This window comes from Phaseolus vulgaris, chromosome 11, assembly GCF_051622355.1.
Source record: "Phaseolus vulgaris cultivar YP4 chromosome 11, ASM5162235v1, whole genome shotgun sequence".
Classification (NCBI taxonomy): Eukaryota; Viridiplantae; Streptophyta; class Magnoliopsida; order Fabales; family Fabaceae; genus Phaseolus; species Phaseolus vulgaris.
This window is the reverse complement of record NC_143508.1, coordinates 8,349,877-8,415,377: the sequence shown is the minus strand read 5'-3', so window position 1 is coordinate 8,415,377 and position 65,501 is coordinate 8,349,877. Positions and strand designations below refer to the sequence as shown.

Sequence of the window (65,501 nt, the reverse complement as noted above, 5' to 3'; positions counted from 1 at the left end):
TAAATAAAAACAATATTTCTTCCATTCTACAATAAGTTTTGTTTAAGAAGTTATAATAAATGTAATTTTAATTTTTAATATAATACTAACTAAATTTTATTGATACTTTTATCAAGTTCCATTTTAATTTTTAATGAAGTATTATCATTAAAGTCAATTCGTAAAATTATTATTCTCATCTATTTATTAATTAGTTGTGTTTTGTAAAAAAAGTTAACCATACTTACTATTATGAGACGGCAAAGTATATATTTAATATAATTTTAAAAGTAAGTTGATATAAAGTTTAACAAATACATTTTTAACAGTTGATTATTACATTATAATAATGTACACTGTTGCATGAATGATTTATTCTTGATTTTGTTACAATTTTAAAAAAGTTTTGCTATTTTTAGTGAAGAAAGTGAGTTATTTCAATCAAAATCAGATATGAACATTGAACTCTATTTATAGTTGCCAAAACTGCGATATGGATGGTTATAACAAGGTTTTTATTATATGGAAAATGACCTTTCTTTAAAGGAAAAATCACACTGAACTATGTAACTCCATTGACATTTTGCTAAAAATGTAGGAAGAATTTTGAGTAGGTTCATGATCATGATATGAAATTATAAAGAAAATATTCCAAAATTTGTTTATCTTTACGAGCACATCCGATTCTCTAGCCAGACGAATCTTCCAAATTAAGCTATTTTTTTTACTTTATTTCAAAAGCAAACTACTTTCTTAAATAAATAAGTATGGATTCTATTTAGAGTAATTGATGTTTGTGATTACTTAAATCATAAATAATAACGAAATAAATTGCTCCCATAACATTAAACATGTATGGTGATAGATGGCTAAGGCCACCGATCAAGGTTTTACATGGGTCCATATCATCTCAAAAAACTTTGTCAAATATTTATTGGAACCTGAAACAACAAATAAATAAACAATAATCAAAATCAATTAAATATTTTAATTTGTCTATATTCTTAATCTAAATAAAATTAATATAAAAAGTCGTAATAATCTAGATTTATTTTGAATAGAGTTATCACTCACCTCTATAAATAGATCGATGTCACTTGGTGAAAAATAAATTTTGTATAACATTAAATACTCCAGATATTGACTTTGACGTTAAAGAACCTTTTGCAGGTACTCCTCATTTGGATCGAGACCTAAGAAGAAACTCACAAGCATAATTACCAAACAAACAAGACAGAGTAGAAGACACATTCCCAGTCCTACAAGAATAAATGGCACCCACTATGGGTTGAGAAGGAACAATACTGAGAATTCAATGGTATATACAAGAAACACAACTAACATAGACGCAAAAAGTAATTGAGACTGAACACAGGACTCCACTTTTGGCTCTTCACAAAGAGATGGTTAAGATGAAACAAATGAATGTCGAAGAAATTTGTGTCCTTAGATGAGAGAATAAAGAAATAAAGAGGAGGCTAAAGGGGGCCTATCCATCCCAACATCAGGAAGAAGAATACTGAAAATTAATGACAAAAAACATATCAATGTTCTCAAGACCTTGAACACCTCCAATTATCATACATTGGAGACAGAATCACAACTTCATACTTCGACGAGCACTTCAATAACATTGGGGAGTACTTGACAACACTCTTTAGTTGACAAAAGTAATGAGCATTAAACTCATTTCCAAATAGAAGGGATTAAGTATAGATCGATATGATGGGACAACCGATCATTAATGAACATGTTGATGCATATATGACCCAAATGGGCCTTTTCACCTTAGACGATGTGGTACTCAATCATGTTTTCCCTACATCCCTGAAAGGAGTGACGTTAAGCTGGTTTGCCTATTTTCCATTGTTCTCTATTGACTGTTTTGAAACCTTAGTAGCAAAATTTCAAATACAGTTCACAACAAGTCGACCATCCCACATGACATCAAATTCCCAATATCTGACAGAAGAAGGGAGAGTTATTGAGGTTCTTCATGGAGAGGTTCGGAAAAGTAGCCTTGAACATCTAAACCTCAACCCGAAGGTGGCCCTCCATCACATGGTGACACCACCGAGTTGGGGGCACTCATAGATATTCTATGCAAGAAACCAGTCGCAAACCTAGATGAGATGAGAATAAGAACCACGAAATTCATGCAGTTAGAAGAACTTTGCGAGTTCCAAAGTTACGTTTGAGTTGAGATTAAACTCGAAAGCCTAAGGAAAAAGAGAGATTGAGCATACCTCAACCATCAAATCAATCTAGGGAAAATCGATTACCTAGGTTTTCCCATTACACCTCATTGAATGTTAATAGGAACCAGATTCTAGGAGAGGCTCTAAGTGTCAACCTCCTTCCAACCCCTCGAAAGGTGCCAACACCATGAAATGCTTACACAAGCAAACAATGCATATATAATTGCAACTTCGACTACACAATTGAGGAGTTCCTAGTGTTGAAAGACAAAATTTGTTAGACTAGAATATCGCTCTATACCTCATTCACCTAGACAAAGAGAGGAACAACCATGTCGAGACTACGAGAGACGGGATCCGAGTAGATTCCCAACAAGATAATGATGATAGGTCAAGGTCGACTTAACGTGTCCGCACTGACCGAGAAGGACAAGCCAGAGAAGGTCCACTTAGGGGAGTCATTAATATAATAGTCAAAGGTTTCGCTTGGGAGAGGTGTTAGCCATAGCCCGTCAATCTACCCTTCTTTATTTTTGGCACTTTTAAAGAGGAATCTCATGCTTTTAGAATTAAAATTGTTGGTAGTCAATGTTTTATATAGAACTTTATTTACATTAATTTCTTTATACATCATTTGATTCATTGAAATATTGTTGATATTTACTTTATTTTGTTAGGTATTAAACCTTCTTTGATTAGAATATTAAAGTTTGATTCAATTTTATTGCTATTCCTTGCATTTTTATTGTTCAAAAAGTGATATCAAGGGCTACAACCAAATAAATAGATCCAAAAAAAAAAAATTACAAAAAAAGAAAAAAGTTATTTTTTTAAAGTGGCAGGCCAACCCGCCAACTTACCCTATGATGGGACGAGTTACCAATTTCAACTCGTATAACCTTGGCTGGACAGTCAACCCCGTTTTTGGTGGTAGCGAGTCAAGCCAAAATTTGTCGGATTAACCTATTTTGCCACCTTTAATCAAGATCCTTTTTAAACCAGATCTTGTTAGTAGAATGATTAGTTGGTTGGTCGAATTATTTGAATATGACATCAAGTACGAATCAAGAGAACTCATAAAGTCACAATGTTTGGTCGATGTTACAACCGAGTTGAAATCGAAACCGAAGTTGAACTAGAAGCAATGGAGTTGGCATATTCCTCGAAAGACTTAGAGGACTTATCCTTAAATAATCACTTCAGTTCAATTTCAAAATGTCAAATAACCAGGTAGAGTATAAACTATTATTACCAGAATATATCGATAATGATTAAGCATGAAATGTAAAAAGAAGAAAAGACACATTAGGATACATATTTCATCGTAATAGTTGAGAATTTTTTTTCTTAAATTTGCTTAACAAATTTGTATGTCGTGAAAGTATCAATACTTTTAGAATTAGGCTTAGTTGTCTTTATGAAAGTTGTAGTATTGAATGTTACATACTTTGGAATAAAAAAGAAGATATTTAACTAAGTTATATTTATTTTAGTGAGCAATATTTATTTTAGTGAACAAATGTTAAACTGTTAGTTTTAATTAAATTTAATATTCATGTGTTAATTGTCGATCTATCCTGTATTCTAAATTTTAGAAGAAAATTAAAATTTTTAATTTCAAAAACTACGTTGAAAATCAGTTCCTGAAATATTATATCATAATTGCTTATGTTTATTTTGGATGAATCTATACGAACATGTGAAGTTTGTAATATTTTGAAAGTTTTAAAAAAATGTTACCTAAGAATGATCAAATTTTTGTAAAGAAAATAATAAAAAAATTATCAAAAAGAAAAATGAAAAAGAATATATTTTATCATTCACACGCATACATATATATATATATATTAATTATAGAAAAGAGTACTTTAAATAAATAAATATATGAGGGAAAGAGCAATGATATATGGACAACCACATTTTTTTATACAACCACATTATAACTCCCAATACTATTATTTTAATACTTTTTTATATCATTTAATTACAAAATTACCCTTTATTATATATATTTATTTTTAAATCTATCACACCAGGATTGTATACAACTCTTTGAGTTGTCACGAGGGAATACAACTTAAACTTTTTTTACTCTCTTTTAGGGAGTGAGACAAATAAAACCCGTAGTATTATATAGATCTTAAAAATAGCAGATTTTTTACTCACTCAAAACGAAAACTAATTATTGTTTAAAATTCAGTTAAATCGAATCTCTAAATTATTTGTTTTTAACTTGAATTTGGTATTATCATTTTTTACAAGTTTGTGCTCAATATTCTCACATTTCCTTATCAATATCTTTTCTCTCCAAACTAGTATTTTTAAACATTCGAAACCTAATAATTTTAACAAAGTTCTTCAACCAATATTTTAATACTTGTACACAAGCATCTTTAAACTTTTCTCATACTAGAGATAATAAAGTAGATTAGGTCTAATGAACCAACTCGTCTAACGTCTAAAAAATATCAATTTGTAATATATTTATTTTCAAAATTATCCTTGAATTATCAATGTAAGATGAGAGAATAATACTAGGGAAATTTTAGTTTTTAAACCTAAATTCTTCAATTCTCTCCTCTTTCCTAATAGAAAGGGACTATTAAATATTTTATTATTTATAAACTAAAATAATCAATGAAAATTCAGTAAAAAAAAGTTAACGCAAAGAACCATTTAAAGAAGAATATTGTGAAAGGAAAGAAAGAAATTGAGTTGAACTACTCAATAATATAAAACCCTATCAAGCAATCCTTTCTTAAAGTGAAAACAAAATAAGAATATTGTTTTTTTCATTGATTTGTTTTTAGAGTTGAACTTCTACATTTGGGCTGCCACTTTATGCTTTTCTTGGTTTCTCTTGAAATTTTGGCCAATGGCTTATTATCTCTGAGAAATTCAGTAGAGAATAATTGAACAAGGGGGAACAACAGTAAACAACTGCTTTTGGAATTAATTTAAAAAATTAATATAATAATAAAAAAGATAAAAAAAAGGAAAGGAGAAATATATAATAAAAATATAATATAATAAAAAAAGAAAGAATGTTCTAAAAGATATTATGTGAAGATTTTATTAATGATTACAATTTAAGTTGGAGGGCCAGCCCAACCAAAATCTGCTTAAAAGCCTCCATGAAAGATTGATTCTAATAGTTTATTTTTTTTGTAATCATAACAACCAAGAAATTGAAGTTTGAAAAGGAAAACAAAAAGGAAATTGGTTGTTGGTTGTATTGAAAGGGAAAGTCACTATGGTTTGTGTATCAATTATTAATAAATTAACCATGATGTGAATGAATAACATGACCAAAACTAACTAGTGAGGATAATCACAATGAAACAAAAGCAAAAGAAAAAACATTCATTAATCTACCCTAAAAAAAAGGAAAAACATGAACTAAATACAAGCATTAATTATTTAACAAGAAAAAAAAGAGTATAAAAAGTGTTTTTGGAAAAAGAAAACCTAGTTGGCCACAAGATATATACATACAAATTATAAAATGGTCATAGAACCATAAACTTATGTTTGTCATGAATTGGATGTCTTTGTCCTATGAGTTGCCTACCATAAATAACCTTTTTTTCCAAGCTACATAAGTTGGGATATTTAGGATGTATTTATATCTCTAGGACCTACTTATGTCTGCCATAAATAACCCTTTCCCAAACCTCATGGTGCTAGACCTAATTCATCTTTTGCCATAGAAATTCACCAATAAATCATAGATGCACACAAATCCTATTTCCCTTTTGCTTTCTGCACCCAATCAATTCTAACTATATTCTATTATTTTTTGAAATTTTTCTTCTTTCTGAAATTGAAAAAATATATTCTAAAAAATAAATTTTGGAAAATACTTTGTGTATTCTAGAAATAGACTTCGGAATAGAATTGGAAAACAAAAATCTCATTCCATAAAACTACATTCAAAATATAAATAATACATTCTAGAAAATAATTTTAGAAAACAAAATTCAAGAGTATATTATAGAAGAAAAAAAATATCAAAACATATTCTAAAAAGTTATTCTAATCTGGAAAGTTGTTTTGAAAACTCAAATCCATGTATTTCATAATACAAAATATATAATACATTCTTAATTGCGCCCACTCTATTTAAAAACTAAAGAGAACATTTTTGTCATTTTGTGTTAAAGTGCAGGTTCAATTTTACTGGTGCAGTAAGTAAAAGTTATCCTTTTTCTATGTTCTGCTTTTGTTATGTTGAGCTTTCGGACCTTCCATCTTGGATAGTTTCTTTTTGCACCCCTACATTTTTCTTTTGCACCCCTATATTTTTTGAAATACCAAAATTATTCTTTCACAGTTTTGGGTGATTTTAGAATAGAAGTTCCGTAGGGTTTAGAAAATCCAGAAGACAAAATATCATTCCAAAATATCCTTTCCAAAATAATTTTTTTGATTTCTAGATTGGTAAATATGGAATTAATAAAATGTGTTCCGAAAAATATGTTTTGGAAATATTTTGAAAAGAAGAATGTGAAAGTCATTTTTAGAAGGGAAAAGAGTTTTTTCAAAATGCAAGAAACAGCCTAATCTTAAAGCAATTATTCATTATGTTCTAGGCAAAGTCTTGTTTGACAAAAAAAATATTTTTGAAGCTACTAGAAGTATGTAGCATATTTTTATTTGTACCTTTGAAAATAAGTTAATTAAAAATAACCACACGCAAATTTAAAACAATTAATGTTTAAAAAGGTAAAGTTTAAACAATAGTGGCAATATAAAGTTTTTGACAAATTTTGAATTAAGAATGTTCATAGGGTTAAGAACATTCTAAAAGCAAAGTTAAATACATTGTTTAAATTTTGACTCTAGTTAAATACGTTATTCATCTAAAAAGCTTTTCGGAACAAAAATTAGAGATTTGCTACATATTTTTTTTCTCTAAAATAAAAAATAAACTCTAAACACATAAAATTACCTTATTATAACTTTCGTATAAGTTATAAATTTTTTATTTGAGAACAAAATCTAAAATAGAAATTCAATAAGCTTTAGTTAATCTATACTATTTTATTATTCGCGAGATTAAAAACCAAAATTAGAAAAAGGATAAATAAAAAAAAGTTATAGCTAATAAAAAAGAGAAAAAATAATAATAAAAAGAATGAATGTATATGATACGGCTATAAGTTATTAGATATATTCATTCAATTTTTACACATATTTTTCATGCTTGTTAAATATATATATATACTACAAAAAATATTATTAAATAAAAACTAATTTTAAAGATTAAAATAATTAGTTACTATTTGAATAAATTAGAGATCATTTTATAAACTAAAAAAATTATTAGTATCTAAAATAATAATTTTTAAATTGATATCTAACCATTAATTATCAAGGTTTTAGTTACTTACTACTTTATATTCTAAATTAGTCTCTATTAGTCTTTTAGAGACCAATTTATAATCTAAAATATTAATATCTAAAACTTTGGTAGTTAATTTATATACTAATTTAAAAATTATTTTATAATTTTTTTTATTAATAATAGAAACCACTTTAGATATAAATAATTTTTTAGTTTCTAAAATAATATTTAATTTAGTCAAAATAGTGACTAATTGTTTTTGGTCTCTAAATTCAATTGTTATTTAATGATTTTCTTGTAGTAATAATTTTTATTTTCATATTACTTTTTATGTATGTAACATCCCTAATTAGACTAGTTCAAAGTTATACCACTTGGTAAATATATGCATATACTAAAACAAACATCAAAAGAAAAAGGGGAGAACTCTATTTGCTCTCTATGAAGTTTTATCATCTACAACATTCTCTACTTCCATGTAAGATCATCACAAATTTTACAGCAAACACAAACAAGAAAGCATGGTAAGTTAGAGATTTTTAAAACTTCAAGTACAACTTTAGATTCTAGTAATACAATCACAAACATATGAATCATCACATTTCATCCATTACATTGTACTAAACAATCAAGCATCTATAAATAACTCATATTGCATACCACTCATGCAAAAATTCACTAACATATAAATATAGATACTTAACTCTATTTATGGAAGACTCGTGTGTTAAATTTAACTTAGATATCTGCACTTGTTATACTACCTTCATTGTGTTATCTATCCACACAGCTACATGTACAAATGAATTTAGTCCTCGTATGATAGAGTAAATCCATATGACTTGCTAGACCAATTATCTTTCAAATTGTAGACTCAATCATATATGAACCTCCTCCAACTCTCACCACCTTATAATCTTCATCTATATGATATTAATATACTAGTAGAGTCATGATATCTCTTTCTACATGAATCTCTAATTCAATGTACATCCTAACCAATCTCAACACGATATTTCTTTTCCCGAAAATACTATGTTTCGATCACACTTCCATATGATTCATAATTCATATCACACATCACTATACCATTCAATAATATAGAAATTTAGATTTTAAAAACAATTAGAAAAAATAAAAAAAACACATAAAATCAATGTTTCATATACATGTATAATTAAAATTTACATATAATTCAATTAAAGAAATAAACAACCATTAAACAATCTTTTACAAACATTTTAAATTTGTTTTAGGTTGAGCGAAAATGATCTCGCTTAAGCAAAAATTACTTTCCTTGAGCGAAAATAGGAGCGAGACCAAGTTCAGTTGCAATACGATTTTCGTTTGAGTGAAAATTTCTTCTTTTGAGCGAAAATTGGGTCGAGACTAGGCTTAGTTGTCGTCTATTTTCGTTTGACTAAAATTTTTTTTGGCTTGAGCGAAAATAAGGCTGAGACTAGGCTTTTTTATTTTTGCTAAGAAAAAAATTGATAGTTTTTTTTGTCTCATTCAACATAATAAGGAGAATCCTAAAACAAATTTCAAAGTCTTTACCCAACATCAATATACAAATTTGTAACTTTTATATAATCAAAATATTTTTATGGTTTTAAAGTGTTTAAATATATAACATATATTCTCATTAAAATCATAATTCAACAAATAATTGCAAGACTTTAAAACTTCAAAATGGAACTCACATTTAAACTCAAACAATCAACTTTATGAACTACTTTTTCAATTTGTTTACTTCTAACAATTATCATTAAATAACATTTCTTTCACTCAATAAAACAAACATTGTAAGATAAATTTAAAACTTGTGATCATGTCACATTTCCATCTAGATCTTTTAACCTAGAGTTCTATTAAAAGATAAAACCAATTTTCTTTACCTGAATAGAAAGACAAGTATTCACAAAGAGCCTCAACTCCTAAAAAAGGTCGGATAAGATAATATGCACCATATAGTTTTCATCAAGTATCTGAATACATCACTAAAACTCTGAACTAACATAGACTATTCTTATGGTCAAATACATCACATGCAATACACATGTATTTAGGTACACATGAAAACTCAAAACTGCCTAAAAGAAAAAAGGAGTAGAAAGAAACTTATTCTAAACAAAAATATAATCGAACAATTTTACTCTATTCACTATCAAGAGTCCAAAACCTCTGATTCTCAATCCAATGAAGGATGTACTCATATTTTTAAAGAGAAGACAGAAGAGAAAATAAGGTTTTCTAGAAAAATAGTGATAATTTTAAAATGAAACTTAATAAAATGTATATACTTTTTTTCATTAATAATAAAAATATTCAGACTCATTCTACTTATATAAGTTTTACTTTAAAATTATTTTCTATATCTTTACAATATATAAATATAAGTTAATTAAAAATGTATGATTAAATATAGTTTTACACAAATATTTAATGTATAATTAATTTTGTAAAAATCTTAACTAATTTTTTTAAAACTATATATCAAATATAATAAGAGTATTTATTAACACTTATGTGATATAATTTCATCATATTAGATCCTATTTGGTTGAAATGAGTAATTCTTTGGTTTGCTTTGCTTTCCAGAAAGTTACTTTAATTATGTACACTAACTTTAGTTATCTTCATTCCTAATATATTATCTTATATGATACAAATGACCCTATTCTAAAAAGAAAACATCATGACTGATAGATCTAATATTTCGAGAACATATAGTTAATGATTAAGAAACATAATAATAGATTAGTAGGTTAAACATAATGACAAATTAGTAGTAACCTACGTAATTTTACTCAGAACAAAATATCTATTATATATTGAAATAATTTTTTAATGAGAAATATTATTCAAATTATATTAAAATAAATATAACGATAGATATGTATACTGAATTAAAGTCAAGTATATCAATATTTAAAAAAATAATTAAAAATAAATAAATTTATATAACAACTGAAATTTAAATATAAATCTCTTTACTATACTAAATTTTTATAAAATTATACTCGCGTTCAGATTAATTTATTCCACACTTAAGAAAATTTCAGTAAAACTAATTCTTTTAAATATTCTAATAAATATTTTCTTGAACAGTCCTTCAACCTGTTTTGCTTTTAATCAATAAGACTACAAATATATATAAAATGGACATTAGAACTTGGTGAATATATCTTTATATATTTTTTAAGTTGCACTTTATCCTAATAACTCCATTTTTTTAAAACCATTAACTTCTATTATTTTATTTTATTTAAAAAAAAAAACATAGTGATAGAAAGTGCTTTTTCTTCTTATAATGTTTGAACAGCACAATTCAATTCTCACTAAGTGACATAGGTGGCATCTTCAAAAGAAAATTTGATCTAACATGTATATTATAATATAATGAGTAAAAAAGTCTCCATCTCATGTACCTAAACTTGAATTTTCTAACCAATTGAATTGAAATGATGACAAACACAAAACACAAAAAAAAAAAAAAAAAAAAACACACATTAAGAAAAGTGTATAAATTAATAACATAAGAAATGAATTGGAACATTATAATTACATGTACTACAAATAATATCTAAAGAAAGTTTTTCCCAACAGTTAGATATAAAACTGTCGTCAAATAACATGATTGTGTCGTATACACTCTTCAAATTTTCCTAAATTATAAACAATCTTATTTTGTCGCCTCTCCAAATAACACTCAATTCTCATAATTTCAAGAAAGACTATTATCCACACTGTTTTACTTTTGCTATTGTTGCACTACACGATGACGCAATAACTTATAATTATATGTAAAAAGAAAGTATAATGAATAAATTATCGCCATCAATTGTTATTCTATCTGAGTTCAAATCATTTTTAAAATGCTACCAATGTTTCTTTTGTTTTTCTTAAAGAAATTAAATGAGCAACTAGTTTTCTGTAAATAAATCCAGATATATTATAAGAATACTATATAAATTATAAAAGGTGTCTCTTGATGCGGAATATTATAGAAAAAATTATTGTGTTTGATCTTAAATTTTTTTGCCTTATATAATCATTCTCAAAATATTCTTCATTTAATTGATATTGTTGATATGAAGTTTAGAAATGGATAATTTAGAAGAAGAACTTATTTCTTAAATTAAGTTGCTGTAATTAAATGATATTTATTATTATTTTTAATTAGTGTGAGATATTTTATTTATTTATGTGTTTGAGAGCAAAAGAAGCTATCTTATACAGAAAGAAAACTTTGACCTCCAAAAAATTAGGGTTTAGTGAATTTAAATATTTATAAAATTGAAATAAAAGAAAATTTGAAATTTGAATTAAAAATTAAATATATAAAAAATTATGAAGAAATATACAAAGAGAATGAAATAAAATATTTTATTGATATTTTGATGTAAGTAAATATTATGGATAAAATAAATGTAAAATTATAACATTATTTTTCTTTTTTATTTTATTTTTATAGTAAATTTGAATTGTGAAGAATAAATTATAATACATTTGTAAATATATTTTTATAATAAAATTCGGATGAAAAAAATATAAAATTATAATGTTGGTACCAAATTAAATGTTGATATTTTTTGTTTGTTAAAATGATATTAAAATAAGTAATAATAAATATTAAATAAAATTATTTGGATATTTTATATAAAAATTAAATAAATGGTTAAAAAATTATAATTAAAAAATAAGTTATTCATTATATGTATACTAATAACAACAAAAAGTTAAGTGAATAAGTTTATTATTAGGTTTAATAAAAATTAATTGGTATTGCTTCTGAAGCTATTAACATGTTTTTTAAAAAGGTTAGAGGAGGTAATGTGGCTTACAAAGTTGATATTCATAAAGCTTTTGACACTCTGAGTTGGTTGGAAGTTCTTATTATTAGTTTTGAAACGCTTTGGTTTTCACCCCTCGTTTGTCAGTTGGATTAGTACAATTCCTCTTTCAGCTATGCTTTCTATCAGAATAAGTGGTAGTTTGGTGGGTTTCTTTCCCTGCAGTCGAGGTGTAAGACAAGGTGATCCATTGTCTCCTTTACTTTTCTGTCTTGCAGAGGAAGTTCTTAGTAGAGGTATCTCTAAGCTTATGAATGATAAGAAGATTTTAAATATGGCTAGTCCGAAAGGTTATCTCACTCCCTCTCATATTTTGTATGTTGATGACATTTTTATTTTTTGTAGGGGGATATTAAGTCTCTTCGAAATTTGAGTACTTTTCTTAAAACATATGGTGATTTTTTTGGTCAATATATTAATAACTCTAAAAGTAGTTTCTTCACCATGGATAATTCTCCAAAATTTGTCACCAAAATTCAAAATATTCTTTCTTGTAGTCATGGTTGTTTGCCTTTCAATTATTTAGGAGTGCCTATCTTTGTTGGTGCTCCAAAGTGTCGATTTCTTCAACCTTTGGCTGATAAAGTCAAATTGAAGCTAGCATCTTGGAAAGGTCAATCTCTTAGCATGATGGGTCGGATCCAGCTGGTCAATACAGTGATTACTGGATTTCTAGCTTATAGTTTTAATATGTATAAATGGTCTGTTTCACTTATTAAGCAAGTTAAGCAGTGGTGTCAGAATTTTATTTGGACTGGTGATATTATGAAAAAAGGTATCGCTACCGTTAATTGGGCGAAAATTTGTTCACCTCTTGAGGATGGAGGCTTGAATATTATTAATCTTCATTATGAAAATAATGCATATCTTCTTAAGCTTGCTTGGAACTTTGCTTATAGCAACAAACCTTGGTCTTTACTCTTGAAAGCCAGAGTTCTTAAATCAAAATACGAGTTTAGAATGGTTTATAGATCCTCCTCTCTTTGGCTTGGAATTAAGCAATTTTATTTTATCATACTTGATTATACTTCTTGGACTGTTGGTACAGGTTCTTTTATTAATTTCTGGAATGATAAATGGTGTTCTACTACTTCTTTAACAAATATTGCAGGGTTATCTGATGGGGCTAGCATTCCAGATACAGTCTCTCAATTTTGGTCAGGTTATGATTGGAATATTCCCTTATCTTTACAGCAAATGCCGTAGTTTTTTAATCATATCATGGTTAGAGAGGAAAAAGATATTCCTAATTGGACTCTAGATGAGTCTGGTCGTTTCACTCTTAAATCGACTAGGACTTTTTTCTTGGAACCAGGAGTTCCATGTTATTGGGGTAAGTTCATTTGGTCTTCATCTATTCCGCCTTCCAAAATTCTAGTACTCTGGAAAAATTTTCGTGGGCGACTTCCTACGGATCAACATATTCAGAATAAGGGTTTGCATATATGTTCTATGTGTACGCTTTGTGAAAAGCATGAAGAATCTATTCAACATCTATTTTTTGAATGTTCTACTGCAATACATATTTGGAGTTGAGTTCGACAGATTTTTCTTACTTCTCAATTTCTCTAATAAGGATGATCTTCTTTCTTTTATTAAGAGTGATGGTAGTCCTTTGGTTAAATTGATTAAGCTTGTTGTGACAACCTTTTCTATATGGATGATATGGCGTATGAGGAATTATGCTAGATTTCAGGATAAGATTGAAGTTTCTAAGGCTATTTCGGTAATTAAAGATTTAACTTGTCTAGTGGGAAATTCGTCTAAAGCTTCAATGAATAATGATATGTTGGATTTCAACGTGATTAAGTTTTTTGGTATTAAGACTCGTAGTGGGAAAGTTCTTCGTCCTCTTCCTGTTAGATGGGAATTTCCTTCACCAGGTTGGGTTAAAATTAACACGGATGGGGCTGCTAGGGGGTATCCTGCTCTTGCTACTTGTGGAGGTATTTTTCGTGGGAGTATGGGAGAATTTATTGGTGCTTTTTCAAGATTTCTTGAAGTTCAGACTGTTTTGGTTGCAGAGTTTTATGGAGTTATACATGCTTTGGAGGAAGCTCAAAAGATGGGACTTACTAATGTTTGGCTTGAATGTGATTCGGTCTTGGTTTGTGTTGCGTTTACTGCTAGGACTAATGTTCCGTGGATGCTTCGTAATCGATGGAATTCTTGTCTTACTTACTGTGGGACAATCAGGTTTAGAGTTACTCATATTTTTTGGGAGGGGAATGCATGTGCTGATAAGTTGGCTAATTTAGGGTTCATTCATAGATAATCATTTCATTGGTATAATAGACTTCCATCTAGTCTGTTCTTAGAATTCTTTATGAATAGGTATAGTCTACCTATGTATCGTTTTTGTTAACATGTGGATTTTTGTCTAGTCCCCCCATATTTTTGTATTTTCTTTCTTTTTCTTTTTTTTAATAATACTTTTTTCATGTAATGGCAGATGATTGTTGTTACTTGAGGTGTCAGCCTTGCTGAGATGTCAAGTTGCATAGTGATGCCTAACATGAAAACTTTTATAAAAAAAAAATTAAATGTATAAATTATAATTTTAAAATAAAAATTAAGAAAAAATTTATATTTAAATTGAAAGATTATGTAAATAATGAGTTATATATAAATATATGTCATAAATTATAACAATAAATATTATATAATCATATTTAATTACAAATAAATATAAAAAAATTATAAAGAATGAAATATGTGGTGAGAATAATTTTTTTTTATATATTAGTTAAAGGTTAAAAAAAACAATATGTGAGATTTAAATAACATAAATGTGAATTGCTTTTAAATGTTTTCATGTTTATTAGTTGTGAATTGTTGTTAATTGTATAAATGATGTAGTATATGTTGAATACAAAAAGGAAAATAAATTAGAGATGGTCATTCATTTAAAATATTTTCTTCAATACATTAAATATTTTGTACGAAATGAAACATAATTAATAAAGATAAGTGGAAGCTTTAGAGTAATGTTGGACACGTCCTTATTATTTTTTTTTTATAAAAACTCATTTCTTTCTTCAATAATTATATTTTTAATTATTTTAAATATTAAAAAATATTTTTTTACAACCAATTTTTTTTGTAAGACATCCAAAGTTAAAATTATCAATTCTTTTTAATTTATTAATTCCTTTTTAAAAATTATTTTACTTTAGTGTTCATCACATACTTCATTTCTCTTTATAATTTTTTATATTTATTTATAATTAAATATGATTATATAATATTTATTATTATAATTTATGACATGTATTTATATATAACTTGTTATTTACATAATATTTCAATTTAAATATAATTTTTTCTTAATTTTTATTTTAAAATTATAACTTATACATTTGTTTTTTTATTAAATCTAATAATAAATTTATTCACTTCATTTTTTTATTACATACATATCATCAATATCACTAATGAATAACTTAATTTTTATTTATAATTTTTTAAACCATTTAGTTAATATTTGTTTTTATAAAATATCTAAACAATTTTATTTAATTTTTACTATTACTTATTTTAATATCTTTTTAACAAACAAAAAAAATACAAACATTATAAGTCGAATTAACCGTATACTCTTTCCAAACCCACCTATCTTCCTCTTCAAAAATAGGACATCGCTCTTGAAAAACCTGGACAAAAAGGTTCTCCAAAGACTTTTCCCAATCGCAGAGCCTCCGTCTCCAAGCTACCTTCCATTTCCAAACACTGTTACTCCAAACCCCAAGCTTTGACACCTTAGCGTCTTTGAGAGAGCTCAGAGAGAAGAGTCTTGGGTAAACACACTTTAACGCCCCACACCCTGCCCAATTATCCACACAAAAAGAAATTCCCTCTCCATTGCCAATCTTTCACGTGATAACGTCTTCAAAACTCCTCCCCTAACCCTCCAAACTTCACACCTCCTTTAAGTCTTTCCACTAGAGAGAAACCCTACTATTATTTGAACCTTCTCAAAAACTTCTCCTGCCACCATATTTAGAATCCAAAACCTCCTTCCACAAATCCCCCTTATCCATCCCCAAACGCCAAATCCATTTCCCTAATAACATCGTGTTGAACGCCTTTAAGTCTAGAATCCCGAGACCCCGACCTCACGAGACTTGCAAACCTTATTTCATGAAACCCAAACAATCTTTCTCCCGTCACACCCCCGCCCCTAAAGAAAATTCCTTTGGATTCCACATGTAATTTGGTACCTACCTGTACAAGTATTAACTCTTTTAAAGTGTAGATAAAATAAATTAAAATTGCAATAAATATATAATCATGATTAAGTGCACTAAGATGAGAGTCACAAAGATCATGAGAGATAGAGAGAGTCATTTTATTGAGTTTCAAGAGATTTGAGAAAGCAGAGATAAAGTGAGAAATGACAAAGAGAGAAAAAACAGTGATAAAATTCTAAAATTCTAAAATTCAAATTAGAAAGCAACAACTGTCTGTGAAAAATTGAAAAAATGAAGATATATTTGAGAAAATTGAATTAAAAAAAAATGTTCTACATTCAAAACTGCTTTTGATAACCGTTTTAATATGTTTTATAAAAAACAAGAAATGACGCAATGCTCATAATACAATAATAAAATTAAATATCAATATAAGAAAAAAATAAGAAAAAAATTGAGAGTAATTAAAGAGAGAAATCTTTTTATATATAGATATAGATAAAGTAGTTGTATGATTTTTTATTGTATTTCACACCTAATATCCTCTCTCTTCCTCTAACACAGTAAACATATATGTAAATTATTTAAAAAATTTACAAACAGATAAAGGTATAATAGGATAAATATGATAAACATTTATTTAAATTTTGAAAAGAAAGATAGATAAAGAATAATTATAGATATTACACAGGTAATTAAACCTAAAGGGTTTGCCTCATTATTAGTTTCCCCAGCCCATATATTTTGTACATTCTATTGTTGGTAGAAACACAACTCTTGTCAAGTGCTTACAACGAATGTGTCTCAATAGACATAATCCTGGGACTTGGTCACCTTCCACATATAAATGCTTAATAGAGTTTTCATACTTTCCCATCCAATTCAAGGAATCAAAGTCATCTTTTGTTCATCATTGAAGAGAAAGAACCGGGGTTTGATCTGACGTTGAGGTGAGGGGAGAACTAACTCCCCCACCATCAACCGTCACGCCTTCACAACTATTGTTTTCATTCCCCAGCACAAGAACAATGTCTATGTTAGGTTCCCCATTCCAGCTTCTGGAAGTCAACATTATATCTGCACAAGACCTTGCACCTGTTTCCAAATCCATCAAAGCCTATGCAGTTGCATGGCTTGACCCTGAACGCAAACTCACAACCCAAATAGACCCTGATGGCCACAACAACCCCACATGGAATGAGAAATTCGTGTTTCGTATCGATGAAGACTTTCTCTATGCTGACGACTCCGTTGTCATGATCGAAATCTACGCCTCCACATGGCTACGCGACATTCTCGTCGGCACCGTTGGTGTTCTACTCTCCAACCTCTTGCCACGTTCCATTAATCGTACATCCAAGATTCGCTTCATCGCATTGCAAGTTCGTCGCCCCTCGGGTCATCCCCAAGGGATTCTCAACATTGGAGTCAACCTCGTTGACCCCACGCGGAGGAGCATGCCGATGTATTCAGAGCTCGGATCCTCCACCGTCGGGGATTGGGACGCGGACCCTAAGAAACAGAAACCAATGTCGAACCAAACGCCGTCGAACGAATTCAACAGTGCCAATTGCAAGCTCTTAACGCTACAGCGCTCCGCGAGCGAGAAGAACGACTCCACCATAAACGACTACACATACAACAATTACCCGAAGGGTTACGAAGATAATGAAGATTGTCAGGGTTCTGAGCTTGGGATGCCGACAACGAAGAAAGGGATGGTGATGAACTTGAATGGGTCGTTGTGTTCGGATGTGGGGCCCTCGCCATCAGTTGTGGCGACGGCAATAGCTAAGGGGTTGTACCCATTTCCGATGATGGCACCGCGGAAGACAGGGAACTTGGTTTTTGAAGGGTGGCCGGGTAAGGAGAAGGGTCCGGAAGAGTTGAATACGAAGATTGATCGGTGGCGATCGATGGAGCGTGGTGGGGTGGCGGTTTATGATCATCTAGGACAAAATGAGAAAACGGGAAAGCATAATGTTCTGAAGGGGAAAGGGCAGAACCAACGACGGGGTGGTGCGAATGGAGGACTATTTTCGTGTTTTGGGACAGCGATGGGGTGTGAGTTTTCGATAACTTGTGGTGGGGGTAATAGAAGTCGAAAGAAGAGGTATGAGGGTGGTGGTAGAAAGGCTCATGTTAGTCTAGCGTCTGAACTCACCTACGATGAATCTTATATTTGATGTTAACAAATTTAAGGAATTACAAGATAAACTAATGCATGCATGACCTTGTCGCGGGTGAAGTAAATTGATTTATGTTGTAATGGACGATTATATTTACAAATGTATTATAATTTATTCTCCACAATTTAAATTTACTATAAAAATACAAAAAAGCAAAATAATGTTACAATTTTACATTTATTTTATCCATAATATTTACTTACATCAATATACCAATACAATATTTTAATTCATTCTCTTTGTATTGATATTTCTACATAAATTTTTATATATTTAATTTTTAATTTTCAAATTTTATTTTATTTTAATTTTATAAATATTTAAATTCACTAAAAAAACTAATGCAAATGCTACGCTTGATGCTTAAAAATGAGAAGAAAAAAATACAAAAATAAATAAATATAGAAAATAAAAAAAAACAACAATTAAAATAGAAAGAAAAACAGAAATAAATAAAATTTCTCAATTCTTTTTAATTTTTAATTTTTTTACTTTTGAAATGGTGCTAGATAGAGAAATAAAAACAAAAGAGTGTTAGATAGGAAAATAAAAACAAAATGTTACTACTAAATGAGGAAATAAAAGTGGAAATAGTGATATCTGAGAAAAAAAATCTCAACCTCAGGCACCACCCACAAAAACTACCCATCAAGACTGAAAGATCAAACCATCCTCATGCAAACCAAATGGTCGAGACACCAATCATAATAAGAGGACAAAGTAGAATTCAACTTGGAAATTAGCCATGACCATACCTTTAACTGAACCACGACAAACATTTCCACATTATAGACCACTCCCCCATTGAAAATAACGTTGTTCTTGTGCTTCCAAATCTCGCTAACTACTGTAATCCAGATCGTTCCTCAAACTTCATTCACCGTGGCTGAAGCGTTCCACATCCTAAACTGATGAAAGTTTAGAATTAGTTCGTTATGAGACACAAACGACACTTCAAGCCAAGCAAAACACTGACTCCATATTTTCCAAACTATTCTACACTCAAAAAACAAGTGGTGACAAGACTCCTCCTCCACCCCACAAAAACAAAACAAGAGACTTTCAACCGTGATCCCCCGCTTTTCTAAATTGACCCTAGTGGCAATCTTATTTTCCAACACCCTCCAAGCATAGACAAACGCCAACAGAGAGGCTTTAGACCTCCAAAATTTGTTGTAGACTGATATATTCTCTTCTTCAACAGACCTTCTTAAACAATTATAAGCCGAAGTAACCGTATACTTTGGGAACTCCCCATCCTTCCAAACCCACCTATCTTCCTCTTCCAAAATAGGACATCGCTCTTGAAAAGCCTGGACAAAAAGGTTCTCCAAAGACTTTTCCCAATCGAAGAGCCTCCTTCTCCAAGCTACCTTCCATTCCCAAACACCATTACTCCAAACCCCAAGCTTTGACACCTTAGCGTCTTTGAGAGAGCTCAGGGAGAAGAGTCTTGGGTAAACATTCTTTAACACCCCACACCCTGCCCAATTATCCACACAAAAAGAAATTCCCTCTCCATTGCCAATCTTCCACGTGATAGCGTCTTCAAAACTCCTCCCCTAACCCTCCAAACTCCACATCTCTTATAATTCTTTCTACCAGAGAGAAACCTTACTATTATTTGAACCTTCTCGAAAACTTCTTCAGCCACCATATTTAGAATCCAAAACCTCCTTCCACGAACCCCCCTTATCCATCCCCAAATGCCAATCCATTTTCCTAATAACGTCGTGTTGAACGCCTTTAAGTCTAGAATCCTGAGACCTTCGGCCTCACGAGACTTGCAAACCTTATTCCAGGAAACCCACACGATCTTTCTCCCGTTACACCCCCACCCCCAAAGAAAATTCATTTGGATCCTCACATGTAAATTGGTACCTACCTGTACAAGTATTAACTCTTTTAAAGTGTAGATAAAATAAATTAAAATTACAATAAATATATAATCGTGATTAAGTGCACTAAGCTGAGAGACACAAAGAGCATGAGAGACAGAGAGAGCATGTGAGACATGTTATTGGGTTTCAAGATATTTGAGGAAGTAGATATAAAGTGAGAAAGGACGAAGAGAGAAAAAACGGTGATAAAATCCCAAAAATTCAAAAATTCAAATTGGAAAACAACAACCGTCCGTGAAAAATTGAAGAAATTGAGATATATTTCAGAAAATTAAATTAAAAAAAAAACCGCTCTACATTCAAAATTGTTTTTGATAACTGTTTTAATATGTTTTAGAAAAAATAGAAAATGACGCGATGCTCATAATACAATAATAAAATTAAATATTAATATAAGGATAAAATAGTAAAAAAATTGAGAGTAGTTAAAGAGGAAAATCTCTTTATGTATAGTAGTTGTGTGATTTTTTTATTGTATTTCACACATAATATCCTCTCTCTTCCTCTAACACAGTAAACATATATGTAAATTATTTAAAAAAAAATTAAAATAGATAAAGGTATAATAGGATAAATATGATAAATATTTATTGAAATTTTGAAAAGAAAGATAAAGAAGAACATTTTGTGTTGAAAAACATATAAAATATAATGAATGGAGTATCTTAAAATAGAATATTATTATTAATAATAATATAAAGAATAATTATAGATATTATACAGGTAAATAAACCTAAAGGGTTTGCCTCATTATTAGTTTTCCCAACCCATATATTTTGTACATTTTATTCTTGGTAGAAACACAACTCTTGTCAAGTGCTTACAACGAATGTGTCTCAACAGACAGAATCCTGGGACTTGGTCACCTTCCACATATAAATGCTTAATAGAGGTCTTATGCTTTCCATTCCAATTCAAGGAATCAAAGTCATCTTTTGTTCATCATCAAAGAGAAAGAACCGAGGTTTGATCTGACGTTGAGGTGAGGGGAGAACTAACTCCCCCACCATCAACTGTCACGCCTTCACGACTATTGTTTTCATTTCCCAACACAAGAACAATGTCTATGTTAGGTTCCCCATTCCAGCTTCTGGAAGTCAACATTATATCTGCACAAGACCTTGCACCTGTTTCCAAATCCATCAAAGCCTATGCAGTTGCATGGCTTGACCCTGAACGCAAACTCACAACCCAAATACACCCTGATGGCCACAACAACCCCACATGGAATGAGAAATTCGTGTTTCGTATCGATGAAGACTTCCTCTATGCTGACGACTCCGTTGTCATGATCGAAATCTACGCCTCCACATGGCTACGCGACATTCTCGTCGGCACCGTTGGTGTTCTACTCTCCAACCTCTTGCCACGTTCCATTAATCGTACATCCAAGATTCGCTTCATCGCATTGCAAGTTCGTCGCCCCTCGGGTCATCCCCAAGGGATTCTCAACATTGGAGTCAACCTCGTTGACCCCACGCGGAGGAGCATGCCGATGTATTCAGAGCTCGGATCCTCCACCGTTGGGGATTGGGACGCGGACCCTAAGAAACAGAAACCAATGCCGAACCAAACGCCGTCGAACGAATTTAACAGTGCCAAGTGCAAGCTCTTAACGCTACAGCGCTCCGCGAGCGAGAAGAACGACTCCACCATAAACGACTACACGTACAAAAATTATCCGAAGGGTTACGAAGATAACGAAGATTGTCAAGGTTCTGAGCTTGGGATGCCGACAACGAAGAAAGGGATGATTATGAACTTGAATGGGTCGTTGTGTTCAGATGTGGGGCCCTCACCATCAGTTGTGGCGACGGCAATAGCTAAGGGGTTGTACCCGTTTCCGATGATGGCACCGCAGAAGACAGGGAACTTGGTTTTTGAAGGGTGGCCGGGGAAGGAGAAGGGGCCGGAAGAACTGAATACGAAGATTGATCAGTGGCGATCGATGGAGCGTGGTGGGGTGGCGGTTTATGATCATCTAGGACAGAATGAGAAGACAGGGAAGCATAATGTTCCAAAGGGGAAAGGGCAGAACCAACGACGGAGTGGTGCGAATGGAGGGCTATTTTCGTGTTTTGGGACAACAATGGGGTGTGAGTTTTCGATAACTTGTGGTGGGGGTAATAGAAGTCGAAAGAAGAGGTATGAGGGTGGTGGTAGAAAGGCGCATGTTACTCTAGCCTCTGAACTCACCTATGATGAATCTTATATTTGATGCTAACAAATTTAAGGAATTACAAGATAAACTAATGCATGCATGACCTTGGCGGGTGAAGTGAATTGATTTATGTTATAATGGACGACATTAATAGTTTGGATTTAAAAGTAGAAGGAGTATTGTCTTTCTTGCCTCCTCTCTGCTTTGTTTCATCATTTTCAAAGGGTTTTCTATTTTCACCTTAACTTTTTTCGCTAACAACAGATCCATAATGTATATTCATGTGCGTCATTTAATGAAAATTACACCCACGGGGTTGCATGCTTCATCTTTATATATCTTAGGGCCTGCAATTTAATTACCTTTGTTGATTGGAGGTATACGCATACACAACCATGAGGAGATAAATACAAGGACATGTACATGCTTTTTCAAAGTAAAAAAGAATTTTATTAAAAAGACAAAACAACACTACACTAAGGCATATGAAATATATCTAACTAGTTTCAAGCATATAAATTATACAATTATTATGTAGAAGAAAACAAATTAAAACAAATCCCAACTCGATTTGTTGAATTTTGCTGATGAATCGTGCCCTTAGGTTGGGTGGTTGAATTTTTGTTGACAAGTCGCACTCCCAGGATGATTAGTCGAATTTATGTTGATCAACACACCCTCAGATCGATGGTTGGATTTTTGTTGATTAGTCGCATCCTCATATTGACTTATTATTTTTTGCTGATCAACTGTGCCCCTAACTTGACAAGTGATTTTATTACTTTATTCATAAACTTGTAAGGTAATTTAAATCGGGGCAAAATGAAAAGGAAGAACAAGGGCATAAACCGATTAGACACAACTTACATCGTAATTTTTTTTTTGGCTTTTCGCTAGATAAACCTCTTCGCCTCATCTATCCAGCTTGAAGTTGAGGGTTATGTATCAGTAGTTGGTATGATCCCCTATTAATAGGGAATGTAAATTATCTAATTCGGTTATGTAACATATTAATTATTAACAAAGAGATTCAATAAAACTACTCAAAATCTTAGCTAAAAATAAATGGATATCTACTAGTGGTACTTGAAATCAGTTACGGAAAATATAAACTTTAAAGATTATACAATAATAGTTAAGATTCACAGGATAACAAAACACTGACTAGGGTCTATAATATGTAGTTGTGCATAATTGATTTAAGGCCTTGTTCTTCCTTATCGCTTGCCTTGATTTAAAATATCTTACAAGTTCACCAATTAGGTAATAAAATCACCAGCTAATATGGGAGCGTGTCTTATCATCAAAATTCAACTAGTCAAGTTGAGCACACGACTAATCAGCAAAATTCAACTAGCCAAGTTGGGGCGCGATTGATTAGGAAAATTCAACAAGTCGACCTAGGGACACAATTGATCAACAAAAAAATCAAGCAGTCGAGTTGGAGGCACAACTGATCAGCTAAAATTCAACCAGTCAAGTTGTGGGTGCGACTAATCAACAAAATTCAACTAGAAATGTTGGGATGCGAATCATCAAAAAAATCAACTAGTCGACCTAGGAACACAATTGATCAACAAAAATCAGCCAATCGAGTTGGGGACGCGACTAATCAGCTACAATTCAACCAGTCAAGCTGGGGGTGCGACTAATAAACAAAATTCAACTAGCAATGTTGGGATGCGAATCATCAACAAAATTCAACTAGTTGATCTGGGGGCAAGGTTGATCAACAAAATTCATGCAGTCGAGTTGAGAGTGTAGCTGATAAGAAAATAATTAACTAGTCGATCTGGGGGCATGAGTGATCAATAAAATTTCAACCAGTCGACTTGGTGGCACAACTGATAAACAAAAGTCAACTAGCCAAGTTGGGGGCACAACTGATCTTAGTCAACAATTTGGTAACCTATGTTGCAAGATTGATGCCCTTAATGAAAATGATAATGTCAAAATCAAGCATTGCAAGAAGTAAAGTGTACATACCCTCAGTTACATCCAAATACATTCAAACAAATAACTGCTTATTTAATATAATATTTAAGACACATAAATCAAAGCATAACTCAATTATAGGTTATTAATTGTTATAGATTACTAGTTATTCTAGGTTACTAGTATACAATTCATTTATATCTCATAATAATTGTTTATTGTCTTCTTAACAGTCTGAATTTAAGCAGACCTATAAATAGATGATAACTTTGAAGAATTATTCAACTCAACTCTTCATACTCTCTTGTATTCACAAATATCTTATATTCTTACCGACTTGAATATCAGGGAGTCTTTTACATCCATTCTCTCATTGTTACTTGTCAACACTACAAAGCTCGGTCCACAAATAAGTTTTCCCTTTTCCACCTCAAAACTCTCTAATTCATTTTCCGTAAGAATATTCGGCTCCCATTGTGGGGCTTGGATAAAAATTTTCCCTGATCCACAAATCCTAAGAGGCTAGAAAAATAGTCTAACTCATTTCACAAACTCAAGATGCATCCTCCATTAGACAACACTTTGATAGCTTAACTTGAGGTTCTCCTCCGCATAAATGAGGAGAACATGTAGAAAGTAATGAGGAAAGCACTCAGCCTGATGCAGGACAAGCTCAACAGAGACATAGAGTTCCTAAAAGAACAACATCGAGAAGAGAAAGAACAACACCAAGCATAGATTTAGGTAATACTAGAGTAACTAGCCACATGAACAATGACCACCAGACCACTTGGGTCAAATCTCAACATATCTCTTCCTTCGAGCCTCTTACTTGGGAAGGACATCCATTGCACGATCCTTGCCTCATCATTCCAAGACTTACATTTCAATCCCAAGGCCATCATGGAGGGAAACTCAAGGTTATCAACAAACCTTTAAAGCAATTTCAACCCCTCGACTCAACGAGACTATGAAGGCTAACTTGGGGGGCTTTCATTTTTTCACGCCCAACGTCATGAGGACCTGGCTATCCCAGAAATGGAAATGACCACGCTTGGAGAAAAACAACGGGACGTCGGATCCAGAGACCCACGTCAAGGCCTATTTAACACAAACCCATTTGTTCTCAGGCGATATAGTTGTGCACTGCAAACTTTTTCTGACAATATTGTTGGGGGCCACCCTAGAGTGGTACAACTATTTGTCCAGGAACTCAGTAAACTCCTTCGATACTTTTGTGAAAGATTCCTGGCTCGGTTTGCTAATTGCAAAACCCATCGTTACAAGATCGATATCTCACTATAACCTTGTTCAAGGAGAAAACAAAATCTTACAACAATATATGGCTCATTTCTCTAAGGCATCTCTGAACATTCTTGACCTCCATTCGACAGTGGCTATGCATGCCCTCTTAGTGAGGCTTTGCTTAGGGAAATTCTTAGACATTCTTTATGCAAATCTCTCTATCGACATGGACGAGCTTCATCACCGAGCATATCAGTACATCAACATTGAGTAGAATGTTGACGCAAGAAGAAAGATGATGAAGACCTCAACTCCTTCCACCTCGGCACAACATTTCAAGAAAAAACGAATCGAAAGGTTTAAGAGCTACACTTCATTGAACGCAAGTCGGAACAAAATCTTGAACGAAGCGTGCAACCACGAGTTGGTGTGGTTTCCACCTCTAGCAACCAATTATCCATCCACTAGCCGGCCAAGAGGTGTAGTTATCATTAGAACATGTGGCACACTACGGAAGAGTACTTCAAGGTACAAGATTTGATCAAAAAACTTATCTGACTAGGTTCTCTCAACCATTTTGTAAAACAAGCATAGCCCATTTTACAACACTGTCAAGGTCGAGCTTGAAGACTTTATAGAGGGGAAGCTGAGGATGAAACTTTCGTGGGTTTCTAGGGGTAAGGTGAAGGAGCCCAATAAGAAACAGAATAATTTCTTAAACTTGAATCAAATGGTTTTCTTAAACTTGCAGGACATTCCCAATGATTTTCTAGTAGATATTCATTTATTTTTTTTATTAAGATTTTAGGTAATTTTATTAAATTTATATATTAATAATTAATAGATCCTATATGATAAGTTACATTCCCAATTAATAAGAGATGATATTAACTGACCATCACAAAATATAAAATATACTATCTTCAAATAGAATCATGTCTATATATATTTATTGGAAGAAAACAAACTTCTAACAAATATAGAGTGTTTTATAATTAAAAATAAATTCTTGATTAAGAATTACGATAAAGCATAATAAAAAATTATAAAAAATGCATTTTTGTTCCTTAAAAAAATTCCTCATAATTTTGTGCGCCCAACATTTACCATAGATATGATGTGTATAAATGTTAAATATTTTACAAATTTCAAAATATACTCATATTTAAGAAAAGTTAAATTCAAAAAAAATAAATGAATGGTGGTAGCAGTATTGTAACCAACCCTTCCAATGACCATCTCTCACAATCCAACGCTCTAAAACCCACTTGACCTACCATCCTTTCATTTCAACCGTTCCTGTCACCTTATATAATACAACACACTTGCTTTGTCATTTACTTCATTCATTGTTTTGTTGACAAATCTTATGTTACCCTTTCAACTTCCTTTTCTCCTCTCTCTGTGTTCCTCACTTCCTGCTACGATAATCTCCAATCCTACTTACTGACACATTATAACACTCAACCTTCACAATGGTAACGTTTAAGCATACATATACATATACATATATATGTGTGTTTTTTGTTCACATCCTTAATCTTAATAGTGTTTGTGTTTATCTTTCTCCAGGAATTGATGTTGGTGCCTCCACCATGGCTGGAACAACTATTGTCCACCACATTCTTCACCATGTGCAAAACTCACATCAACACACCCAGAAACGAATGCAACATGTATTGTCTTGATTGCAAGGACCAATCCTTTTGTTTTTATTGCAAACAATCTTGGCACAAGGATCATCAAGTAATTCAAGTGGGTACTGTATTTTACTTTCTGTTCTTCATTATAGTATAGTTTCTCAAACATAACATCATGGTTGAGTCTTGCAGAAGGGACTACTCCTCACCATGTTTTGGAGACTACAGTTTGAATTTCTGTTTAAAAACTGTTTATAGACTATCTGCAACAAAATTATCTCTGAAAGAGAATATCATGTGTAGAAAAAATGTTTCTCATGCATTTTGTTTGATTGATTATAAGAATTATTTTAATGTCATATATGTAGTGATGGAATTGACAGAATGAGAAGGATTGAATATTTTTATTTGTAAGTGTAATGCAGATAAGGAGGTCGTCGTATCATAATGTTGTGAGGGTATCAGAGATTCAGAAGGCTTTGGATGTCAGTGGAGTTCAGACTTATGTGATCAACAGTGCTAGAGTTCTTTTCCTGAATGAGAGGCCTCAGAATCAACCAAAAACCAATAATGTGGTTGGTAGTGGAAAAACCAACTCCCATTTCTGTGAAATTTGCAGAAGGAATCTCCTGGATCCTTTTCGTTTCTGTTCTTTGGGATGCAAGGTTGGTGATCTCTCATTAACTTTTTCCCTTATTCTTGGTAATATATATCTTAATTTTTCTTCCTTTTCATTTGTTTAATTTGCTAAAACATATCGAACCACGTCATTCTATATATATATGCTTCAAATTATGAAATGTATAAGAAGTGGTTTTCATATTAAGAAACCTGTTATTTATTTGTTGTATGATAGCTTGTAGGAACAAAGAATAATGGGAATGGTGGTAGCTTTGTCTTGAGCACAAAGAAAGAGGAAGAAATAGGGAGAATGCATGAAGGAATGGGAAGAAGGTTGGCATCAAAGGAAGAATTGCGTGAAGGAAAGCACAAACAAGTGTACCAAAGCACGTCTTCTAATTCAAATCTAAGGGCATCACTAGAACATGTTTGTTCAAATTCAAGGAGAAGAAAAGGGGTACCTCATAGGGCACCTTTAGGTCCATAATTGAAGTTATAGTAGAATTAAGAATAATATATAACAGGTTTTAGTTTTGACATATTTATTTTTATTCTTATGATGCCATGATTAACTAATTTGAAGCTGGATTTGTGCTCTCTATCCAGCTCATTCCCCACAGCCCCCATGTGGGTTTGAGTGTCCTTAAACCAAAGCTGTCTTAATGGGAAGCATTAATTTTTTAAGTACTAAAAGGAGAGAGCAATCATGGTGTTACTTTTCAAGATAGGCTGGCTTTGGCTGCAATAATGCTTTGCTTTGCATAGGTTTAAATAAATGTATGGAACATACTAGGTGTGAATGTCCCTTCTACACATGAATGGTTTCATTCAACAAAAACATTGCTTTCTTTTTTCTTCTCTTATCTTCTTCCAATATTTTTAGTTTGTTAATGATTAGTGTAAGACATGCAAGAATATGGAATGTAACTGCTCAATTTCATGGACTAAGGGAACTAAAAAAAAAAAAAAAAAAAGCAACACCAAAGGTTGCAACTGTTTAGGAACCTATACAAAACTATATAGTGTTTTTTTTTTCCCACTTTCCCAAATTATTAGAAACCAATTTTAAAAATAAAAAATAATTAATTACTATATTAACTAAATTAAATATTAAAAAAAATTAAAGTAATTTTTAATATTAATAAAACTTATAAACTAGTTTCTAAATTGGTATCTAATTATCTATCATAATTTTAATTACCAATTAATCTAGATTCTAGAGTTGATAACTAAAACCTTAGTAATTAATTAGATATCAATTTAGAAACTACATTTTATAAATTTTATTAATAATAAAAACTACTTTAGATATCAATAATATTTTTAGTATCTAAAATAATATTTTATTTAGTTAATATAGTAATTAATTATTTGTAATTTCTAAAATTAGTTTTTATTTAATAATTGTTTTGTAGTGTGAAACCAATTATCTGAATTAAAATAAATGTGATATTTTCTGTTTTCTTTTGGTTAGGATTACTAATATTTGAATCACTTTAATTTCATAAATTGTGTAAAATTTAATTACTTACTGACATTTTAAATATTGTTTATAAAATCATTATCTCAAAAACAAACAATTTTATTCCTTATGACCGACAATGCTTGAATTGTAACATAAAAAGAAATACTTATACTATTAATAACTTGACTTGTTTTTATATTATGTTACCTATTTAATTAATAGGTGTTAAGTGAGATATCAATTATATAAGTATTTAATGACTACACATTCCATTATTTAAGCCTTTATCTACAAATTTGAATAATTTCTCACCGGTTTATGGTTTCTCCTTATATAATATATAGGAAAATATATAGGCAACTTAGTGGAGAATTAAACCTTTATCATCACACCCATGTTTTAAAAGATGAACATGTTTGTTACTTTTTGTTTTAGAAAATTTATACATTAAAATTATATTTATATAAATATATATAATGGATAATTTTGAACTAAAATTTGATTTAGTGTAACTTGTTCACGTTGACGAGAGTCAACTATAAAATATATGATAGATTATTATTGAACTGAAATCCGATTCAATTTAAATTTTAAGTGTCGATAAGAGTCAATATTATCAAACATACAATTTCAAAAATGTCTATGTAAATAAATTTTCCATTGGTTGAAATAAATTTACCATGTTACTTCAAAACAAAATAATGTTGTTTATACAATTTTGGAAATGTATATGGATAGATTTTACATTACTCGAAATAAAATTACGATATTATTAAAAAAATGTTATATTTGGAAGACGTTACAGAAAAATCGATATCTTTGATTATAATGTTGTTACGGTAGATAAATAAACCATTTATTTAGGATTTAAAAAAAAAATTATTTGTATTGATACAACTAATGTTGTTACTAGATAAACAATTTATTTAGGAGATTAAATAAATATTTATTAAATATTATCATTCCTTTTGATTTCTATTAATACAACTAATGTTGTTACGGTAGATAAACAATTTATTTAGGAGATTAAATAAATATTTATTAAATATATTTTCATTCCTAACTCATTATTTAGTTATAATAGATAATTTTGTGAAAATGGTTACTTTCCACCTTTATCTTTAACTAAAAAAATAAAAAATTTTAAAAAAAACTTTATAATCAATATAACAAAGGTCATCATCATCTTATCGCATAGATATACATAGCACGTTCAAACTTAATAAAACAGCATAAAAAAGCCCACAAAACCTTTAAAATGCAAGTAATTTAAAAAAATAAAATCAATAATTATAAACTCAAAACTAGATATGAAGTATGAATAATTGGTAAGTACATCCATCAAGAAGCAAAAAAGGATAAGGTTAGGAAAATTACAAGAAATATGATAAAAATAAGAATTTTATTCTAAAAATAAATTAATTATTTGTTTATTTTTTTCTTTAACATTTCACGTACTCATAGACTTTAAGATTTAATTATTATTATTTTTTAAATTAATTGTAGTTTAAGTTTGAAAGTAGATTTCAATTGATTAATCAATCAAAGTCGGTGAAGTAAAGGAATTCTCAATCATAGAGAGGTATCAATAAAAGCATAAAAACATGGTGCCTTGCAGCATTTAGTATGCATGAGGGAACACCCCTTGTTAATTAGGCAAAAGAGTGGAGCTTTCTAAATTCCTCAATTTGAATTTTTCTCTTAAATTTAATTTGAATTAGGCGAATTCTTTATATATATATATATATATATATATATATATATATATATATATATATATTCAACTTGTGTGATACATTTTTTATCACTTGATTGAAAGAGTTACAATCCTAATTTTTTTTAAGAAGTTAACTAGTAATTCTTTACATTATTTATCCTGAGTTGAAGTCAAGTAGAATATTCTTTATTTTTTTCTTCTACATATATTATTTTTCCTTCTTATTAATGATAAACTGTTTGATTCACATGTTGTAAGTTTTTAGGTTATTTTGTTGTTTATTATATGTATCTTTACTTTTTGGTATTTCGACCAATTTGTTTTCTTTGTTCTGAGTTTTATAAGTCCTTTTGGCTCTTTTTATGTTTTTTTTTTACTTGTTTCCTATTTTATATAGAGGTTTTTCCGTGTATGTATTATATGAATATTCTAAATGTTTTTATTCTACATTGTGTTTTCTTTTCTCTATTCTCTCCCTTTTGTTCTCTTTTGTTTAAGAACAACAGTATTTGCAAGCTTCATAGATCTCTTTATGAGCTATGAGAAGTTGAACGCCAATGGTATGTCATGTTGTCACATTTCTTACTTTAACATAATGATATTCTCTCTACCATTGTTCACTCTTTTTTTTTTTGAAACATGTTGGTACCTCTATTACTACTCTTCTCTTTTATGTGGACGAAACCGTGCTCATTGATAATCATTCTAAGTAAATCAATCACATAACCACTTTGCTAGATTAAAAATTTAGGATCAAGAATTTAAGTGATCTCACCTATTTCTTGAATCTAGCTGGGTCAGGTCGAACTGAGTTGATTTGAGGCAGGTCGAATCATGTTGATAGAGGCTGAGTTGGGTTGATCCCACGTCAAATTCACTCTATATTTTAGATCCAATATATTTTATTGGATTTAGATTAGATATAGAGTTCATTTTAAAAATTCAATCCATAACTGTCCCTAATCATTATCCTCCTGAGTTGTTTATAATCATCTCCAACTTTATTGGAGTTTTAGCACTTCTCTACATTTTCTTTTCAATAGATAACATCATGATGGAGTATTCAAAAAGTTAACTCAACCATAGCCATATTTTGGAGTCTCATCTCAATTGTATGTTCCATGGCAATGTCTCATGTCCAGATTTCACTTACATACCATATGCAAATTCTTTAACTAAATTAAAGAATATTTTAGAAACTAAAAAAATTATTAATTTTTAAATTAATTTCTATTATTAATAAATAGTTTTTAAATTGGTATCTAATTAGTTACCAAGGTTTCTACTACTAAATTTAAAATCTAAATAATTAGTAGTTAAAACTTTAGTAGCTAATTAGATATCAATTTAAAAACTACTTATTAATAATAAAAATTAATTTAATTTTTTTTTCTAAAATATTATCTAATTTAATCAATATAACAACTAATTATTTTTAATCTTTAAAATTGTTTTTTATTTAATAATTTTCTAGTAATTTATTGAAAAGATGAATTTCGAATGTTTGGCTTTTTGCTCCATGTTACTTACAACAACAAAGAAAACTTTACAACTTGAAATAAGAATTAAGAAATGCACCACGAGAAGAAAAATTGTACCTCATTAATTTATAACCATACATGTGTTTCCTTCATAATGGACCTTTATAATTCAACACTGCGCCAAATGCTCTTTTCACCCCATATTTTCTTTCATGCACCTTCAGAGGATGTTGATAATGTTTAAAATATTATTATGTAATTTGAAAATATATTTTAGATTAAATACATTTTTTGATTTATATATTATATCTAGGATATATTTTCTGACTAATCTGAAAATTTATTATAAATTTCATAATTTATAATATATTTTTAAATTTTTAAATTACGTAATCTAATAGAATGTATTTTTGGATTACATAATTAAAATGTATTTCGAATAATTTAAAATATATTTTAAGTTTTGAATTGCAGAGTTTAAAATAAATTTTATGTAACTTATAATATTTATAACTTATAGATAATTTAAACATTTTCAATATTTAAAAAAAAAATATAAGAAGAAAGTATTTAGGTGGTAAAAGCAATATCTCAACTCTACCCTTCTGCCATTTTTAACTGGCCTGCTATTATGGGTTACTCATTTCCAAAATCTTTTTTCTTTTCACAGCCCGATAAGTTGGTTGTTTCTTCCTGCACCTTCATAACTTCTTCGGACACCCCATAGGTTTGGTAGAAAAATTATTTTGTTTTTAAAAAATATATTTTAAATTTTATAATCCATTATTTTTTCTATTTAAACCTCTCGTAAAATGGAAAGGTGTTTCTAAAAATAACTTATAGATTCTACAATCTGAAAAATATTACTTTTTCTATTTACACTTCTTAAATTGAAAAATTGAAAAAATATTTTTGGATCTAAAAATACTTTCTAGATTTTACAATCTAAATTTTATTTACTTCTCAATACATAATCCAAAATATATTTTTAAATTCAATAATAACTTTTCGATTATGTAATTTGTTATAGATTTCACAATCTGATGTAAAAAAATAACAGAAAATCCCAACAATAATACTCATAATGATATGATTGAAATTAAAGAAAAATATGAAGGAGAAAGTAGGGTGGTGAGAAAATTTGCCGATAAGTTTGATGTGGAAATTGGGCACAAAACAGAGGATCAGCTTGATCTACCCAACGACTGAAATAATAAAAAAGCAAAATGCATATGAAAAAATCTAACCTAATTTTTTATATTTTTAAATTAAGTTATTAATATATTTTATTATATTATTAACATAAAGTTATCAACATAACTTTTCAAGAAAGAATGAGGAGTTGGTGATAACGGGTACTCAGTTTCAAACCATCTCAATCTGACTCCATTTGATTTTGAACATTTTTATAGTTTTAAACACCCTATTTACTTTTGCCATTTGCGTTGCCAATAATATATATATAAAAAATAAATTATATAACTTTTTGTCATTGACATGTTTGAGTTCTCATTTGGGTATTTGTGGTGATGCTCTAATTCTTTTTAGATGTTAGTGTATAACTAATTTATAGTCTAGGGTATGAAACACAAATTGCAGATATTGATAAATATATTATTATTCAAGAAAGCCTTCTGGTTTAAAAGCTTGATAGATAATTATTACACTGTTCATGTGTGTTACTTTATATATTTTTGTTGATATTATAGTACTATAAATTTGAAGGGACAGAAAATCAGAGTGGGACACATCCTCTGAACTCTTCTGAACTAGCCATTCACTTTTAAACCCACGTATTTACTTGGTTCCTACGCATATGACACTTGGTGTACACACGTCAAGCTCTTGAACCCCCCTTCAGGTTTGTCTAATTCTTCTATTAGTATACTCATCCATAAGTAACTTACTCTTCTCGATTCTAAAAAAGGTTCAGGAGTAAAGGAAGAAATAGTTAATGGCTCCAAAACGTGCTCAGAAGTTGGTGGTGAGATCCACCAAGAAAGTTGTGGAATCAAGTGTGCAAGTATCTGTTGTAAGCAGCAGCAGCAGGAAAAGACAAACCCGGGGAAACAAAGACAATATTCAAACAGAAGAAGCAGTAGGTGAAGAAAAGCATGTGATGGTCATTCCCATTCAAGAAGGGAATCCTCAAGCCCAAAAGGATTCCTCTACCTCTGCCATGACTAATGAAAACAAGGGTGAGCAAGAGAACAGTGTTCAAGATGATGGAGTTCAAAATGAAGAGAAAAAGAAGAAGGGAGAGAATGAGGAAGTTAAGGAGGAGAAGAAGGGCAGGTTCCCAAAAGGGTCTAATGGTAAAGAGAAAAAGTTGGGGAAAAAGAAGGGGAGGAGAAGTGCAGAAGGGTATCAGAGGTATGTGTATAGGGTGTTGAAGCAGGTGCACCCTGAAATGGGAATCTCTTCCAAATGCATGACTATTCTGAACAACTTGATGAATGACATGTTTGAGAGGCTGGCTGGTGAGGCTTCTAAGCTGAAGGACTACACTGGACACATGACATTGTCTTCAAGGGAGATTCAAGGAGCAGTGAAGCTGGTTTTGCCAGGAGAGCTTGGGAAGCATGCCATTGCTGAAGGTGTCAAAGCTGTGAATAACTTCACCTCCTATGATGCCTGATGAATGATCATCAAATTCTCTAGTCTAGAAAATGTTTCTATGTTTAATATATAAATATGTAGTTGATTTAGTTATAAGATGACTAGATTAGGTTTTTCTTTTTTTATCAGCTTAAGTGACTAGGTATGCAGTATTGTGTTGTTAACTAGAGATGCAACAAAAAATGGAATGGTTGCTTGCTTCTCGTAGGGTAAGAAATGTAGATCACTGACTGTTATTTGTGAACTTGTTTATCTGTAACGAAATTAGTAGCTTTCCAATTTCATATTTCACAAGTTTAACTCCGTGGAGGATATTATTGTATTGTAACACCTTTTAAATAACTTGATATTTAAGAAAGACAACGAAAGAAATTGTAAGTACATATGTTTTGTCCCATGTTGTTTATGAGGACAAGGGTGGGAACTTTAGCTTTTTTTTTTAATTAATAAACGAACCTACTTTGAGAAGTTTACCGCTTAACTTTTTATTATAACAAATACCTAAATAAAACACTTTATGTCTAAGAGAAGGATAAATTTTTATAATATATTTTTATACATTTACATATATAGAAATAATACATACAAATAAAAATTAATTATTTTTAATTAAGTTTTCTATCAACCTTCATACTTAAAAATAAAAAAAATGAATTTCTCTTACCATAGATTATTCCTCTTAAACGAGGACGTTTAAGTACGTTCCAATGTCCACGTCACGCCTTCGCTAATCATGCCACAAACACTTTCTCGTTGTAAGTGTCTTAAGAAGTCTTCTCGTTGTAAGTGTCTTAAGAAGTCTTCTGAAAGTGTCCATTTGTCCGATTTTCACTTCGAGTGTTTCCTAGTCTTCATCTTCTTCTTCATCAGATACGTGTTTCTCTACTTCCAAAAACACTCATCCTCGTCGAATCTTGAGTCTTGTGCCATCTGCAAACGAGTGTCGTTGGATTCCGTAGCGTCGAAGTTGGATTCCGTAGCGTCGAAGTCTCTAGCAGTGATTGTAGAGATAGCGAGGCAAGGGGAGTGCGCTATATGTCTGGAGGAGATGGGAAGGCGATGAAGACTATTTTGTATTGCAGGCACGTGTTTCATGCGGATTGCATTGACAAGTGATTGGAGAAGTAGGTGACGTGCCCCGTGTGCTGCTATAAGTTGTGTGTAGAGGTGGAATAAGTGACATTGAAAGAAGGGGAAGGAGAATATGAAAACTTGAATTTAATGTATTAAAAATATATTTTATATTAATCATTCAAAGTAGTTAGTTTTTTAATTAACAATAAAAAATAAAGAAATTAGAACTACTTTAGGGTGATCCAACCTATGTACAAAATAGCACAGAACGAACAACCTTCCGTCCAAAAGTTTACTGCTAACTTCCTATTGAAACAAATACAGTCTAACCAACCTAAATAAATCACTTATGTTTAACCAAATACATACAAACCAGGGGATCTAGGCACCAGTCGGAGAAGGAAAAACTTTGATAAAGATATTGTTATGCATTTACATACATATATAGAAAAAATAAATGCAAATCAAAATTTTAATTCTTTTAATCAAGCCTTCTAACAATTCTCATAGTTAAAAAAATTGGATTTCTCTTACCGTAGATTACTGCTCTTAAACGAGAACAATCCAATGTCCACGTCCATGCCTCATCTCCCTCACGCTAATCATGCCACAAACGCTTCCTCGCCGCAAGTGTCTTTAAGAAGTCTTCTGGCCATTCGTCCGTTGTTCACTTTAAGTGTTTCCCAGTCTTCCTTATCCTCTTCATCGCCTTCTTCTTCATCGGATTCGTGTTTCTCTACTTCCAAAAGCACTCCTCCTCGTCAGACTTCAAGACCTGTGCCATCCGCGTGCGAGTGTCGCCAAATTCCGTGGAGTCGAAGTCTTTGGCAATGGTGGCGGAAACGACAAGGCAAGGGGAATGCGCTATATGTCTGGAAGAGGTGGGAGAGGGAGAGGCGGTGAAGACTATTATGTATTGCAGGCACGTGTTCCACGCGGATTGAATTGACAGGTGACTATAGTAGCAGGTGACATGCTTCGTGTGACGGTGATGCTATGAGTTGTGTGGAGAGGTGGAAACGGTGACATTCAAGAAAGGAGAAGGAGAATATGAAAAATTGAATTAAATGTATTAAAAAATTTATTTTAATCATTTAAAGTAGTTAGTTTTTCTAATCAACAATAAAAATAAAGAAATAAGAACCACTTTATGATCCAACCTATGTACAAAATCGCACAGAACGAACAATCCTTACATCCAGAAGTTTACCGCTAACTTTCTACTAGAACAAATTCAGTCTGACCAACCTAAATAAATCACTTATGTTTAATCGAATACATACAAACCAGGGGAACTAGACACCAGTCAAAGAAGGAAATTTTTTTATAATATATTCTTTTACATTTACATACATATATAAGAAAAATATATGCAAATCAAAACTAATTAGTTTTAATCAAGCATTCTAACAACCCTCGTAGTTAAAAAAATTTGGATTTCTCTTACCATAGATTATTGCTCTTAAACGAGGACGTTCCAATTTCCACGTCCATGCCTCCTCTCCCTCACGCTAATAATGCCATAAACGCTTCCTTGTTGTAAATGTCCTTAAGAAGTCTTCTGGAAGTGTCCATTCGTCTGATGTTCACTTCGAGTGTTTCCTAGTCTTCCTCATCCTCTTCATCGTCTTCTTCTTCATCGGATTCTTGTTTCTCCACTTCCAAAAGCATTCCTCCTCGTCGAACTTCGAGTAACGTGCCATCCGCAAACGAGTGTCGTTGGATTCCGTGGCGTGGAAGTCTCTGGCGGTGGTTACAGAGACGGCGAGGCAAGGGGAGTGCGCTATATGTTTGGAGGAGGTGGGAGAGGAATAGGCGGTGAAGACTATTGTGTAGTGCAGGCACATGTTCCACGCGGATTGCATTGACAGGTGGCTAGAGAAGCAGGTGACGTGCCACGTGTGACGGTGTTGCTACAAGTTGTTTGAAGAGGTGGAATCGGTGACATTGAAAGAAGGGGAAGGAGAATATGAAAACTTGAATTTAATGTATTAAAAATATATTTTATATTAATAATTTAAAGTAGTTAGTTTTTTTAATTAACAATAAAAAATAATGAAATTCAAATCACTTTAGGGTGATCCAACCTATGTACAAAATCGCACAGAACGAACAACCTTACGTTCTGAAGTTTACCGCTAACTTCGTAGTAGAACAAATACAGTCTAACCAACCTAAATAAATCACTTATGTTTAACCAAATACATACAAACCATGGGATCTAGACACCAGTCGGAGAAGGAAAAACTTTGATAAAGATATTGTTATGCATTTACATACATATATAGAAAAAATAAATGCAAATCAAAACTTTAATTCTTTTAATAAAGCCTTCTAACAACCCTCATAGTTAACAAAATTGGATTTCTCTTACCGTAGATTACTGCTCTTAAACGAGAACGTTCCAATGTCTACGTTCATGCCTCATCTCCCTCGCGCTAATCATGTCACAAACGCTTCCTCGCCGCAAGTGTCTTTAAGAAGTCTTCTGGAAGTTGCCATTCGTCCGTTGTTCACTTCGAGTGTTTCCTAGTCTTCCTTATCATTTTCACCGCCTTCTTCTTCATCGGATTCATGTTTCTATACTTCCAAAAGCACTCCTCCTCGTCAGACTTCGAGACCTGTGTCGTCCGCGTGCAAGTGTCGCCGGATTCCGTGGAGTCGAAGTCTCTGGCCATGGTGGCAGAAACGACAAGGCAAGGGGAGTGCGCTATATGTCTGGAGGAGGTGGGAGAGGGAGAGGCGGTGAAGACTATTGTGTATTGCAGGCATGTGTTCCACGCAGATTGAATTGACAGGTGACTATAGTAGCAGGTGACGTGCTCCGTGTGATGGTGCTGCTATGAGTTGTGTGGAGAGGTGGAATCGGTGACATTGAAAGAAGGGGAAGGAGAATATGAAAAATTGAATTAAATGTATTAAAATAATTTATTTTAATAATTTAAAGTAGTTAGTTTTTTTTAATCAACAATAAAAAAATAAAGAAATAAGAACCACTTTATGATCCAACCTATGTACAAAATCGCACAGAACGAACAATCCTTACGTCCAAAAGTTTACTGCTAACTTTCTACTAAAACAAATTAGTTTGACCAACCTAAATAAATCACTTATGTTTAATCGAATACATACAAACCGGGGGATCTAGACACCAGTCAGAGAAGGAAATTTTTTTATAATATATTCTTTTACATTTACATACATATATAAGAAAAATATATGCAAATCAAAACTAATTAGTTTTAATCAAGCATTCTAACAACCCTCATAGTTAAAAAAAATTGGATTTCTCTTACCTTAGATTATTGCTCTTAAACGAGGACGTTCCAATGTCCACGTCCATGCCTCCTCTCCCTCACGCTAATCATGCCATAAACGCTTCCTTGTTGTAAGTGTCCTTAAGAAGTCTTCTGGAAGTGTCCATTCGTTCGATGTTCACTTCGAGTGCTTCCTAGTATTCCTCATCCTCTTCACCGCCTTCTTCTTGATCGGATTTGTGTTTCTCCACTTCCAAAAGCATTCCTCCTCGTCGAACTTCGAGTTATGTGCCATCCGCAAACGAGTGTCGTTGGATTCCGTGGCATCGAAGTCTCTGGCGGTGGTTGCAAAGACGGCGAGGCAAAGGGAGTGTGCTATATGTTTGGAGGAGGTGGGAGAGGGAGAGGCGGTGAAGACTATTGTGTAGTGCAGGCACGTGTTCCACGCGGATTGCATTGACAGGTGGCTGGAGAAGCAGGTGACGTGCCCCGTGTGACGGTGTTGCTACGAGTTGTATGAAGAGGTGGAGTCGATGACATTGAAAGAAGGTGAAGGAGAATATGAAAAATTGAATTTAATGTATTAAAAATATATTTTATATTAATAATTTAAAGTAGTTAGTTTTTTTAATTAACAATAAAAAATAAAGAAATTAGAACCACTTTAGGGTGATCCAACCTATGTACAAAATCGCACAGAACGAACAACCTTACGTCCAGAAGTTTACCGCTAACTTCCTACTAGAACAAATACACTCTAACCTACCTTAATAAATCACTTATGTTTAATCAAATACATACAAACCAGGGGATCTAGACACCATTCGAAGAAGGAAAAATTTTCATAAAGATATTGTTATGCATTTACGTACATATATTGTTATGCATTTACATACATATATAGAAAAAATAAATGCAAATCAAAACTTTAATTCTTTTAATCAAGCCTTCTAACAACCCCATAGTTAAAAAAATTGGATTTCTCTTACCGTAGATTACTGCTCTTAAACGAGAACGTTCTAATGTCCACGTCCATGCCTCATCTCCCTCACGCTAGTCATGCCACAAACGCTTCCTCGCCGCAAGTATCCTTAAGAAGTCCTCTGGAAGTGTCCATTCGTCCGATGTTCATTTCGAGCGTTGCCTACATCTTCCTTATCCTCTTCGTCGCCTTTTTCTTCATTGGATTTGTGTTTTTATACTTCCAAAAGCACTCCTCCTCGTGGAAATCTGAGTCTCGTGCCATCCACAAGTGTGTTTCATCGAATTTCGTGGCGTCGAAGTCTCTAATGGTGGTGGCGGAGACAGCGCTGCAAGGGGAGTGCGTTATATGTCTGGAAGAGGTGGGAGAGGGAGAGGCAGTGAAAACCATTGTGTATTGCAGGCACGTGTTCCTCGCGAATTGCATTGACAGGTGACTAGAGAAGCAGGTGATGTGCCCCGTATGACGGTGCTGCTACGAGTTGTGTGGAGAGGTAGAGTCGATGACATTGAAAGAAGGGGAAGGAGAATATGAAAAATTGAATTTAATGTATTAAAAAAATATTTTATTTTAATCATTTAAAGTAGTTAGTTTTTTTAATCAACAATAAAAAATAAAGAAATAAGAACCACTATAGTGTGATCCAACCTATGTACAAAATTGCACAAAAAGAACAACCCATCCTTTCAGAATTTTGCCACTAATTTCCTAATAGAACAAATACAGTCTTACGAACCTACTTAAATCACTTATGTTTAATCGAATAGATACAAACCAAGGGATCTAGACACTAGTCAGAGAAGGAAAAACTTTGATAAAGATATTGTTATACATTTACATACATATATAGGAAAAATAGATGCAAGTCAAAACTTTAATTCTTTTAATCAAGCCTTCTAACAATTTTCATAGTTAAAAAAATTGGATTTCTCTTATCGTAGATTACTGCTATTAAACAAGAACGTTCCGATGTCCACGTCCATGCCTCCTCTCCCTCACACTAATCATGCCACAAACGCTTCCTCGTCCCAAGTATCCTTAGGAAGTCTTCTGGAAGTGTTCATTCGTCTGATGTTCATTTCGACTGTTACCTACGTCTTCCTTATCCTCTTCGCCGCCTTCTTTTTCATCGGATTCGTGTTTCTATACTTTCAAAAGCACTCCTCCTCATGGGACTCTGAGTCCCGCACCATCCGCGAGCGAGTGTCGTCGAATTCGATGGCATCCAAGTCTCTAGCGGTGGTGGCGGAGACGGCGAGGCAGGGGGAGTGCCATATGTGACTGTGTTGTTGCGAGATGTGTGGAGAGGTGGAGTTGGTGACATAAAGAAAAGGAGAAGGAGAATATGAAAAATTTAATTTAGTGTCTTAAAAAATATTTTATTTTAATCATTTAAAGGAGTTAGTTGTTTTTAATCAACAATAAAAAATAAATAAATAAGAACCAATTTAAGGGTGATCCAACTTATGTACAAAATCGCACAGAACGAACAACCTCTACTTCCAGAAGTTTACCGCCAACTTCCTATTAGAACAAATACCGCCTGACCAACCTAAATAAATCACTTATGTTTAATCAAATAAATACAAACCAAGGGATCTAGACACCACTCAGAGAAGGACAATCTTTGATAACATATTCTTATACATTTACATAGATAAATAGGAAAAATAAATGCAAATAAATACTTTAATTAATTTTAATCAAGTCTTCTAACAATCCTCATTGTTAAAAAAATGGATTTTTGTTATTAAACGAGGACGTTCCAATGTCCACGTTCATGGCTCCGCTCCCTCACGCTAATCACGTCTCAAATGCTTCCTCGTCGCAAGTTTCCTTAGGAAGTCCTATAGAAGTGTCCATTCGTATGATGTTCATTTAAAGCGTTGCCTACGTCTTCGTCATCCTCTTCACCGCCTTCTTTTTCATCGGATTCGTGTTTCTCTACTTCCAAAAGCATTTCTCCTCGTTAGACTTCGAGCCCGGCGCCATCCGCGAGTGAGTCTTGTCAGATGGCGTTGAAGTCTCTAGCGGTGGTAGCGGAGACAACAATCAGGGGGAGTGCACTATCTGTCTGGAAGAGGTTGGAAAGGGAGAGGTCATGAAGATGATTGTGTATTGCAGACACGTGTTCCACGCAGATTGCATTAACAGGTTGTTGGAGAAACAGGTGACGTGCCCCGTGTGACGGTGCTACTGCGAGAGTATGGAGAGGTGGAGTCAGTGACATTGAGAGATGGAGAATGAAAATATGAAAAGTTGAATTTAATGTATAAAAATATTTTATTTTAATTATTTAAAGGATATAGTTTTTCTAATCAATAATAAATAAAAAATAGATAAGAACCACTTTAAGGGTAATCCAACCTTTGTACAAAATCGCACAAAATGAACAATCCCTCCTTCTAGAAGTTTGCCGCTAATTTCCTACTAGAAAAATTACAGTCTGACCAACCTAAATAAATCAGTTATGTTTAATCGAATACATATAAATCAGGGGATCTAGACCTCAGTCAGAGAAGGACAAACTTTGATAACATATTCTTATACATTTAGATATATATAAGAAAAATATGTGCAAATTAAAACTTTAATTATTTTTAATCAAGCCTTATTACAATCCTCATAGTTAAAAAATGGATTTCTCTTACCGTAGATTGTCACTATTGAACGAGGAAGTTCCAATATCCACGTTTATGCCTCCTCTCCCTCACTTTAATCACGCCATACACGCTTCCTTGCTACAAGTGTCCTTAGGAAGTCCTCTGGAAGTGTCCATTTGTCCGATGTTCACTTCGAGAGTTGCCTACGTCTTCCTCATCCTCTTCACCGCTTTCTTCTTCAAAGGATTCATGTTTCTCTACTACCAAAATCATTCCTCCTCCTCGTCAAACTCCGAGTCTGACACCATTCGTGAGCGAGTGTCGTTGGATTCGGTGTCGTCAAAGTTTCTGGCTATGGTGGCGGAGACGACGAGGCAGGGGGAGTGCGCTATATGTGTGGAAGAGGTAGGAGAGGGAGAGGAGGTGAAGATGATTGTGTATAGCAGACATGTGTTCCATGCAGATTGCATTGATAGGTGGCTAGAGAAGCAGGTGTCACGGCCCGTGTGACGGTGCTGCTGCGAGAGGTGTGGAGAGGTGGCTGGAGAAGTAGGTGTCGTGCCCCGTATGATGGTGTTGCTACAAGAGGTGTGGATAGGTGGAGTCAGTGACAGTGACATTGAGAGAAGAAGAATATGAAAAATTGAATTTAAAGTACTAAAAAAATATTTTATGTTAATCATTTAAATGAGTTAGTTTTTTTAATCAATAATAAAAAATAAATAAATACGAATCACCTGTGATCCAACCTATGTACAAAATCGCACAAAACGAACAACCTCTTTTTCCATAAGTTTGCCACTAAATTCCTACTAAAACAAATACAGTTTAACCAACTTAAATAAATCACTTATGTTTAATCGAATACATACAAACCAGAGGATCCAGACACCAGTCAAAAAAGGAAAAACTTTGCTTAGACATTCTTATACATTTACATAGATATATAAAAAAAAATATATGCAAAACAAAACTTTAATTATTTTTAATCAAGCTATTTAACCTCATACTTGAAAAAAAATTATTTTCTCTTACCGTTATATTGTTGCTATTGAACGAGGACATTCCAATGTCCACGTTTATGCCTCATCTCCCTCGCACTAATTACGTCACAAACGCTTCCTCGTCGCAAGTGGCCTTAGGAAGTGTTCATTCGTCTTGTGTTCACTTCGAGTGTTGCCTACATCTTCTTCATCCTCTTCACTGCCTTTTTCTTCATTGGATCTGTGTTTTTCTACTTCTAATAGCACTCCTTGTCGAACTCCGAGTTCCGCACCATCCACGAGCGAGTGTCGTCAAATTCCATGAAGTTGAAATCTCTAACGGTGGTGGTGGAGACGGCGAGATAGGAAGAGTGTGCTATATGTCTAGAAGAGGTGGGAGAGGGAGAGAGCTTGAATGTGATTGTGTATTACACACGAATTACATTAACAGATGGCTAGATGATGACTAGAGAAGCAAATGACATGCTCCGTGTGCCGGTTACAAGTGGTGTAGAGTGTAGGAACTAATGGAAGGAAATAAGAAAAGACAAAAGGTTATAGCAACTGATTGAACGTAATTGCACAAAATTGCAAAACTGATCTTATTCATTTTGATTTACTCAATCATATATATAATAATTACAATTACTGGAAGCTATAAACTAGGAATACTAACAGGCCTGTAAATTGACCATTAATGCAATATAACGGTAAAATAGTTTAAGGGTAATAAATTTGAATTAATAATAATAAAATCTGAATTAATAACCAACATCCTCCCTTAATTCTGATTTGGAACAATCTTCTCAATTTGAGTCATGATATTGTTTTTCTCAATCGCCATCAATTCTTCATTCATAGCCTTTTGCCATTTGGGGTGTTGAATGGCATTGGCAAGTCTCACAGCTTCTGATTCTGCAAGAAAAGCTAAGTGAACCAAATCTCCATTATCATCAACTTCATCATCAAGATTTACTTCGCAATCTTGAAGGTGTAAAGGTTGTTGTTGCTGCCTTCTTGGTCGCTCCATCATAGTTGCAACTTCAGGTTGAATTACAGCTTCAGGTTGAACTACAGCTTCATGTTGAACTGTAGGTGCTTCAAGAGTGACTCAATCTTCCACATCATCGTTCAAAACATAAATATATCGTTTTTTCGAATCCATTTCAGTTGTTGCATTCCATTGTCATTCCTCATCTTCGGCAAATGTAACATCACGACTAATAATCACCTTCTTTGTCATTGGATTATACAATTTGTATCCTCCATTTTTATAACCAATGAGAATAGTCTTCACTGCCTTATCATCCAACTTCGATCTTGTTGTCTTAGGGACATGGGCATAAGTAATGGACCCAAATACTTTCAAGTGTTGCACATTTGGTTTGATTCCGCTCCATGCCTCAATCGGAGTTGTGTTAGGAACACTCCAAGTGGGTGATCTGTTTATCAAATATACCGCACATGTTACGGCCTCAACCCAAAAATAATTTGGCATACCTTTCGCTTTAAGCATGCTCCTCACCATGTCCATGATTGTTCTATTCTTTCTCTCAGCAACTCTATTGTGTTGAGGTGTGTAGGGGCAAGTTATGTTATGTTGCAACCCAAGTTCTTCACAGTGCCTCTTGAATTCATTAGACTTGTACTCACCTCCTCCATCACTACGCACCATCTTGATTTGTCTGTCACTCTCTCTTTCAACAAATGCTTTAAATATTTTAAAGCAGTGAAATACCTCATCCTTGCTTTTCAATACATAAATCCAGGTTTTCCTTGAAAAATCATCAATAAAGGTTAAAAAATACTTATTACCTCCAACTGATGATATGTTCATCAGGCCACAAACATCTGTATGAACAAGCTCCAAAGGAAATTTTGCACGCCAAGACTCCTTAACAAATGGTATCCTGTGATTCTTTCCAAAAATGCAAGTCTCACACAATTGATCCGGGTGATGAATATGGGGTAAACCATTCACTAAATTTCTTTTGGAAAGATTTTCCAAACTTTGAAAATTTAAGTACCCAAAGCGTAAATGCCATAACCACGATTCATTATTCACTATTGCATTCAAGCACTTGAAATCACCCATATGAATATCTACTGGAAACATGCGGTTTTTTGATAAAAAGGATTTAAGAATCAAACTACCTTTTTTATCAAAAATTGATAATTTATTTTCAACTATGTGCATCACATAACCCTTCTCAGCCAGCTGCCCCATACTCAACAAATTACTTTTCATATCATGTACATAGAAAACATCATAGATGTACCTGTGATCACCATTCTTCAATGTGATAAGAATTCGCCCTTTTCCAGTCACCGGAACGAACCTGCCATCACCGAATTTCACTTTTGTGCGAAATGAGTCATCCAAATCTGCAAACAACTCCTTCTTACCACACATATGATTTGTGCAACCTGTATCCAAATACCAAGTCTGATTGTTTGGAGTTTCATTTGAAGTGGCTGCCATTAGTACTGCATGATCTCCTTCATCTTGTACGTGATTACTCTCTTCCTGAGCACAATTGGCAGCATGATTATCACCTTTTAATCTGCACTCATTTGCATAATGGCCACGTTTATGGCAATTATAACACTCAACATTTGATTTGTTATAAATGTCTCCTCGTCCTCCACGACCACGTTCCTCGCACCAAGCGCCTCCATGATTCTGGCCACCACGACCTTTGTTGAAATAACTACCATGTTTATGATAGGAACTACCAATTGAGGCTTGTGCTTGTAAAGCCTGTTCAATTAGTTTTTCAATCTTATTGTCATTCATCCGCTGCTCATGCGCTCGTAGAGAACCAGACAATAACCTTACTGTCATTTTTGAAATGTCATTGGCCTCTTCAATTGCGGCAACATGTTCAAATATGGGAGTTAAAGATCTCAAAATCTTTTCCACATTTGCCTGCTCCGAATGTGTTTCACCATTGGTCTTCATCTGATTTGTCAAGGCAAGAACTTTATTTATATAGATATCAATAGTCTTTGTTGTTTCCATCTGCAACCGTTCATATTGGCGTCTTAGGGTTTGAAGATGCACCCTTTTGATCTTATCATCACCTTTATAATTGGTTGACAAAATTGTCCAAGTCTCACTGACAGTTGTTGCTCCTTCTATCTGTTCAAACGTCTCGTCATTCATCCCTTGATGGATGAGATACAAAGCCTTATTGTCCTTCTTCTGATCACGATGCGCTACTCGTTGCGCCTTAGTTGCATTAGCAGCTAATGCAGACACTCCAACATCCCATAACTCATGATAATCAAATAAAACTCTCATTTGCACACACCATCGATTGTAATTTTTTCCATCAAAGATTGGGTAGAGTTCATGATAACAGACTAGCTCTTGATACCAGTTGTAGGAACTAATGGAAAGAAATAAAAAAAATAAAAGGTTATAGCAACTGATTGAACGTAATTGCACAAAATTGTAAAACTGATCTTATTCATTTTGATTCACTAAATCATATATATATATATATATATATGTATATATATAATAATTACAATTACTAGAAGCTATAAACTAAGAATACTAACAGGCCTGTAAATTGACTATTAATGTAATATAACGGTAAAATAGTTTAAGAATAATAAATCTGAACTAATAATAATAAAATTTGAATTAATAACCAACGTAGAGAGGTGGAGTAGATAATAGTAAAAAAAATATAATAATTTATTTTAATTTCTAAGATAATAATAATTTATTTTAATCGTTTAAACCGAGAATTATAATTTATTGATCTCCCGGTTCACTAACCTTACATGTTTATATCATAAGATTTGAGTATTTTGAGTATATAGAGGAGTAGCTCCATAGATAATTCTCAGTGAAGCAGCTAGTCCAGTAGCTAACAGTACTTTTTATGGTTCCCAAGAACTTAAGGATAGAATGGAACAGAGCAAACAGTCGGTTCTGTCCTATAGTCACGTCACCTGCACAATCTTATTCCACAATCTTACTCCAAAATAAAAAAATTAAATTCACTTTCCAAAATTAATTGGAGTAGACACAAACATAACAAATTAATATGTATTTAGAAGGTTCAATCCAACATTCCCGTAAACGCGAGAGTCACTGATTAAATGCTGTGGCTCCCATTCTCTGTCCCTATCATGTCATTCACACTCTAATTTATTTATTACACCCATATTAATTTACTCTCCACTGTTTATCATTGTTAAAATTATAAAATATAAAAGCTCCTAACACAACACTGCACTGCAACACCTTTCTGATTCTCACAAACAAGCACATTAGACAGTGTTTGGTTGCTGAGAAATTTAAAAAAAAAATGAATTTCTCTTACCGTAGATTGCTGCTACAGAACGAGGACGTTCCAATCTCCACATCCATGCCTCCTTTTCCTAACGCCAAACACGTCACAAACGCTTCTTCGCCGCAAGTGTCTTTAGGAAGTTCTCAGGTGTCCACTCGTCCGGTTTTCACCTCGAGTGTTGCCTACGTCTTCCTCATCCTCTTCACCACCTTCTTCTTCATCGGATTCGTGTTTCTCTACTTCCAACAGCACTCCTCCGCGTCGGACTCCGAGTCCCGCGCCATCCGCAGACGAGCGGCGTCGGATTCCGTGGCATCGAAGTCTCTGGCGGTGGTGGCGGAGACGGCAAGGCAAGGAGAGTGCGCTATATGTCTGGAGGAAGTGGGAGAGGGAGGGGCGGTGAAGATGATTGCGTACTGCAAGCACGTATTCCACGCAGAATGCATTGACAGGTGGCTGGAGAAGCAGGTCACGTGTCCAGTGTGCCGGTGCTGCTGCGAGAGATGTGGAGAGGTGGAGTCGGTGACAGTGAGAGGAGGAGAAGGAGAAGGAGAAGATACAGAAGTGATTTCCGTAACAAACTTCGATTAGGAGTGTTGCGTGTGTTAGAGGGCATTGGGTTATTCATGTTAACTATGCTTCAACGACTTTCCCATTCCCTCTGTTTTCTCCCACTACTGTTCAATAACTTAATAACATTTCCCTTTTTTTCAATTTTCTTTTTAGCTTTGTATTTTCTTAGTTCATGTGAAATGAGTTAAAATCTCTTATATTTAAAAATAATACTCAATACCTTTTTATATGTTTATATTATGTTTTTTATTATCTCATTATAATGAAGGTATTAAATATATGTTTGGAAATTGAGTTCATAATTTTTTGGAAAATAGAAAAGGTGGTGGTGCATTGAAAGTTAGATAAGTCTGGAATGGATGTGGGCCCTGTGTAAGATGGTGGCCTCAAGAATCTGGTATACAGTAAGTACAGAGCTAGTAAGTGGCGTGGGTCCTATATAAGATGGTCTTCTATTCTCAATGTTCTCATCTCTTCTTCTATATTGTTTCTTTTTTCTTTCTACCTTTAACTTGTATATGAAATGAAAATGTTACAATTTTTTTGAAAATTTAAATGTATTACAATTGAATTGTGTTTATTTCAAAAAAAATAGTTTTAAAAATATTACTCAATGATATTTCTTAATGAAGATTATATTTTGTAAGGGTCTCTTAAGTTCTTTTTAGCTAATATTAGTAAAAAAAATATTAACATCAATTAAGTTTTTTTTAAATATTTATTTGATTTCTTTATCAAGTTTTTATTAATTTTGTTTGAATGTTTTTTCGACTAACACTTACAAAAAATATATATTAATTAAGGTGGTTTGAAAGTTTTAGCAATCGATATTAGACAGAAAAAATCTTATAGATATCAACAAATATAATCACAATAGCTTTCACCGAAAATATGTGATTGATATTTATCATAAAATAATTTTAACTACATTAATCGAGAAAATTCTAATTAATGCCAACAAAAATATAGTATTTCTCTACATCAACAGATGAAGAGTGCTTTTTTTTCTCCACCAATTTCAAAAAAATTGAATTCTGAAATTGAAAATAGATGTGGTATATTATGAAAAATAAAATAGCTAGGTTATTTCAGAATATTTTATTTCTTTTGTAATTCTTTATTTTTAAAATTGACTTTTATAATTTTTTGATTTGTATTATTTGATTAAATATAAATTATTTATTTAGGTGAGTAAGACGGTATTTGTTCTAATAGAAAGTTAGTAGGAAAGTTTTGGAACGAAGAGTTATTTGCAATTTTGCACATGAATCACCCCTAAATGGTTCTTATTTATTTATTTATTATTGTTGAAAAAAAAATTAAAATAATTATAATAAAACATTCATTTTTAGTACATTAAATTCATTTTTTTAAATAAAATAAAATAAATGTCACACTACAATAATGAGTGGATGTAGTATGGTTTTTGTTTTACAAAAAAGTAAAATAATTATTTTTTATTTATGCGGGTTAGTGGACCAACCTGTCTTGTTGTTGGTCCGCACAGGTTACGGGTTATGTGGGGTGGGCATAAGCGAGTCGGCGGGCTAGATTATTGAGCCTTCCTACGCTTTTTGATAGGGGGTTGCGGGCCGACCCGCATGGTCCATCCCAAATTGTCATCCCTACTTGGTAACCTCTAAAGTCTATTGTACTTGTTTTTCCTTTTCTAACGGATATCTGGATCTTCACGATTGTCCTGCAAAATGTGAATTGAGTTGGCCCGTCCTACAAAAGGACTGTGGGCTCATTTCACTACCCAGTCTCGCATAAGTATAATGTACTTATGGGGGGTGTAGGAAGAAACTGCCTGTACTTATAGCTAACATTATGTGTTACTTCGGCAATGGTTAGCTTCTGGTATGAAATAGTTGAATTATGTATTCATTAAAAGTGTTGCAGAAATGCAAAAGAAATATATCAAAACTTCGTCATGTATGAGAAGTTGAATAATTAAGCACCAGTGAATGCTAATAATTTTGTCATCCAATTAATGAGACTAGTTAACCGTACAAAACCAAGCAAAATCAAAACAGAAAATAATTGCCGGCTATTATTTAACATGCAGAAAAGTACATTATCCTGGATTAACAGATTTAACAAAGTTAGTCTAAAACCACTTTTGGAATTGTCACTATCCTGTCCGGAAATTAATTTAATAATATTATATTTGTTCAAACTTTATTTTATAATCTATAACCTATTTTATTTTTTAATTCTTTTAATTTAAAAATGGGGGCATGAAGAAGCATTGAATAAAATAAAAGACATTTGAACAACAGTGTCACGTTCTCCCATCTATTTAGTATGTTGAAGGCAGTTAGCTATATGATTGATTCATTTTCTACATTTTTTTTTATTTTGATGACAGTTATATATGGATTCATTTTATATTATTTATTATATATTTTATTATTCTTTAGCCAAAAGTCAAATGTTACATGATAGGGGGTCATACTCCAAAAAGCAACAGCTAAAGCAAAAGTAACTACGCAATCAATTACGTGGATTAGTAAAAATGAAATCATTGCGTAAAAAAGGATGCCACCAATATTATTGTCTTACCAAAATAACAATCAAGCAAAAGTTAAATGAAAAAACAACAAAAAGAACATTTGGAAATGGTATTTGATCCAACGAAATCTTTCTAGTTGTGATATGCTGTCATTTGTCAATAATAAACTTCTACCAACCATCAGACCACACTTCAATAAACAAACCTGCATAACCATAATCTAGAAACAGAAGGTGCAGGTTTGATGACAAATCAGAGCATTGGTACGGTCCATCCTTAACAGCCAGACAACCCCAAACCATAACCCACTTCAGATCAAAACCAATGATTTCGATATAAGTCTATAACAACCCAAACGAGTAACACTTCAGAACAACATTATAATCACATAAATAATACAGAAACAGATTTGATAGACAAGTCTATAACAACCATCCAGCCAACTAGAATTAAAATGACGAAACCTCTTTATCCCGCAACCACAAAAAAGTGCAAAACGAAACTCTTCAAAAACGAAGTACAATTTTTATTCATGAGAATCATGGCCCCAAAAAAATGCCATCATGTTCACTCCACATAAATACAATAATCACAGTAAGAAACAATAAAGAAAATAAAAACGAAAAAAGAGTCCTGGAAACGACCAGGAGATAAAACTTGTTAGAATCCTGTATTTTGTTAAAAGTGTGACCTTTTATATTTATGTCATTATTGTATAGAGTAAGCCCGTATCACCTCCACCACAGGAGCTTGACACATAGGACATTTTTTCCTGCTTTGGAGCAACTCATTGGCACATTTTGAACATGTACACAAATGACCACATCTGCAGCAGAAACACAAGGATAATTCTTTAGATATTACAACCATGTTTAGGCGCAAACTGGGCTATTAAATATGTCCAGCAGGTTGTGGAATATTACCTGTACAACAAAGAATCGATATTGCTTTCGCGGCATACACAGCAAAGACCTTTTCTCACACATTCCCATTTAGATTTATCTTCTGGTGACTCGTAATCATGTACATCTGAAATAAATTTAACTTAGTCAGTAAGCTATAGGACAAAAATTGTTTCTCTTTAAAAATATCACAACTCAGTTGAAAGGAAAAATGGAAGACCCTGAAAATTGGGATGTGAAATGATAAGACAAATAGCACAAACCAGATGAATCAGCAGAGCGATTTAGGGCTTCAGAAACTTCTTGTCTTATAGAGCGCTGCAACTCAAGCTGCATATCCATACAAGCTTCCAGCATTCTCTGCATGTTATTCATCCTTTGCTGCAATCGAGCCATGTCAATTCTCAAGTCATTCACAATCTCCCAATCCTGCCAAAAAGACAAATCAGAAAATTATTCAAAACGACCAAAACATTTTTAAAAAGGAAAAATAAGTTATTATAATATTCACATCATGGAAAACATCAGGCTAAGGGAAAAATAATCATACCCTATAAATTTCAATTTTTTGTACTTTAGATCGTTGCATGATAAAACCATGAGGCAGATAAATAAAAACTTAAATTAATTTACTAATAAAATTCATTTACGGAACTTATAATACATAAAAATTATTTTCACTTCATTAGAGCATAGTGAACAAAAGCACCAAAGCAAATTTACGCACAATTCCTAGACGCTGATTATTTATGTCATTCTGTGACCAGTTGTCACGATGGTGGTGGTGCTGGTCCCACAGAGGCAGAGGAGGCGGTATAGGTAAAGAGGGCAGATCAAGTGGACTATTAACAGGAACCTCCTGATGAACAATTTGATCCCTACTTTGCTGTTCAACGTCCTGCTCTGCTGAGTCAGATGAGGGGTTTGTTTCTTGCAATTCCCAGTCAATGTGTGCATTACCTTGCCTTACAACATATGATTGTATTAACTGATCAAGACTATCCCGGAAACTGCTGCGAAGGAGGTTAGAGACACTTCTCCTGCAAGATATAAAGGAAGAGTTATTCTAGATTACTCTGCATTACAAGTTTCATTTTCAAAAAATAAGTGCAGAAGCTCTACAAACTTGTATTTACACACCTATTAAGAAGTTCCCTGAGTTCAACACTGTACACATTGTCATCTTCAGGAAAATAAAATCCTCGAATTCTACCAGCTGGAGCGCTTTCATGATCTGAAGGTCCTCCCAACCAATTTTCCACAGCCTCTTGGAAGCTACCATCTTCTTGCCACGCTTCGTGAGATTCTTGCAGATGAGAGTTTTCTCCATCCCCATTTCCCGAAGTGTTTTCAGGCCACTCACTTGCCGAATTACTGAGCTGATTACCATCCGCATTTTCCTCAGTTATATTTCTCCATTCGGTATTATTCTGATACCACTCACTTCCTTCATTTTCAAAAGCTTCTTCTGGCTGTTCTACTTCTAGAGCACCAGATCCATTCCAATTTACATCATCAACAACATTACCATCCATATGAATATCATGATTTGAAGAATTGTTTTCAATACTATTTATATCACCCAGCTGAGAATGCTCAATATGCACCTCACTGAATTCCTGGTTATTACTGTGATGTGATTCTTCAATTCGCAAGCTTTGTTGGGTAATTTCATTGGCACTATATTCAGTTGGCATCACATCAACATTTTGCTCGGTGTTGTTCACTCTTTCAACACTGGCACTGAATGATGATTGACAATCTAGTGATTCAATAGGCAAATGCTTCATTCCATCTCCTAATTGAGCAATAGATTCTTGCCAATTTAGATTCTCAGATGTGGCACCTTGTACACAGCTCTGGCTGTCCGATACCCTGAGACCATCGCTTCCTCTGTCATTAGGGTCAGACAGTTCAGAATGTACAATTGGGACCAAATGTGAACTGCTTGATCCCATTTGTTCATTAGTATTAAGATCAATATCAACATTTGACGAGGTATCAGATACATTGCTGGTTGCTTGACTGCAACCACTGTTCTCCTTTCTAGCGATAAATCCCTCCCTGTTCAGAAGACAAGTTAATGTCACTGGCATTAAACAAAAACATAAAATAATTAAAATGACGATGAGGCTAAAATAATTAACACGTCCTCCAATCAGATTAAGGAACAAATGGGATTTTTTAACTATCTTTAGAAAGACAAAAACAGGGACGATTTTTTTTAAATGTAATTAATTTCGCAAATAACCATTTTTTTATTATTTGTTGTTCAACCAAAATAAATTAGTATTTCACATTTTAAAAAAACTGGGGGGAACTGTGCATGCGAATCCAACATATACAAGAATTATTAAAATTTAAATTCCAAAAGTATACCAGTTTAACATTCAAAAAAGATGCATATAACAATTTTTCAATACAAGCCAACCTGTATGTTGCAGTAATGAAATAAAGTTATGTATATCAAAACAAGAACAACCCGTGCACACGATTCTCATGCACTTTAATTGGGTAAAAACTAGCACAAAGACAAAAAAAAGTATGCAAAAAAACATGTATTTGAAAGCATTAACTGAATATCAAGAAGAAATTCATACCTTAGACCTGATACAGTTTGTTTACGCCTCAAGAAGCCCAATTCACTTTCTGCAACAGAAAGGGGCCTGTTATTATCAACAGGTCTATCATTTCTCAAGAATCTGCCTCTAAGAAATGCCTGTAAACATTTTAACAAGCATTCATCAAATAGAGGACAAAACTTAGATTAAAATTAATTCTGCATCAGGAATACGTTACATTTTCCCCACGCTACATTATTACACAGTTTACAGTTTACAGTAACAAACTCCAAAACTAAACTTGAAAGCTAATAACTGCATGATGCAGGAAAATTGTATTAAAAAGTAATAATACAAAAGGAAAATATAAACCAATTATTGAACAAACCTGAATGCGGTTGCGATAGGGGAATTGAGATACAGCCCGATGTACGGACAAGTCCTCAATTTCTCTCTGCCTCTCTCTTTCAGCATTTTTAAGCATATCAAGCATAGCCTGTCGGCCACATAATTTACGTATGCCCCTCCGTGAAAGCTCATTTTGGCCCCCATTCTGGTTGACGATGAGTCCATTACGAACACGTTCAATTTGTGTACCAATTTCAGCAGATGATTCTTCCCTGTTTTCCCCAGAGGAAACACTTCTCTGCTGGCTACTCGTTTGTACCCACTCCCGAATAATTCTTACCCTTTCCTGCTCAGTTTCCCCAAGCCATTCTCTCCTTGAACCACTATTTCTTCTGGATACGTTTGATACATGATCCCTGGCACCACTATTCATCCATTCCCTGAAAATTTGCCTCACTCTTTCCCTTTCAACTTCTCCTAAATCAGAAGAGTTTTCACAGCTAGAATTATTTAAATCCTCGTGATCTTCATGGAACTCATTCTGACTTTGTGACTGTGACCACGTTTCAGATTCATTCTCACCCAAAACTGCATCTTCTAAAACATGTCCCTGCCCTCTCTCTTGGATATCCAATCTATCTTCCTGTGAGAGCTCAGCAATCAACCCATCCCCCCTCCTTTGCTCAAGAGGTACTTCACCAGGTCTTCCTTGAACTTGATTCACCACATGTTCATCTTCAATCTCTCGCCACATTTGCAAGAGTGAAGATGACCGGGTGCTTCCCCGTCTTCCCTCTCCCCCTCTCCTAGACGACTGGGAATGGGAGTCCCTGAGGAAAGGAGAGTCGAGCACAGACACACTGTGTAGACCAGCAATAGCCATTTCTACTTTACTTTTCTGGCAAGCAAGCAGATCTCTTCAACCCATCTCATTCAAACGCACTAATATTAGCATTCGATAACATGGAAGAATAAAACAAATTCATTCAAGACACAGATCTTTCTATATTTTCATGGATTCAATCATCACATTAGGCAAAATCATTACTCTCCTTGCCAACAACATCACCAGCATTAGCCCCATCAAGGAAACTAAATCCAAGCTTCAGAATTTTCCAATTGAAGGTTTCACCGCTACCTTCACTCAATCCTGCGCAAAAAAAAAAATATATATTAATTAATACTCTCTTTTTAAAATTCACAATCGAAATCCGTAACCACAGCACGGAAATTACACACACACACATAACAGAAACAGGCCTGGTGAAATAAATATTAATAAATAAATAGACTATAAATAGCCATGCTAAAATTTCTGAGATTCCACAATCTCAGCGAACCTCGGCAAAACAAAGTCATTCGGCAAACGGCGTCGGAGTTCGTCATTTCGACTCCGGAAAAGGAAATTCGAAAATTCATTTGTCTCCATTTCGGATAGAAACATAACCTCCACACGATTTTCAAATCCTCATTACGAGATACAGAAATTTCCGACCAGGAAACAAAAAAAACGGAAGGAAAAAAAATTGAATCCAGAGGATTCAACAAGGGACCACGGAAAGGAAGAGGCATCTTTAAGCAATTGTGATTTAACTGTAACGCTGAAGCGTGAAAAGGAACGTACCGGTGAAGCAGAGCTTTGATTTTGAAGTAAAGGAAACGAAACCCTAACAGCGAATAGAAGGAATTTGAGAGAGAGAATAATGACAACGAAAATGGAAGCACAGAGATAGAGAGAGAAAGAAAGAGAGAAGATGAAGAAAAGAGCGGCGATTTAGAATTAATAAATGTTGACACGTTTGCATGGAAACTGCCGTAACGTATAATAAAAAAATTAAAAAATCAATTTTATTTTTAAGCGATTCTCACCTTTCCGTGACACGTGGCAATCTGCCCCCTTTTCCGCGCAAATGACGAAATGCTTCCTCTCACATTCTTATATTCAAGGTGAAGTTTTTCAGACCGCAGAAGACAGAACCCAATCAAACGCAGTCGTTTTATAAATATGGATATTTTAAAAAAGAGGGGGAAGTTCTTTCATTCCACGCTCTCTTTCCAATGGGAGGGGTGATTTCTTTTTCCCCTTTCTTTTTTTTTTTTCTTTTCTTTATATCTTTCTGCTTTTCTACTGAATTGTTAATTACTAATTAACTCACTTAATGAAGATTGATTTGGAGAATCAAATAAAAATTTAATTCATTATTTTTTGGTCAAAATTCAAAAAATAAATTCTCAAAATACTTATATTTATTTATAGTGTTGACTTCTTTCAATGAATAGCCTTTTATATTCAGATTTAAATATCAAATTGTTAATTATGTATTTTTAAAAACATTAATATTAATATCTATCACTTATATTAGAAAATATTAATTCAGATAAAAAAATGGCCTATATATGATAATTTTAAGTCAGTCTTTGAACAAAATAAAATCTTTGAAAATAGTTTTCTTTTTCATTTAAGATAAACCTTATTTAATACACTTTACTCTTTTTGTAAATTGTACTTTTATGATGACTTACATTACTTTATTTGAAATAAATGATAAATGTTAATAAGAAATTGTTTCCATTTTTTTATTATCAATATTTAGAGAGTAACTTAAAATCATCTTAGTTATTATAAAATAAATAGATAATTTTCTTTTCGGATAAAAAAATTGTTCTGGCATTATAATAGATCACAACTATATTTTTTTCTGAAAAGTATTTAGTCAGAATAATAATTAAAACAATCGTCTTGTGATTACTTTATATTTATCGGGTAATCATTATTACTACAATGTAAATCATATCGTAATGATTATTAATTATATTTTGATAGTTGAGTAAATATGCCTGAGAATTATCTGAGAAGAATAAATAAGTAAAATTATTGCTATTCTTGTAATGATGACCTAATAAATTTCAAATTCTAACATTGTAAAAGTGATCTAACGTAGGGTGTTATATCATCCTAATTAAATATAAAATTTAAATACAATTTAAGTTGATTTAATTTTAGTTTAATGTAAATTAAGTAAGACTAATATTTTATGATTTAATTTCGATAATGTTTACAAAAAAAATGACAGTTCAATATTAGTAAACAAAATTATCAAATAAAGTGATATAATGTAAAAAAACATATATAAATAACTATACATAAAATATGTTTAGTATATAAATATATCTAAATATAAAGTTCAAACATATACATAAAAATAAAAAATAATATATATATATATAGATATATAAAGTTTTAAGAAAATTGTGGAAATCTTTCAATCCTAATCCTAACACATGTATCACCTTATGCTTATATACTAAATATGATTATTTACAAAACATAAATAAAAAGAAGATTTAATGTTTTAATTAAATGTATAACATAAATAATATATAAATAATTTTAATAAATGGTCATCAAAGTCGAGTGACAAAGTTGGGACATTAAATAATAATACATATCATTCACTTAGTATGTCTAGTAATCTAATTGTTATAGTATAGATATTATCTAACAATCTCTCATAATAAAATGATTTCTATACTTATAGGTCAATATTGATAACTTTCATCCTTGACTTACTATATAGAAAATCTCTTAACTCCTTACTATATAATATTTATTTACGGACTCAATATATTATTAGAACATGAATATCTAATGTGATTCCTTTAATTATATGTCTACATCACATCACTTCATTACAACTTAACATAAATCTCCAATAAAAAGACCATTATAATTCAAACAAAAATTATATCAAATATCTTTTAGTTAACAATAACTTATTCTAGTAACATTAAAACATGATTATACAATTAATTTATCTATGCAATTTGTCAAAAAAGCTAAACCTAATTTAGAAAGATTATTTCAAACTAGTTTAAGATTATAGATTACAAATGTAGCATAACTTTATCAAATTTCAATCTCAATTAAAACTTAATCTCAATTCTATAACTAAATTAAAATAAGTTTTAAGTTATTTCTCTTATCTAATAATTTTTTTATAAAGTTTTCGTGTTAGGCATCACTATGCAACTTGACATCTCAGCTAAGCTGACACCTCAAGTAACAACAATCATCTGCCATCACATGAAAAAAAAATATTATTAAAAAAAAGAAAAAAGAAAGAAAATACAAAAATAATTGTTTGTTCTCTAAATCATATCCATGTCATAAGATAGGAAAAAAATTTGAAATTACTCCTAGAAACTCCCATCACTTAAGAAACATCAAAATCAAATATTGATCTTGATGAAACATTGTATTTTCATCTCATAAAAGTTGTATGATATCTAAACATTCACATGAAAAAGCTAGAAAATACTACAAAGATAGTTTATAAAAGATAGTTTATAAAAGATAGTTTATAAAAGATAGTTTATAAAGCAAAAATGAAGATATTTTATTATAAATTCTACGATATTTCATTTTTTATAGTTAAAAATATAATGGTTACACCAATATTAATTTTATGTATTTTTAAAATAATGTATGTGTTTTTCTTAATAAAGTTTGTCATGATATTTCATATATGATAACACTATTTATTCAATAAAAAGTTAACATTAAATATATTTTTTAACCATTATATATAGTTATAAAAAAAAGAAGAAGTAAAGTCCTATATAGTGTATGGTTACATTTTAAATAGAGTTATTGATATAATCAATTAAAAATATGAACAACAATACTAAAAAAATATTGAGTTTGAGAGAGAAATGTTGTGTTAATTCTCTCTCTCATGTAGAACTCATATCGCTCAAGCAATGAATTATGGATGTTAAGGTAAGATTTTGGAAGATTTTTTAGCAAATGACTCTTATTGCTCAAGCTTTAACCTTGTCACTTAAGTGATATAAGATGTAGTAAAGTGACATACTCGTAGTTTAAACAAAGATTAAGACACAACAATTATCTATTCTCTAAAGGGAGGGAAGTGTTAGTGTAACACTCAAGTAATATAGCATACTGCTTAAGTTTGGTGAATGTTGCTCAAGTGATAATTACTTCCTTAAGAGATGTAAGAGTGACTTTCAATGTATGTTTTGCTCAAACAACCCGATGGATATGTGTATGTGTGTGTAAATATTTAATTATGTAATTATTTGATTAGAATGAATTAAATATGTTACGCATGACTTGGATGTGATAAGTCAAATAATTTAACTAGTATGTTGAACATGTTTATGGTTTGTGATATTAAGGATGAGAACCCAAATAATACTCTCACATCACATATGATCTAAATTATGTGGATTAAAAGATCAAGTGATAATAAGTTGAAAGAAATTCTTGCACCACTTTTATAATTATTTGTGTAATAAACTTACTTTGACTTATAAAACCTATGGTGGAACATACTTAATACAATTATTTTATAATACATTTAGATGTTCTTAAGTATTCATTGAAGTTGAATTCTTATACCAATAATAATTTAGAACTGATTAAATAAACTTTATATGACTTGATTTGACTAAGATTATGATTTTTTTTTATGTATGTTACATTGATTTAATTTATTGTTTGCTTATTCCTCCTCTAATTTGTTGTGATTTTTTAGTGATTTTTTAGTGTGATTGTTCCTTATACATAGTCAATGATATACAAGTTTAAGTAATAATTATGGAAAATAGAATAACAAGGCTTTTATGTGTATTTTTAAGACTTTAATAAATATATAAACTCTTTATGGTATAAATCACATCATTCAACCTATAAATGCATGTATATAATTATATTTTCATATATAGTTTAGTTTGTTGTTACAATAATAATTTTTCATAAAATGAAACTGGTGATAAATTTTATAATTTTCATTATCATGTGCTTAAAAAAATTAGAGATCAAATTATTCTAATGACAATTAGAATAGAACTAGAGTCACTTTTCTCAATATTTGTTGGCATGTGAAATTTGAACAATTTAAGTGTTTAATGTTATCTTAATGTATTTATGGTAATGCACATTCAATTCAAAATAAAATTATATCTTTATAATTAGGTACTCTTATAATAAATTTAATTACACTATACAATAATTAAAATAATTATAATTGATTTTTTCTAATAAACTTACCTTCACTTATTTTTAAAGGAAAATATTATATTAATTTTAATGTAGTTGAACACTTCTTTTCTTATTTTTTAATTACATAAAAATCAAATATTTTCGAGTAGAACTCAAATTCAGAGTAAGTCATTTAATAATTAATTTCTCTACCACTAAGCTTTGAAGGGGACGGAAATCATTTAACCACATAACTCATGACTAAGAGTATAGAAGAAGATGAAACTTCAATGATGAAGTTGGAGAGTGGAACACTAGATAAATTTTTCTTTCTTAGTTTTGTACAAATTGTATATTTAGGATTTTGTAGTCATAAATGGCTAGTTTTGGCCTTGTATGACCAGCTACAAATGAAAGAAAAACATGAAGCAAGAAGTCACACATTTCTTAAAACAAGACACATTGATCTGTTTGTGATGGAATTTAGTGTCACTAGTGTGAAAATACATCAATAGTTACAACTTTGTAGTTTTAATTTCACATCACTTGGAACATGTCAATTTTAGGCTCTGTTTGCTTTAAGGGTTGTACTGTTCAAGAGAAAAGATGTGAATGAATATCCATCAAGGGATGTGCAGGGAAGGGAGAGAGTGGATCTGCATGAGAGTGATTTCTCTCATGATCTCTTCATATGCAAAGATCTGAGGGAAAAACCACCTAGGATGATGGTATTTCCCCTTTTTGACCTTCCTTTTTGTTTTGTCATTCATGCAACAATGTATATAATAACACCTTTTATTTTTATTATTTTTCCATCACAATTATCATATTATGATACTTCATACTTTATTCTATATATTTTCTCTTCTTTATAAATAAATTTGTTGTACAATTTACTCCATATATAATATTTTTTATTATAAAATATCTTCTAAAATATCTACATACAATCTAAAATCAATGAATATAAAAAAACTTTCAAAATGTATAAATAAATATAACAATAAATTTGTATATGCTTGGATAATATTATTTTTATGATTATTTTCATGTTTCAATAATATTAAGTAACTCGTATTTTTCTGAAAATAATTATTTAACGGTATCGAAATAACTTATTCAATTGTACCAAAAATAATTTAAAATATTTCAATTAACTCAAATTTACATAAAAATACATCATATTTCATTAATTAAATATTTTTAAATACAAGGATAAATTTGTAAAGTTACATTTTACACTTTTAAAAAAAATAGAAAAAACCTCAACCATTTTATCACTCACAAACTCCTATAGACTTTCCTCACACATCCACCCTAACATACCCTAATCCAAACAACCTCATTTTCTTCGTACTTTCTTCTCACATCCTCACACATCCACTCTCTCAAATTTTCATACATCCTCTCTTCAATCCAAACACACATTTAAGCTTACTCGGACGCTCATCTCTTGTCCTATATGTTTTGTATTTTTTTAGTCTCACATTGATTTGACAAGTCTTGCAAAGAGAATCATGTCATCTATATATAAATCTCATTGTCTCTATAACATTCACCTTAATTGAATAAGATATAACTTATTTTAAAAAATATTTATCATTATCTTAGATCTTACATACGAGTAATTTTCTGCTAATTATTTTTGAAGAGGAGTAGAAAACTGAATTTTCTTTTAAATACTTGGTAGTCTAAAAGTTTTTACAATCCTTCTAAAGTTTCTTGTAGAATTTCTGATATAAAGAGGGGAATATAGACTACACCAAGAAAAACAACCAGAAATTTAATATCATAAAGTATAATTTTTGTTTAAAGTATCAAATGATTTATATGTATAATTATCATGTGTCGTATAAACCAAAATCCTAAATTGAAAGAAAGAGTTGAGGCAATAACTTTATTGCAAATAATTGTGTTTATAATTTTATGGAAGCAAATAATGAAGCTGATAATTGGATAAAGTCACCAAGTTATGATGGAGTTATTCCTCTACTATCAGATGAGTAATGTAGATCGAATTTACTATCTCACTATTTTTATATTTCAATATTCAAACTTATTTTCCGGTGGATAAATTTTGTCAAAAACAAATAATAATTGTAAATATATTGTTTTGAATGCATTATTCTTTTATCGTTAGCTTGCAATGTTGTGAAAAATATTTTTATATATTGTACGTGTTATTAATTTTCAAACTTCAACAAATACCACGATATTTTGAATTGTTCATCTTATTAACTTTGTAACGTCACTCAAAATATTTATTTCACAAATAAAATATTTTCAAAATTAACTCTACAAATAGTTTGATTCATAAAAAAAGGATAAATTTTAACCCTAAAGGCTTGTTCACGTTGAAATGATTGTACCACATATATAATTTAATCAGACAAAAATAGTATAACTTATAAAATAAGAAAAGAAATAATGTAATTGAAATATTCCTAGCTTATAGAGTTCGGTCCATGGGGCAGAAAAAAGAGCTGTTTTCTTTTAATTTATAAAAATTCAAAATTATTTTATGAGCAATATATTAATAGTAAGTTCTGTTAGAAAGAATAATTATATATTTCATCTAATTAGGGATGGGGTGAAGAAAGCACAGATGATAAAAACTCCATTTAAATAATAGATTTTATATTCAGCTTAAACAACTAATAAGGTGTTAATTTGAGTGGAAAAAAGTGATTAATAGATATTATAAGAATTTTATTCTAAAATATTGTTTGAACACTTTAAGTAAAACTGATTTTGAATATGTAATTATTAGAATAGGTTTCAATGTGAATATTAGAGTAATTCATTTAATGTATTTAATATTTCTGATTCAGTTATTAATTTAACAATGCATTCTTATTTAAAAATTAAAAATTATAAATGCCTTTTACGATGATGCATTAGTTGCATTATCATTTCATTAGACTCCATAGCAACGCGCTTTTTGTCACCTATTGTTGTGTAGCAATCCAATAATAATATAATAAAGTGGTTATGATGATTGACGCTAAACAAATTATTCTCATCACACGTCCTTTGATTATTTTTAAGAATCAAAGTGTACACTTTTTTAATATATTTAAAATCGAGATGATCTTTATAAAATCAAGATGTGTGTACTATGAGACATAAATATTTTTTTTCTCCTATGATAGCTTGAATCAATAAAGAATATGTTTGCAAACACACTTTATTCAAATCAAGTTATTTGATTCTAATTAAGTTACTTGTTTCATATGTTAATGATTATTTGTAATCGACATGTACTTGATTTAATATGTTTTTAAACATTAAGCAGTATGTATAAATATGTTTGATAACTATTTAATAAGATAAGACTTTGTAGTAGTGATTTGAGATGTCTTAACATTTATATAGTTATTGTGAGTTACACCAGAAAAAAAATATTGAAGAAATTTAATACTAATGAATTATGACTATTCATTAAAAAAATATTAAGATATATGTTATCTTAAATAATAAATTTTAACTTAATAAGGTTGAGTTGTTTTGTTTTGTTTTATATATGTTTTTGTATGGGTTGAGAATGTCTCATCTCATGAGTTGTAGGTATTTTTTGGTATTAGTGTTTAGAAGGTTTCGATGTTTGAAACCTTCAACAATAAATTTCAATGCGATAAGGTTGAGTTTTTGTTTTGTTTTATATTATGTTTTTGTATGGGTCGAGAATGTCTAGTCTCATGGATTGTAAGTATTTTTCGGTATTGTATCTAGAAGGTCTCGTTGTCTGAAAGGTCTTGGTCTTCAATCTCGATCAAGAAAGGGAAGATATATGTAAAAGGTTCTCCAATGCCAAAGTCAATACTCAGTGGATGAGAGTAATAAAT

The 65,501-nt window shown here is 31.7% G+C and overlaps 7 protein-coding genes and 6 pseudogenes across 9 annotated transcripts; 12 read left to right on the top strand and 1 right to left on the bottom strand.

Moving 5' to 3' along the window:
* Positions 1–17,598: 17,598 nt before the first annotated feature.
* On the top strand, positions 17,599–18,756 carry LOC137833492 (uncharacterized). Its single transcript, XM_068641838.1, has one exon. It carries the CDS (start codon positions 17,599–17,601, stop codon positions 18,754–18,756), a length of 1,158 nt encoding a protein of 385 aa, XP_068497939.1.
* A 2,964-nt stretch (positions 18,757–21,720) lies between these two features.
* On the top strand, positions 21,721–22,878 carry LOC137833483 (uncharacterized). The gene has a single exon (XM_068641831.2). The coding sequence runs from the start codon at positions 21,721–21,723 to the stop codon at positions 22,876–22,878; it is 1,158 nt and encodes a 385-aa protein (XP_068497932.2).
* A 4,462-nt stretch (positions 22,879–27,340) lies between these two features.
* On the top strand, positions 27,341–29,124 carry LOC137822207 (PLATZ transcription factor family protein). 2 transcript variants are annotated; one of them, XM_068627109.2, is made up of 4 exons: positions 27,341–27,479; positions 27,574–27,756; positions 28,067–28,306; positions 28,498–29,124. In XM_068627109.2, the coding sequence occupies exons 1-4, from the start codon at positions 27,477–27,479 to the stop codon at positions 28,747–28,749; spliced, it is 678 nt and encodes a 225-aa protein (XP_068483210.2). In that variant the 5' UTR covers positions 27,341–27,476; the 3' UTR covers positions 28,750–29,124. The 2 variants fall into 2 exon arrangements, with proteins under 2 accessions (XP_068483210.2, XP_090153498.1); XM_090297372.1 differs by having other exon boundaries at positions 28,505–28,672.
* A 5,642-nt stretch (positions 29,125–34,766) lies between these two features.
* On the top strand, positions 34,767–35,828 carry LOC137822607 (uncharacterized). Its single transcript, XM_068627519.2, has one exon. It carries the CDS (start codon positions 34,880–34,882, stop codon positions 35,561–35,563), a length of 684 nt encoding a protein of 227 aa, XP_068483620.1. The 5' UTR covers positions 34,767–34,879; the 3' UTR covers positions 35,564–35,828.
* LOC150023038 (uncharacterized) lies at positions 35,727–37,685 on the top strand (annotated as a pseudogene).
* Positions 37,686–38,047: 362 nt separating this feature from the next.
* On the top strand, positions 38,048–38,613 carry LOC150023037 (RING-H2 finger protein ATL32-like; annotated as a pseudogene).
* Positions 38,614–38,707: 94 nt separating this feature from the next.
* On the top strand, positions 38,708–39,531 carry LOC150023036 (uncharacterized; annotated as a pseudogene).
* Positions 39,532–39,896: 365 nt separating this feature from the next.
* LOC150023035 (RING-H2 finger protein ATL57-like) lies at positions 39,897–40,462 on the top strand (annotated as a pseudogene).
* Positions 40,463–40,733: 271 nt separating this feature from the next.
* On the top strand, positions 40,734–41,413 carry LOC137833477 (RING-H2 finger protein ATL57). The gene is given in 2 exon segments (XM_068641825.2): positions 40,734–40,754; positions 40,841–41,413. Coding segments are annotated over 2 exon segments (594 nt in total).
* A 1,194-nt stretch (positions 41,414–42,607) lies between these two features.
* On the top strand, positions 42,608–43,309 carry LOC150023034 (uncharacterized; annotated as a pseudogene).
* Positions 43,310–43,493: 184 nt separating this feature from the next.
* LOC150023033 (RING-H2 finger protein ATL57-like) lies at positions 43,494–44,099 on the top strand (annotated as a pseudogene).
* A 4,124-nt stretch (positions 44,100–48,223) lies between these two features.
* On the top strand, positions 48,224–49,533 carry LOC150023032 (RING-H2 finger protein ATL57-like). Its single transcript, XM_090297881.1, has one exon. It carries the CDS (start codon positions 48,769–48,771, stop codon positions 49,342–49,344), a length of 576 nt encoding a protein of 191 aa, XP_090154007.1. The 5' UTR covers positions 48,224–48,768; the 3' UTR covers positions 49,345–49,533.
* Positions 49,534–52,344: 2,811 nt separating this feature from the next.
* Positions 52,345–57,474, bottom strand: LOC137820115 (Ring/U-Box superfamily protein). 2 transcript variants are annotated; one of them, XM_068623948.2, is made up of 8 exons: positions 57,277–57,474; positions 55,693–56,802; positions 55,344–55,462; positions 53,884–54,807; positions 53,471–53,783; positions 53,007–53,172; positions 52,765–52,870; positions 52,345–52,667 (listed from the first exon to the last, which is right to left on the bottom strand). In XM_068623948.2, the coding sequence occupies exons 2-8, from the start codon at positions 56,533–56,535 to the stop codon at positions 52,550–52,552; spliced, it is 2,589 nt and encodes an 862-aa protein (XP_068480049.1). In that variant the 5' UTR covers positions 56,536–56,802; positions 57,277–57,474; the 3' UTR covers positions 52,345–52,549. The 2 variants fall into 2 exon arrangements, with proteins under 2 accessions (XP_068480049.1, XP_090153570.1); XM_090297444.1 differs by having other exon boundaries at positions 56,993–57,377.
* Positions 57,475–65,501: the final 8,027 nt, after the last annotated feature.

Bases quoted from the DNA above. Each gene is read 5' to 3' on its own strand.
- LOC137833492 (XM_068641838.1), top strand. From the start codon at position 17,599: ATGTCTATGTTAGGTTCCCCATTCCAGCTTCTGGAAGTCAACATTATA.
- LOC137833483 (XM_068641831.2), top strand. From the start codon at position 21,721: ATGTCTATGTTAGGTTCCCCATTCCAGCTTCTGGAAGTCAACATTATA.
- LOC137822207 (XM_068627109.2), top strand. The intron at 27,757-28,066 runs GTGGGTACTGTA...AGTGTAATGCAG, and splicing joins AGGATCATCAAGTAATTCAA to ATAAGGAGGTCGTCGTATCA. The intron at 28,307-28,497 runs GTTGGTGATCTC...GTTGTATGATAG, and splicing joins TCTGTTCTTTGGGATGCAAG to CTTGTAGGAACAAAGAATAA.
- LOC137822607 (XM_068627519.2), top strand. From the start codon at position 34,880: ATGGCTCCAAAACGTGCTCAGAAGTTGGTGGTGAGATCCACCAAGAAA.
- LOC150023032 (XM_090297881.1), top strand. From the start codon at position 48,769: ATGAATTTCTCTTACCGTAGATTGCTGCTACAGAACGAGGACGTTCCA.
- LOC137820115 (XM_068623948.2), bottom strand. From the start codon at position 56,535: ATGGCTATTGCTGGTCTACACAGTGTGTCTGTGCTCGACTCTCCTTTC. The intron at 53,173-53,470 runs GTGCGTAAATTT...TCTTTTTGGCAG, and splicing joins ATAATCAGCGTCTAGGAATT to GATTGGGAGATTGTGAATGA. The intron at 52,668-52,764 runs GTAATATTCCAC...TTTCTGCTGCAG, and splicing joins ATCGATTCTTTGTTGTACAG to ATGTGGTCATTTGTGTACAT.